General features: G+C 39.7%; 4 protein-coding genes, 1 long non-coding RNA gene and 1 other non-coding gene across 10 annotated transcripts; 4 read left to right on the top strand and 2 right to left on the bottom strand.

Moving 5' to 3' along the window:
- The first annotated feature begins 13,854 nt into the window (after positions 1-13,854).
- Positions 13,855-15,769, top strand: LOC144711848 (cytochrome P450 86A22-like). Its single transcript, XM_078585946.1, has one exon. It carries the CDS (start codon positions 13,946-13,948, stop codon positions 15,530-15,532), a length of 1,587 nt encoding a protein of 528 aa, XP_078442072.1. The 5' UTR covers positions 13,855-13,945; the 3' UTR covers positions 15,533-15,769.
- A 12,384-nt stretch (positions 15,770-28,153) lies between these two features.
- VPS24.1 (SNF7 family protein) lies at positions 28,154-31,772 on the bottom strand. The gene is made up of 6 exons (XM_078585801.1): positions 31,580-31,772; positions 31,428-31,504; positions 31,243-31,345; positions 29,218-29,339; positions 28,959-29,150; positions 28,154-28,301 (listed from the first exon to the last, which is right to left on the bottom strand). Exons 1-6 carry the CDS (start codon positions 31,689-31,691, stop codon positions 28,224-28,226), a joined length of 684 nt encoding a protein of 227 aa, XP_078441927.1. The 5' UTR covers positions 31,692-31,772; the 3' UTR covers positions 28,154-28,223.
- Positions 31,773-33,831: 2,059 nt separating this feature from the next.
- Positions 33,832-37,624, bottom strand: LOC144711770 (zinc finger protein). 3 transcript variants are annotated; one of them, XM_078585804.1, is made up of 6 exons: positions 37,469-37,624; positions 35,381-35,503; positions 34,940-35,133; positions 34,276-34,363; positions 34,119-34,185; positions 33,832-34,022 (listed from the first exon to the last, which is right to left on the bottom strand). In XM_078585804.1, exons 3-6 carry the CDS (start codon positions 35,091-35,093, stop codon positions 33,969-33,971), a joined length of 363 nt encoding a protein of 120 aa, XP_078441930.1. In that variant the 5' UTR covers positions 35,094-35,133; positions 35,381-35,503; positions 37,469-37,624; the 3' UTR covers positions 33,832-33,968. The 3 variants fall into 3 exon arrangements, with proteins under 3 accessions (XP_078441930.1, XP_078441929.1, XP_078441928.1); XM_078585803.1 differs by having other exon boundaries at positions 35,381-35,457; XM_078585802.1 differs by lacking the exon at positions 35,381-35,503.
- An 8,347-nt stretch (positions 37,625-45,971) lies between these two features.
- CDC25 (Rhodanese/Cell cycle control phosphatase superfamily protein) lies at positions 45,972-48,279 on the top strand. Of its 3 annotated transcripts, none has more exons than XM_078586560.1 (4): positions 45,972-46,134; positions 46,223-46,364; positions 47,506-47,718; positions 48,112-48,279. In XM_078586560.1, the coding sequence occupies exons 1-3, from the start codon at positions 46,043-46,045 to the stop codon at positions 47,674-47,676; spliced, it is 405 nt and encodes a 134-aa protein (XP_078442686.1). In that variant the 5' UTR covers positions 45,972-46,042; the 3' UTR covers positions 47,677-47,718; positions 48,112-48,279. The 3 variants fall into 3 exon arrangements, with proteins under 3 accessions (XP_078442686.1, XP_078442685.1, XP_078442684.1); XM_078586559.1 differs by having other exon boundaries at positions 48,045-48,279; XM_078586558.1 differs by lacking the exon at positions 48,112-48,279 and having other exon boundaries at positions 47,506-47,861.
- Positions 48,280-49,761: 1,482 nt separating this feature from the next.
- On the top strand, positions 49,762-49,859 carry LOC144712581 (small nucleolar RNA Z279/snoR105/snoR108). The gene has a single exon (XR_013583842.1). It is a non-coding gene; the product is annotated as a small nucleolar RNA Z279/snoR105/snoR108 (small nucleolar RNA).
- Positions 49,860-51,116: 1,257 nt separating this feature from the next.
- On the top strand, positions 51,117-52,119 carry LOC144711958 (uncharacterized). Its single transcript, XR_013583697.1, has 2 exons — positions 51,117-51,748; positions 51,818-52,119. It is a non-coding gene; the product is annotated as an uncharacterized LOC144711958 (long non-coding RNA).
- The last annotated feature ends 19,970 nt before the right edge of the window (positions 52,120-72,089 follow it).

Here is a 72,089-nt window from a genome sequence, read left to right as displayed (position 1 = left end):
CATATCCCTAGAAGAGGGATATGGAGGTCGTGAGCTCCTTGAATGGCCTTCAGCAAACTTGGGTCCATGTGACAAGTTTCAATTTGCCAAAAAGAGCAAACTGTGTGGATGTGGCATTTGAAACTCACATCGCCACATGGTGGATTAAATTCTTGAATAATGACTCATTATTTTAATTTCGGTTGCAAGGACACATGTCTGTGTGGGAAAATCAGATTGCTGAAACATGAAATTCTGTGGCCCAATCATGGGTCCAAATTTATGAGAAGCCAAGGATATGAGACCCTAAGTTTATTAAGTGGCATCATTGGGGAGAGAGGGAAAATATAGAAAATCAACCCAGATTCAACTGAAATTAAGTGATTCGGGATTGACAATGGAAGATCCAAAAGGCATATTGAGAGGAAATTTGGAGGGTAGCTTGACCATTATGTCCTCTATGCATCCATGACCTAATATGTATTAGGGGTAGCGCCAAAATCCTTCATTGGTAGGCCTAGTGAAAGAAATAAACTTTCCTAGATAAAGATAGAAAATAATTTCTTGGTGTAATACATTGACAGAAGCTTGACAACAACATATAGGCAAATGAGCTAAAATCCTGGGGAAGTAAAATGCTTTGATCTAAGGTGCATTTCATGCATCTGCATTCTCATCAAGTTCTCAACACTCATTAAGTGAGATCTATCCATTCTCATCAGAAAAGCCCCTTCCATCACATCATTGATATCATGAGATTCTCCATAAAAGTATCTCCATTAAATTTATCAAGCCAAAACCCATCAATTCATCCTATGTTTAGATATATGTACTTATACATCTATCTAACCATACCAACCTTATGATCCTTTAATAACTTCTACATTCCATTCTTCAGCTCTATTTCTCTCATAAACTATCTCTATCCTTGACCTTTTCCTCTTCTATAGTTCATTGAAGTATTCTTATTCTCTATATATTTTTAATTTTAATTGTAATTTCTTACCGTTTTACTTATCCTAAGCTTATTCTATTACATAGCCCTTCTCATACCCTACTTATCAGTTAATAAGCAAGAAATATGAATTTGTGTTCCCTATGAAGACAAACCTTACTCACCTAGATAAATAATTTTCTACATATTTAATATCATATATATATATTAGTGATTAACTCATTTATTAATGAATAATTAAATGCCCCAAAACATGACTTTATTAACAATATTGTCTTAAGAAGGGAGTCATTATTCAGTATTATGTTGGTCTCCTGGATAAAAATATTTTTATTTAATTGCACTTATGAACCTCGCTGCGTAGGGTTGGCCAAAGCCCGTGGGCAAATAGGCCGATGATGATTCACGGGTCCTACACAAATCGACACCACATCTAGCACTCCTCGAATGCCTCGATGTACTCCGTCACCGTGAGTTGACCTTGCCTAAGGTCAAGCCATGTGAGGAACTTCAACATTTGGTATTGTCATGGCACGTACTTCTCAACTTCAGTGCCATTTCCGCCCAGGCTGTGATAAGTCGTCCTCGTCGCTCAGCGGCGACATAATCGTTCTCCTACAAGATCTTGGCCTGTCCGCCAAGTCTCGTCTCTGCATATTCGACGAACAAATCATTGTCCATGCGGTACTACCGGAAGTAGGAGTTCATGCTCGACTTCCAGTCGATAAACTCCTTGGGTTTTCTCAACCCATCGAAGGCGGCGACGTTGGCACGCACACTTCTGGATCCGAGCGCGGTGCTCCTCTCGTCGGCATTCATCGTTGTCCAGGTGCCGTTCGGGTGCCGAGTGATCCTCGTGACATGGGTCGACACGTCGTCGAGGCGGGGTTGGGTCGGGGTTGTGGTCATCCTATTGTCGGGGATGACCGTCGCACGATGCGCAGATGTCGGACATCACGCATGGTGGGTATCGAGAACCTCGTCAGGTTCCTCGTACTGGCGGAGGTGGGGCTGGACATACTAGTCATGGCGAGTTGGTGGATCAGCGTCGTGTCTACGATCATGGGGCCAGACGTGGTCGTCACGGCGGGCCAGTAGGTTGGCGTCGTACTCACGATCATAGCACGGGACGTATTTGTCCCAGCGGGCCGGTCGGTCGGCCTCGTGTCCACGACTGTGGCGCCATACGTGTTCGTCTCGACGGGCCGGTGGGTCCACCGCATAACCACGGTCATCGTGACAGACATAGTTGTCTCAGTGGGCCGTATGTTGGCCTCGTTCCCTCGATCATGGTCGAGGATGTGTTCGCCTCAACGGGCCGGTAGGTCGCCTCGGGTCTTCGGACAAATGGTCGGACGTATTTGTCTTGACGCTCGGTAAGTCGGACTAGTACCTACGGTCTGATTCATCATGTAGGTATCGTCTATCTTGAGCACGGACGTCCAGTGAGTCACGTGTGGGGTGTCTGGCCAGGCATCGATCTCGAAGCTCCTGGTCGGGCGGTCGTGCTCCACGTACTGGTCATCATCGTAGGGGCTCCTCATACGATCTGGGTGTCGCGCGACCCGGGGCACGTTGTAGGCTTGCTCTCGAGCCACGGGTGTCGGTACGGCGTCGAGTACAAGAGGTAATGGACGTGCGAGCAACTGCTCGACGCATTCAGCGATGGCGGCCATGGTGCGGAGATACGCGCCTCGCTCCTCTGACAGGTCCTCTCGGGGTCGGTGTTGTCGGTGCATTCTTCGTCGAGTGCGTCCTGCTCCTCGGCCGCTTAAAGCGGCGGCCCGGGGTGAAGCCTCGTCGATGGGAGCTTTCCCGTGAGAACGACGACTCGTCTTCGCTCTATCCTCATTCTCACTAGGTGACGAGACACCTAGTGACCGTGGGGAGGTGCACTAGGACTATTGGTGTCCACGGAGTGCACGGGTGTGCTCGTGTGGACCAAACAGAGTCCATAGGTGGCTGTGATGGGCGGCTTACGGGCGTCGCGTGATAGTGTTCCGAGAGGGCTGTACGATGGCCTCTCTCACCAGGTGATGATTCGATGCATCGCAGGGAGGTTCAACCTCCGGGTTGCGCCCTCCTGCTCGATCACGTCTCGATGGCCATGTCCCTAGGGAACCTAGATGGGTTTTGAAAAGACAATGCGATGCAGCAATGACGACTATGTGGATTTGCAGACGTGCTGTGAGCGCTCACAGCCGGGCTCTGATACCAAGTTGATGTCAGGGACGTCGTCCGGTCAACACCGAGTATGATGGCTTGGTGTCGATAATGGAAGACGATATCAAACATCGACAGTGTCGTCGTCCGATGGGTAACCCTAACGGGTTGATGTAACTACAATGGGAAGATGAGTGCCCTACATGTCGTATGTGCAGGCTCCGACTTGAGGGGGGGCGCCAAGCTCCAAGCTTGGATGGGTCGCTGGGTGATGGCGACGGTGGCCCCTCAAACCTTGTTGGAGTGACGGAGGCATCTATGGCCAAATGGAGTCTATCCGTAGGGCTCGCACATAACAGACGTACTCGTTCGTACCCATAAGACACTCAATCATTCATAGTTTTCTCTCAATGCCTCTCTCACCTACCTACCCCGAGCGTGGTGGAGCTAAATCAAAATTATTCTGCAAGGAATAAATAAACGAGCGTCGAGAGAGGACGGCGTACCTCGTCACAGATTGTGATGCAGAATTCGATGGCAATTGGCGGCGATCAAAGCGGATGGGGCGGAGAATCGCCAGAGAGTGGGCGGCAGCTCGACGAGCGTCGACAGTGCTGGAGATATATGCAAAGGTTGAAGGAAGAGGGCGTGCGGGAGGGGCCGAGGTGAATCGGCTCAAGCATAATTTTGAACCCGGACCCACCCTGGTGGGTGGGCGGGCGTGAGCAGATTCAGGCTAGAGCCGTGAGAAACAATGTTCAGCACGTCAGCAATGCGCCGGGTGATTCACAGGCGGCCGTTGATAGTGGGCAGGGAACAATTCGAGACACAGAGGATCATACCCTTCTGATCTGCACTGCGGTGGTTCAGCTAGTCGATGTCAAGTGAGTCCCACGATATCCACGAACAGAATTGTCAACACGACGTCCCTTCCATGGGCAAGGGAGGTCTTCAAGCAGGTCTTGGTGGTTCGTCTGGATAGTGGGATCATCTATTCCCACAACCAAGCCGATCGAGGTCCTCGGAGCCCCGACATATTTAGAAGGGTCTGTCAGTACACAAGTTCAGGGGAGGTCCAGCGGGGGAGGTCCAGCGGGTGATTATCCCATCGGCCGGATCATTCGACGTCCCCTGACTTCTAATCGATCGATGGGTCTGTTGGATCTGACGAGGACCTGTCGAGAAAGCCCAACGTTCAAAAATGATGCCTAGACTTGCCACCGCGAGCTTGTACTTCGCCCACGTTGAGACATCGCCGGGTCTCATTTTCATGTGTCCGTCGGAGGACGGGCACTGCCGGATTGGTTTGTGCAAAGGAGATGGACCACCTTGACCATAGGTATCGTTGGGAGGGCCAAGTCGTCCCCTGGTAATTCATGCCGTTGATTGTTCTGAGCGGTGATGTAGATCGCAGCGGAATTTGCTTCCCTGTCATGGAGTGCTTGGGGCAAGAAAGGGGTTCTTCAATCATGAGAATCAGCCGCCCAGAGAAGCGGGACGGTAAATCTCACATACAGAGCGAGAATGCAGGGTATGGAAAAGTGATTCCAATTCCCCAATTCCCACCTTTCTTCCCTTCCATCCCTCTTCCTCCTTCCTCTATGTCCTTCTCTTGAGCGAGGAAGTGAGACCAGAAATTCAACACAACGATTTCCTTCATGTTTCTTCCTGGTCTAAGCATTTAGGGCGCCCCCCTTTTCTCTTATAAAGGGAAGAGATCAATGGGCCCCCAATTGGATCAACAAGGGTGAAGAAAGGGTCCATTAAGGGGGGCCCTTATAAATTGGGCCCCCCTCATTAAAAAATGAAAAGGGGTAAATTAAAAATAAAAGAAAGAAGATAGCAAGGAGGAAGGCCATAAGGGAAGAGATCCAAAAATGGTTAAGGATCCCTCCCTGAGATGACGACGAAGGAAGTACGGAACATGTTGCGAATGCGACCAAAACACAATGACGAGATGGGAAAACATAAAACACAAGAGAGAGCGATGAAAACGAAAGTGATAAGTGAGCAATTTCATCCAAGCTTCGACGACGGCGGCAAGCAGCGCGGACAACGTCGTCGACGATCTTCGATTGCGTACCATCATTCTTAGTGTGGTATACATAAAGAAAACTAGTGATTTTTATTTTCAAAAAGTAATGGATAGATCCTGGATACCAACTTCCCAGTGAATCACACCCGCTATAGAGCTGTTGATTGTGTTTTCTCCTTCAAGCACCAAATAATATGATATACAATTCAGATGCTTGACTCAATGATTCCAATGCACACAAAACCCATTTTGACTCAATGTATTTGTTTCACAAGGTCCAAAAGACTCAGTTTATATCATTGGTGATTAAAAAGGGGGAATGATTTTCTTAAATAGGTGAAAGAAGTTAGTCTCCTCATCATAATTATAGGGCCTAGATCGTGCAAGTTCTTGAGGTCATGGTTTGATGTGACTAAATTGATAGGGGCCATGGACCCATGATCTTACTTATAGGCTGAGCCTATACAACCTACTCAAGTGATTCATGTCATTATGCCAACCCAATTCCATGATTTACACTTCACAACGTGATCCTCAAGCATATTTGTGTTGGGATTTTCTAGGCTTGATTTATCATTGAAAATCAATATAGACATCATAGTCATCGTAACATGAATCAGATTGAACTATGAGATTAAAGATGTTCCCATCACCAGGTGTAGAACTGATTCCCCTCCCAATTTTCTCCTTGGAAAAGTCTATTCAAGTTATTCACATGCTCAGCCACTAGATGTTTCCACACGATTCAAGCGACATTGGATCCCCTTTGAAATTTCTTCAACCTCCTTGAATACTTATAATCATGTCACACTAGTGAGATGAGTGTTCTGACAAGAGGAGAAGATGGGGGAGGGGGCATCCAGATCTGTATGACATGGGCATCTAAAATGGGTGACCCCTTTTATTAATACTTGGTTAAGAGCTTCATATACAAGTCCTAATAAGTAATTATATCTACCAATATCCACAAAGCATATGCATGTGACCATTTGGGCCCCATTATTTGTCAATTTAATAATTTTCATGGCCTAACAAAATTATTGGTCAACCCTATTAATCAATTATATCAGCATATAAATTATCCAAAGGTCAATTTAACCCAATCTACTCGTTAAGTTTCCAGCCCATGGGGTGGCAAGATATACATATTATTTTTCGATTTTGAATGTTCATCTCAATTATCCATTCAATAAAAATATTTAGAATACATATTTATAGTTTAGTAAGCAATGAATTATAATTTCATCATAATTGACAATGAATGTGTTTTAGGAGTTCATTGAAAACATCACACGAGAACACTAATGAATAAAAAAATATTTCCATGAATTTAAACCTGACATAGATGTGTGATTGACTTCACAGCCACACAATATCCATCAATTTACCCCATTTCAACCCGTTTGATATAATCTCATTAGCCCATGAAGTCCCCCTGCCATTAACTGAAAGTTGTGATATTGTCCCACCTTGCAGGCCAATTTGCAGATGTATTAAGCTTCTAAATTTCAAGAATTATCTATTTAAGAAGAAATTTTTTTGGAAAAAATCCTTAAAATCTGGATCATCCAAACTACAACTTATCAAATTCACAATAAATTTTGGCTTTATTTGATGAAACATAGAATCTATTGAGTTTTTTATAACATAAACTAGATGCATGCATTAATGTGATTTCTTTGGTTTTCTATTTTATTCATGAAAAATATAACGAAAAAAAAACATCATGCAAAATTTATTCATAACATGTGAAATTGATTCAAATGACATTTAAGTTTTAATTAACATTAGTATATGTATTTATTAATGGTTTGAGACTAAGACAACTTGACTTCATTCAAGTCAAGTGATTATTTTTCATATTTTCTTAAGTTTATTTGAATGCAAGGACTTTGGCAAATTTAAATGAGGATTTATGGAGTCAAAATGGAAAAAAGGAGGAAGCCCATGCCACATCTTGGTCCAGAAAATGAGACCCAATATACAAAAAAGAGGAGCATAAAGCCCAAGTCAATAATGTGTAGAAACGAACACAAAGGGATGCAAAATTTGTGGATCTGAGCCTCTTTTGAATCTGGAAGTTATATCTGGATCTAGAACATCAAGGGACACGGATCTGGGACTACAAAAAATGTCATCCTGGACCTCCAAATTTAGTTGATCAAATCGAAAGGATAGGAGCATTGGATGACCTCTACTAAAACCCCTTTCACTCGTGTAATTATCATCCCTGGACTTTATTCCCTACAACACTCTTTCGGTCCAAGCTGAGGGATCTATATTTTCAGACAAGATTGAGAAGGAGAGCACTGACCTCCCACTAGGCAAGCTGGTCTAGATGCACATGTGGTCTTCCATCGTTTTCACTCAGATTTTTTCCCAATTTTCTCTAGTTTTTCGTTCCACTTGATACCATATACTTTAAGCTCTATAGAGCTACCAAACACATTGAACATTATCAGTTATGGTAAAAGATATGTCCAAAATACTCTGTCGCATGCTGCAATGATTCACTACCACTAGCAGCACGCCTCTGACCAATTTCTGCACATTGTTGTACTCCAAAATGTATGAAAAATGAATTCCCACCAGGCCAATCGGTTTGGCCAACAAGTCTTAGAATGTTTGTTCCATACTTGTGGACCAGTACTAGTCTATCAAATCCCACCACCTTGAACTGCTGCCAACTACATATGTGTAATAAATAATTTGAAAAGTTTATTCTAACTATTTTTCATTCCAAATTATTCTCAGGAAAATCCCCAATAAATTATATATTTACATATATTTTTGTGAAGAAATAAAGAAGAATATTTCTTCATTATTTGAAATCATTTTAGTATTTTGTATAGTTTCATTATTTGTATTACTAATTAATTCCTAGAAATAAAAATTCATACAGAAATTAATTAAATGAAATTAATTACTTAATTATTCCTAGAATTAATAATTAATTCTATACTACTATAATAGGAATACATGTGCGCTTCTGGCCTCTGATTGGCTGCCAAAATAGTGAGAGAGAAGAGAGAGAGTGAGAGAGGAGAGAGAGAGAGAGAGAAACAGTTGAAAACTGTTTTATCTTAGACAGTTTTTTTCGATCGAGAAGTCCTATTTCGTCGAGAGTTGCTTCGAGCAAAAGGTGAACTATCTCTGTCTCTGAAGTTTGGTATTATTCCCATTGTTGTGCCCATTGGCATTCGAAACTTCGATATTGATGGGGAATTGTGGGTCAAATGGTGTTGTATCTTGGGCTTTTGTGTCCCTTTCAAAAATCAAGTTCGAGTTGTCGCCATTTCGATTGTTCAATATGATGGGTGAGTTTGTGGTCGCCCCCATCAAACCCAAGTCTTAATTTTTACTAGAGAATATTTTTACTATCGGTTCTCCACTCTTTAGTAGTTTTTGAATAATCGTAATCGTTGTCATCATCGTCACCGTCATCATAGTCTGCAGCTTGAGGGGCTGTGAAGATTTCGGCATCATCCTGCCGTAGATGAATGGCGATGACTATTTAATCTTCTGTCATCTTCTGAACGATGTTAAGAAGGGGAAGATGATGAGGAGAGGCCATGATGAGACATCATCGTCTTGGCCATCCTCATCCTGAGAAGAATGATGATGAGACAATGCTGAAATTGCACCAAACTTCCAATCAAGTGTAAGGTGCTGCAATAGAAATAAACTTCAGAAATTTGGATCTCCTGCATATGAGGAGATTGACTCAAGGAAGATAATGGGATTTCATCCCCGGTTAGGGCAGTGGAATTATTGGAGAAGGTGTTATGATGGTTGTGTGTTGCTTGACGGGTAACCATACCATTAATCATTGGGGAATCTCACACAAATGAAGTATTATACCTGCATAATAACCAATGATGGTAATAATTCCACGAGAGAGTTCACATATCTTTTGTATCTTCTAGAAAATAATGTGTAGCTTGGGACCCCATGTTTTGTGAATTCAATAAATCGATTGTGTTACATTGATCTTTGAGGTACTATACATTGATGTACTTAATTACTAATGTTTGACAATATTGGTTATTGGGCTATTATAACTATTAATTAGACGATATGTGGGCCTAAAGAGTCATACAATATTCTTGAACGATGATTGAAGATTGCAGGCAAACATAAAGAGGCTGGACATCTGAACAGATTAAAGAGTCTCATTCAAGGAACTAAAAATCATTGATTCAAATTGTGAAAATGTGATGGTTTTAGTTTTATTGATGCTTAAATTTGTATGATATTATTTAATTTGGTAATCCATTGTTTACTCAATCTTGGATCACAGGCTCATAGTTCCAAACCAAAAGCATTGGATCTAAGATGTATTTTGTGTCTAACATCTATGGATCACCTGTAGAACTCCTGAAATAATATTACTGTTAGATTCATTCCTCTTTATATTCAACACAATATTTGATGATCTTCATGTTTCTTTTTTACTTCTTTTTATATTCTGACTATATTTGTAATTGTCTAATTCTTTTATCCTATAGGGGAAGAAAATAATAGAAAGCATACTTTTAATTTTATAATCAGCAATAAGAAAATAATTCCATAAATATAGTATCAATCTTGATGGTTAAAAGTTATATTTGTGATACATTGCTAATAATTAAATGTCAAAAGACTATTCAAATAATTAAATATAATTGTGTGCGTGTTAGTTGATGTTGAAATGAAATAATCGCTCATTAGATAGATAAGATCATAAATATTTGTGATACACTATTAAAATATTATTATTTTGACATATATCATTGGTCAAATAAATATCCAAGTTCTGCTTCATTTCTTTAAGTTCTAACTTTTTGCATGTTACTGTTAATGGTATAAATATATACCATTTTACACAAAATAAGTGAAGCACTTTTCATCAACTGAAGTGGGGTTTTGTCGTGATTATAGAATCATATACCTGGTAAAGTTAGTTATGTGCTATCACTTCCATCAGCTATTTCAAACATCCTTAGGAGTTAAAATTTTGATATTCTTTGAAACAAGAATAGTGTTTACACGTCATGAATTATTCATACCTTGAAATGTAATAAGTAAATGAATACTAATAGGTCTCTCTAATGGATTTCAAATTAAGATGGACCGCCTAAGGATAAGGTAAGGGGCACGTCAAAGGGAGGAGGAATGAGTACGGAGTTTTCGAGAGTGAAACAATAATGCAAAAATTTATGCCCCATCTCATAAATATAGACCAACCCATCATAAATACAACTGCTATAAAAATATTTATCAAGAAAGATGGAATGATGATTTTAATTACATATTTCCTAAATTCTATGGTTTCTCTTTTGTATTTGGATGTTTGTTAACCGATCTTAGTTAACTCAATGAAGCCACATCGATGTACTCCAATGTCTGCTGAAGTTTCATCGAAAATTCACCACTCTCATTAAAGCACTTTGCATGTGTGAAAATCATTTTAACATATGAATTCATTTTATTATTATTTTTTAATTATGAAATTTAAAATAAATATACGATTAGGAAAAAATCCTCCTGTAATTTGAAATAGAGAAAATGTAATGCTATTATTAAGTAAAAGATATTATCAAAGTAGGATTATTAAGTAATCCCTTCCACATGAAGTTTGAAAAAAAAAATTAAATCGTAGAGATCCCATATATGCTGCTTAATCAACGAATATGTTACCCCTTAGTGCAAGTATTTCCTAAATTCTCCAACATGGAAAGTGCACAAATTGTCAAATCTTAATACACAAAAGAGAAAGTACAATTACAGAAATTTGAATTGAACTCCACATAAGAATTAGCCATGCACATCAATGCATACATAACTCAAATGTTAACAGTACAATACCACGCAAAACGAATCTATGAAATGGAGATAACTGTAAAACGAGAAAATGCCTTGAAGTGGAATTTAAATTATATTCTTACAGAAAGAAAATTTACAAGGTCTTGTTGACGGAAGATAAATACAACAACATGCAATTACTTGTTTGGGGACATTTCATACCAATATACTAGTGAAATCTAAGGCATTTTGAATCGATATGTGAATAAAGGTGATTTTAAACTATCACGTTGATTGGACCAAGGAAAAAGACAAACTTTTCTTGAGCAATTAAGATTTACTTGCATTCAAGTTCTCAAACTCTACTTTTTTTCTTTCCCAAAAGAAGCGTAATCAAAATAGCTAAAACTTTGACTAATTACAATGAATAACACACTGTACTTAAGTGAAAGCAAATAATAGCGTACAGTGACACTCGCTTACAGAAACGTTTCAAGGTGCAAACAAGCTCGATTGGTTGTCACCGGTGTGAGAAGATGACAGTTGGACATACTGAACCCAAGAGAAGGCAACTTTTGACTGTATACTGACACTAGAATACAAAAAAATTTGAAGGGGCTAACTTATTGAAACAATTAACGTTGGGAGAGAAGGACAAGACGTCATACTGTAACCAACTGCACGCAGTTGATAGCTGTATATCGACAAAAGAATACAACACAGGTTAACGGACCTAACTTGCTCTTATGTTTGTCACTAGTGGAAACGATAGTAGCAACGGAAGCCAGTACTGTTCCCCTGAGATTTTCGCATCATGCAGTAGAGTTGATGTCTATTTGTTATACGCAACAAAGTAGGTTGTCATACTGTGGAGGATACAAATATCCAAGCGACGACTTACTCAACGTAGATGGAAAACATACATTTTCAGATGGTACTGTCTTATATTTTTAGTCACTGATGATCCAAGTTTGCCGTTTTGAATTTAGTTGATCAAAAGGAAAACAATCAAAAAGGTGTTGCCAGCCCAATGTAGTCATTACATTTTTTTTAATTGATTTTGATACATTCTCAGTATTATAAATATTTATTATCATTCCTAGTATTATTTTTCCAGTCACTGATGATCCCAGTTTGCCACTTTGCATTTAGTTGATCAGAAGGAAAACTAACAAAAAGGTGTTCCAAGCCCAATGTAATCCTCCCATCTCAGACCCAATATTATGTTTCTTCTTCTATTGATTTTGATACATTCTCAGTATTTTAAATATTTATTGTCATGGATGGTCCTAGTTTGCCACTTTGCATCTAGTTGATCAGAAGGAAAACAATCGAGAAGGTGTTGCTAGCCTAAGGTAGTACTCCCATATCAGACAGGCCAAATATTATGTTTATATTTGTATTGATTTTGATATATTCCAGTAGGCGAAAGCTTATATTTTCGTTTATGTATGTCATTGATGATCCTAGTTTGTCACTTTGCATTTAGTTATTCAAAAGGAAAACTATAAAAAAGGTGTTGCGAGCCTAATGTAGCACTCCCATATCAGACAGACCCTATATTATGTTTTTTTTATTGAGTTTGATATATTCCCGGAAGGCGACAGCTAATACTCGTATATTTATTGTCACGGATTATCCTAGTTTCTCACTTGGCATTTAGTTGATCAAAAAGGTGTTGCAAGCCTAATGTAGTCCTCACAACTCAGACAGACCCAACATTATGTCTCCTTTTTTATTGGTTTTGAAATTTATCCTTTTTCCAGTAATTCATCACAGAGGTTAATCACCTAAAAGCTCATTCCGTGATAAGGACACTTGAAATGGCGTCAAACAGTGTCCACTGAGCCTGGGTAACAAGGAAAAATAAAATATTGGCCAATGGTCAATCGTCAATAGTCAATCAATTAATCTGGTGTCTGGCAGTGACATGGACATATCTAGTTGAACTCTGGAGTGGTCATTTGGACGCTTCACGTGACCTAAATGACTAGATATGCGGCCATAAATAGCTTATTTTATGTAAAGTTGATCCAAAAAACTTATACTACATCTTTATCGTCTGATTCCTGCACCCCAGCGAAGACTCTCTGAAGACGAACGGAGACTCGACATGTCACAGTAATGACCAAGTTATGAGCCGAGCAGATCGGCATTGCCCACCGGAAAGTGAGGAAGGTTTTTAACGGCGAAAACAGGTGGCCGGACATCCCCTAGTTTTCCTCTGTTTCCACTTCCATGCTCGATATCTGTGGCTGCCTTTTTCTATCCTAACTCCCCGTCATTTACTTCACACCGGCATGCATTCAATGCCTCGCAAAATAAGCTCTTTTACACCTGCACTTGCTCATGTTTCGAACGAACTTTTTATTTTTCAGTATGAATGAAAGATGACCAGGGAAGGAAGCAAACCTGCATGGCTGCACCCCGTTATGCCGATAATCAAGAAGATAGATTAAACTAAAGACTTGGGCTCCATCCTATTCTCCCAACGACCTGCACTTGCTAATGTTTGCTAGTAATTTTTTATTTTTCGATACCAATGATAGCCGATAAAGGAGTAGATAGATTAGAGACTTAAGACATGGGTTCGATCCTACTCTCCCAACGACCTGTGCCGGCATTGAATGGCCGCTCTTTCTCTCCGCACGGGTTTTAATGTGGGAGAGATGAGAAAGATAAAGGGAGACAACCGTCCCTCAGATCTAATCGATGGAAGAAACCGCGTCCACTGTTAATACTCCCACTCAGTGGTGTGCTCGCCTTGAACAGTGAAGCGGAGGCGAGACTGTAAGATTATAGATGGTGGGTAGATGGTGAGTAGCAGGAAACAGTCTGGCGTTCTTAAATGCTTCTGAACACGCTCCACCAACACCTGCATCTCTCCTTCTCTCTCTCCCTATCCTCTCTTATAAATGCCTCAAAAAGAAACCCTTAGTGGTTATGCTCAGTCACCCCGCGCCATCCCTTAAGAGGAATGCCTCGGTGAAGACTCAATCCTAAATTATCTGTCTCTCGGAGCTTCAGCCATGGACGCCGCGGCGGCGCTTCTCGTGCTCTCCGCCGTCGTCTCCTACGTTGTCTGGTTCTCCTTTCTTAACAAGTCCTTGAAGGGGCCGAAGGTGTGGCCTTTGCTGGGCAGCCTTCCCGGGCTGGTCCAGAACTGCCACCGCATGCACGACTGGATAGCCGAGAACCTCCGCGCCAGCGGCGGAACTTACCAAACCTGCATCTTCGCCATCCCCGGGCTCGCTCGGCGCCAAGGCATGGTCACCGTTACCTGCGACCCGCGCAACCTCGAGCACATCCTCAAGCTGAGGTTCGAGAACTACCCAAAAGGCCCGACATGGCAGGCGGTCTTCCACGACCTCCTCGGCGACGGCATCTTCAACTCCGACGGCGATACATGGCGGTTCCAGCGGAAGACCGCGGCGCTGGAGTTCACGACGAGAACGCTCCGCCAGGCCATGGCGAGGTGGGTCTCGCGGGCTATCAAACTCCGCCTCATCCCCATCCTCGACTCCGCCATGGCCGCGGGGACGACCGTCGACTTGCAAGATCTCCTCCTCCGCCTAACTTTCGATAACATCTGCGGTCTCACCTTCGGCAAAGACCCCGAAACTCTCTCCCCGGGGCTCCCCGATAACGGGTTCGCCGTCGCCTTCGACCGCGCTACAGAAGCCACTCTCCACCGCTTCATCATCCCCGAGTTCTTATGGCGGCTCAAGCGGTGGCTTCGCCTGGGGATGGAGGTTACTCTCAGCAGCTCCGTTCTCCTCGTGGAAGACTATCTCAGCAAGATTATCGCCGCGAGGAAGCTCGAGCTTTCTCGCGCCGGCCCCGCCGCCCACGACGATCTCCTCTCTAGATTCATGCGCAAGGGCGACTACTCCGACTCTTTTCTCCAGCACGTCGCTCTAAACTTCATCCTCGCCGGCCGCGACACCTCGTCGGTGGCGCTCAGCTGGTTCTTCTTCCTCCTGGTGCAGAACCCGCGAGTAGAGGAGAAGGTTCTTACGGAAATCTGCTCCGTTTTGGCGGAAACTCGCGGGTCTGAGAACCCGGATAGCTGGCTCGAGGATCCGCTAGAGTTCGAGGAGGTGGACCGGCTCGTCTACCTGAAGGCCGCGCTCTCGGAGACGCTGAGGTTGTACCCGTCTGTTCCGGAAGACTCCAAGCACGTCGTCGCGGACGACGTTCTCCCCGACGGAACCGTCGTCCCGGCGGGCTCCTCCGTTACCTACTCGATATACTCGGCGGGGAGGATGAAGTTCATCTGGGGGGAGGATTGCATGGAGTTTAGGCCGGAGCGCTGGCTCACGTCCGACGGGAAGAGGTTCGATAATCAGGATTCGTTCAAGTTCGTGGCGTTCAACGCGGGGCCGAGGATCTGCCTCGGCAAGGACTTGGCTTATCTCCAGATGAAGTCTATCGCCGCCGCGGTTCTTCTCCGGCACCGCTTAACGTTAGCTCCTGGGCACAGGGTGGAACAGAAGATGTCGCTGACGTTGTTCATGAAGAACGGGCTGGCGGTGAATCTGCACCGGCGTGACTTGTCTAAGCTCGTTGAAACCCTAAGGGCCGGCGACGGAGCGGAAGCTGCTTCGACGCGATGAATTTCGCGCTGTTCTTATTGTTCTCAGTTGGGGTATTTGTGCATATGTTAAACTGTTATATGCAGGGCTTCCTCCGGCCAAAGCTGCGTGCGTGAACGAGGAGAGGTAAGTTCATTCGAGAGTTCATCTGCTTGCATAAACTTTGGTATTCTTCCCGGGAATAAGAGCAGCGACGTCCTCCCCCGCCCTCCTATTCCTGTAATTTCCCTGTTCATGAGAAAAACCATTTTAAATTCATACCATGTAATGGAATGCGACCTTAGCGGGCGCCGGAACGTGCTGATTGGTCAGCACCTCAGTCGGAGAAGGTGTTCCCAAATCTAAATCCTCTGTGAGTCAAGAAAACGACGTGGGCCTCCATTAATTGGCTTCAATTCAAAGTCAGGTTAGCGAAGATTCTGAAGAATACGACGTCTGTCATTATCGTGTTGATGATGTGGACGTAATAGGGTTCTTGTCCTCACACCATTTTGAGTACTCCTTTTTACCCTCCTTTGAATACAGCTAACCTAAGAAGGGACCATTTTAGCATTTACTTACAGGTCGCTTTCCCCCACGTCTCCCCTCAACTTCTACGAGAACAAGCGCAATCCCTAGATTTCAGACTCAAAAGTTATAACTTCTCGGTGAAATCCGGTTCGCAGTGCTGGCTCTTTCTTCCTTCTTAAAGTCCTGTGATAGTTCTCCATTAAGAAGTCTCCAGCATCCGCGCATAAACAGTAGAAACCTGCCAACTTGCATTCTGCTGATTTCGGAAGACTTAATTTCTCACTCCAGAAAATATTTTCTTGTTTGGAAAATATCAGGATTCCTGCTAATCTACTTTTTCATCTTCCAATTTTATTTCATGGAGGGAAGTAATATTCACTGTGCAGATTAGTTGACCCTTAAACATTAGACTTCAAAAGCTTACTATGTTTTGGGTCTCTCGCTTTCTAGGTCCTAAATACCGGTTGACTAAGCTTTGAATTTCATGCTTCATTTGTTGCTCAGCATCCAGAAAACTGAGTCATTCATGATGATCCTTCTTGTGAGAACTACGTCCTTTTTTATGATTCACCTGCCCTGCATTTACTGCCTACCTCTTGCCGGAGGGAATATGTTTACCGAGGTCGACATATGGCATGATATGTGTGAATAAATCTTGTTTTATATACCGAAAAAATTCTCAGACTTGACGAAAACAGTATGGTTATTCTAAATTTGCAAGGCGAGGTGTCGGTGAAATTCCGACAGTTCAATATATTCTGATCTAGGCAACAAATCAGAAGATGAAATAATGGATGACAATTGAGAAGGGAACGGATACTTTTTCATCTCTTGGACGAAGTCTTTTAGAACCGTTGAGAGGAATATGTCGAGTTGAGGATACTATCCCTTTTTTTCCATTAGATTCTTTGCTTCCTGATTTTTCATCCTGATTCTTTATTAAACCTTACCATGGGTGAGTAGCTATCTAGGTTAACCAAAGCTCCAACGTTTTCAGTTGGAGACTAAGGAATGGCAAAGCTTTCTGGATAAGTCTTGTGGAGAATCGTTCTTCCACATGCTCACCTTTCCCTGTGGAAGATACTTCTATCAAGTTCGAAGGTTCAAATTTTGGGACTGATATTGGCCAATCAACTAATCTCCATCAACCGGATCCCTTTAGATGAGCAGAAAGATGGGCAATATGTTTGATAGTCTTCTCTAGAATGAGCACCGATTTTCCATCTGTCTTGGGAATTAATGATACAGGATCTTGAGAAAATGAAGCCAATGAAGTGGGGATTATTTCTTGAACCTCTTCTCCAATTCCGCTCCCTTTTATGCAGTCACATCAATTGCTTCGCTACTGCTTCGTCTTCAGTTCGTTTCAAAGTTTAGTGGACGGTATCTAGTGTTTCTTAGTATAACTTGTCTCCCTTAATATAGGAGCTATCTGCTATTGAGTTATAATATAAGTCGTGTCCTCTTTTTTCTACTGCTAACCGCGTGACCAAATTATCAGTTAACTGTTTCTAGTAAATTATCATGTTCCTGGAACTTCTGTTGCATATCTAATTCTCTATCTCTTGACTATCTTCCATGTAGACATGGGTGTTCTGTTCTGTTCTCTTTATTCGCACAAAAAATGAACCGCACACGGGACTGGGGAGTGGGGAGTGGGGAGCGAGGACTGAAGAGTGAGGATTGACCGACTGAGGAGGGACTCCCTCGCCCTTGAAATTGTTTTTAATATTTTTAACAAAAATGAACCGCACAATTCGCACAAATGAACCACACGGGGGTTTGTGCGAAGTGCGGTTTGTTTCATCATGCGTTCTGTTCGGAAAATCCGAACAGAACGCACATTTCGCTCACATTCGCTCAAAAAGAACCGCACGACCATGTCTACTTCCATGTCATCTTAGAAATTCTTTCTCCTTTCCAACCACGGCTCATACATACATGCAGCAATAAATATGACAAAGAAAAAATTACGGTAGTTTCATAATTTGAAGATAGATGCTTCGGACTTATTTCCAAGAGTTGAATTAGTGGGGATGCAAGTTGTTGTTTACAATACAAGTACATTTTTGAATGGGGTTCATGTTTACATAAAATCACATCTGGTTGTAAAGGGGTGCAATCAAACCTAAAGCATTTGTTAGTTTAATAACTTGATATTTACGTTTGAGTCAAATTTTGATTGAATCAAACCATCATATGTGATCAAACTGTTGGTAAAACATATTTCTTTTTTATTCAAAAATAAAAATTCCTATGATGATCGCGTTATCACGTTTACATAGAGAAACCTGCAAGATTTTTCTCCCTTAAGAGAAGGTTTTTTACATCCAAAAACTTTAATAAGCTTTTTATAATACAAGAAAATCAGTTATGTAGAAAATAGTTCCATTTTACATACCCTACACCTCTTGACAAGTATATCCTGTTGGGTTCTAGGGTCGTGATTGACATGAAACATTTGTGATTAGCACACCAGAATAAGTAAAATGGAGTTGTAACAAACCTTAAAATCTGATGATCAGATCACCTTGGCATAAGTCAGATCTGTAATTTATTGGTCCCTCAAGCAAGAAGTGTTGAGCTGCTTAAGTTTTCAGCCTCAAGACATATCCATCAGATCTTTGGTACATTCTCCTTCATCTCGATGATCCATGTTATTGATCCACCATCGCTGTGATGCCATTCCGATTGCATGAGAATAGGGGAGCCAAGAAGAGAATAGAGATTAAGGATGGGCAGTGAAAAACTTCATTCAGGGCCGTCTCCTATTTATACTTAATGAGCTTATTTCATACAACCATTAAATTTTAGGTATGACTTCTAACATTTGAATGCAACCCTCTAGGCCCATGTATCTAGTTAGCAAGTGTAATGGCCTAATAATATTCATTAACCTAACTAATTAATTATATATATCGGCATATATGTAATACATTAAGGACCAACTTGACCCAAATAATACTTTAAGTTTCTACCCCATGGAGTGCGAAGCTACACCTCTTACTCTAAAAGAGAAAAAACCATATATCGACTCTCTTATGGATATTCCAACGCTTTGGCCAAGGACTTCATTACATCATATTACTTGAGTTGTCTTACACTGAGGGTGAACAATCTCATCTTAAACACTCAATCATCTTCATAAACTTTTTACTTCACCCAAACTAAGATGGTTTAGAATTCCATGAATAGGAACTCGTATGTTATAATCAAAGTACAATAATTCATCCACAAGACATTTTTCGTGTCTCAGATCTAAGAACTACTTGCAAAACCATGATGTGAAGAAACCAGATTAACAGTTTGGTATAATTCCATTCACGGATTCATATGGATCATTTCAGTAAAATGTTGTCCTTTACCAAGTACACATTGTTTACGCTTAGTGTCTCCATGCGATGACCATGGGATTGACCATAATCATCATAGAATTTTCTTCTCAATTATCCTTTAAATAATAATATTTATAGTTAATCTCTAAAGACAAGTAATATGACCATTTAAATCTCATCATAATTCACTTATTCATCACATGAATTCATGAACTTCATTGTAAGAATCACATTGTATTATTGTGAATATGTATTTTAATAATGAACATTGAAAAATAAATGGATTATTTTATTAACTTGAGGGCCACGTATATTTTCATCTTATCTGTACCCTAAATTCTACACCACATGATCTTGTCATGATTTTCCATGTTAAAATTGCACCAAAAGAACTCCTACCTCTTATCATGTAATAAAAGTTCCTTGATTTTGTGACTTTCATGTTGTTTAAGTAAATCATGTTGAGAATGGTTATATTCATTCTCAACACAGAATGTGACTTATCATCATTCTGAACTTGGCATCTTCATACAAAACCAACTTGTACCCCCTTCACTATTAATTGTCTCAAGAGAAGATTCATTTTAATTAATTATCATCATATTACAGGGAAATATTTTTTTCTTAAATATTAATTTTTTATAAATCCAAATAATTGTTTCTCTCTTAAATAAAAGTACTTGATATTACTGTGAAATTCATTGATGATTTTTGTGTGTGTTCACAATAGCTTTGAAATGTAAGAATCATAAAAGGTATAGTTACTCAAATGAATATTAATATTGCTGTCATGAATAGTTTTGGATATGTCTCCCTTTGAGTCATGAAGGCAAGTGTATTAGAGATGAAAATATGTGATTTAATGATATATTTTGTCATGAAGTCTAAATCATGCTCCTAAAAGGACATGTTTTATGCTGCAAGTACATGTGAACACTTGCAATTTCTCAATTATTTGAGCTAGAAAAATAAACTAATAAAACTAAATTCATAGTCACAAAACTAAATAAAATAAATTTTCATAATAAGGTTGGGTTTCCTCCCACCAACAACTGACTTCAAAGTCTTCAGCCTGATTATTCAAAGGAAATAAAAAAAGTTCAAAGTGCCAAAAAGTATATACTATTATTTTAAGATTTGACTTATAGATGCCGTGAGAAAATAGGCATTAAAATTTATTATCATAGATATTGATGCCAGATGAGATGTCTAAAAAAATTAAATAATATTAAAAATCCAAACCTTAGAAACCTGTTTTATGCATATCCTGAATTTTCACATGTGTGTTGAAAATGTGAATGCTTTATCAATTAATATATTTATGACTTATTCCTAATAACCGTGATTAGTTTATTTTAATTACTGAAGAACTTTGAGTTTTCAAGTGTTCAGGATATCGGTGATTCATATGAAGGGATATGTGTTGGAATATTGGGCCTTGATGAGCCAACAAACAAAGTTTCATGAGGTGCCTTATTTTCCAGAACCATGTCAAGGATTTAATGAACATATCTCTAAATAAATATGATTTTGATAAATAAATTGATGAGGAAAAAAATTTTAAAAGCATTTCCATTAAGTCTACCAGTAAAGGGCTGGGTTTGGGGGCCACCAAGGGCAAGATTTGGAACAAAAATCAAGAGTTCCATCCAGTTCTCCGTAGATGATTCCAAAAGGGTTATTAAACCTTGAAACAATATTGAATATCAAGTAAAAATACCGGTTACTTACGAATAGTATTTTAGAGTCAATTACATACATATGAATTTTTATTTAAGCTCTCACTGTCATCTTTGGAGATACCATCAATTGAGTTCCTTCTGAAACATCTCTCATGAGCACTATCTTATTATCTGGAATATTGAATTAATTTTATTTATAAATATTTTATTATAGTCAATTGATAGATTTTGTGGCTACATCAAGAGTATCATAGCTTGACAGAGGGTGATGCTCCTTCCAATTCTTCAATTCATTTCAGTATTTGCTTTGATTTAGTTAAAAAACATAGATTAGATCGTACATATATATTTAGAATTTTATTTATATTAAACATTATCTTCAAACACTTCTCTTTAATAGTTAAGTTTTTTGAAGATTTAAGGTCAGAGCATTGATTCAGACATTCGAAGTTGATGAATATTCAAGCTATTTATAAATAATTTTTTAATATATTATTAAACCATTTTAATCTGTGGATAATACAAAACTTAATCAAATAAGTAGTCATTGAACACACTGATTTGGTACCTTTAATATTTCAAATAATGAAAATTTCTAACATTTGGAAATTATGATTGACATGTCAAATATATGATTTTGGGACCCAAAAATTCATATACTCATATTTCGGTGTGATAATATGTAACCTGAATTGAGGTCATGGAATGATATATAAATTATCTGTGTGATTATATCCTTATGTTTTGTCAAAATAAATAAATTTCAGGTAATAGATGATATGAGTGAGAAATACTCTAAAATATAAGATTTTTGACAAAGGAGATTCAGAAGATTGACTTAAGATATGATAATAATATTTAATATTTTTAAGGTTTTAAAGATATATGTAACATTTCTCTTGCCCAGCTGAAACTAACCACCGCCTATATATTTTACCCATCACCAAACATGTTGAAATCAAAAGTTGAAGAATAAACCTCAATAGAAAATATCTCTACCACCTTCTGGGAGAGTGTTCCAAAAGAGATGGATGTTTCAAATTTGTATATCTAGGCACTATGAGAACAAGAGGGAGGATAATAAGAAGGAGAAGAGTAACAAGGAGGAGGGGAAAAATAATAATAAGAGGATAGATGATAAGAAGGACAAGCAGGGAAAGGAGAAGAATAATAAGAACATGAAGGAGAATAATAATAAGATGATGAAGAAAGAAAACGAAGAGGAGGAAGAAGAAGAGAAGGAGGAGGAGGAAGAGGAGGAGGAAGAAGAAGACGAATAATAATAATAATAATAATAATAATAATAATAATAATAATAATAATAATAAGAAGAAGAAGAAGAAGAAAAATGAGAAAAAGAAGAAAAATGATAAGCAATAAAAATAGGGGTAAATTATAAAATTTTGTAATCCCTTTTGGTTGTTAATTTTAGGTTATACAATAAAATTTATAGAACCGTAACTTAAGATGTATAATAATAAGTAGAGGTATCGTCCAAGGGAAGCTAGTAAGGTAATTCAATTGTGATATGTGTGAATAATTTGACCCTAATTAGAGTTAATTTGATCTTTCATGAAGATCAAATCACCCTAATTATATGAAGAGTTTAGAAAGGGGGTAGAAGAAATGGGAAGAATAGAAGAAGTGAGAAGCTCTAGATTGACTTCTTTGATCCTATAAAAAGGATCAAAGGGGTCAATTGGAGGGATAAGAATTAGATTTGGTTTTAATTTGTTTTGGGGAAGATTTGGAAACCAAATTCATTAACTAATATTTCATAAGCACATCTAAATCTTCCTAGAATTCAAACTTGTTTATAAATTTTTAGTCTTAATTTGAAATTGGAATAGTTAGATTAATTTCATGATCTCTCCTCTATTTTTTCCCAAAAAAACTATTAAAAATCCTGATTAATTGCAATACAACCCTGAAACTATTTTAATATCTTTATGCCTGTGCACACGACCGAGAGCTGTTTTTAGGGCATAATTGCAACAAAAATTTAACAAAAACCTCTCCAACTTTATAAGTTGCTTTAAAACTCATATTTTCCTTTAAAATATATCCTTTTCTACTTAAAAATTCATTTCTTCCTCAAATAAATTCCTAAAAAGCCAACTTGTAAGATGAAATGACTAATGCCTCCTTAATTAAATTAAAAGCCAACTTGTATTCATCATTATAAATTTCTTTGTCTTTAGAAAGAGGTAAATTTAGGAGTTTAGCCACTTTGGCAAAATCTTTGATGAAGTGACGAAAAACCCAGCATGGCCCAAGAAGCCTCTAAGCTGCTTTAGGGTAGTGGGCAGTGGGAGTTCCTTGATGATCTCGATCTTTTCCTTGTCCACTGTCAGTCCCTCCTTGCTGATATGTTGGCCTAGAACGATCCCCTTGTCCACCATAAAATGGGATTTCTCCCAACTGAGCACTAACTTGTTTTCCTCACACTATCCTTCTCCAAGTTAGATAAGCAACATTCAAATGATTCTCCAAACACAAAAAAGTCATCCATGAAAACCTCTAAGCATGTACCAATAAGATCAAAAAAATATAGCATTCATGCACCTTTGAAAAGTTGCAGGTGCATTACATAGTCCAAATGGCATTTTTTAAAATGCAAAGTTCCTAGTGAAGATGTGAATGTAGTCTTATACTGATTATTTTCATAGATTCCGATTTGGTTCTAACCTGAGAAACCATCCAAAAAACAATAAAAACTCTGTCCCGCTAACTTTTCAAGGATTTGATCAATAAAAGGCAAAGGGTAGTGATCTTTTTTTGTTGCTAAATTTAAATTTCTATAGTCAATGCACACCCTCCAACTAGAAGCTACCCTAGTTTGAACTTCTTCCCCATCTTGGTTTTTCTTGGACAGTGATTCCTGTCTTTTTTAGCACTATATGAATTGTACTAACCCACTTACAATCTGAAATAGGGTAAAAGAAGCCAGCTTTGAGCCACTTGGTGGTCTCTTTAGAAACAACATCATGCAAATAGGGATTTAGGCGTCGCTGATGTTGTACCGATGGCTTTGAACCCTCTTCAATAAAAATTCTATGTTGGAAAATATCAGGACTAATTACGTTTATATCTTCAATGGCCCCATCCAATGGAACTTTTATTTTTCAATAACACATCTAAAAGATTAGTCTCTTTCTCTATTGTAAGTGTAGATGAGATGATAACTGGGTACGTTTTCCCTGGACCTAAAAAGGCGTATTTCAGATTGGAAGGAAGGGGTTTCAGCTATAATTCTTCTGTAGGCATAGATATGTGATCATGCATGCTAGCACGCTCTTTTTCGTTTCCTCCATCATCTTCCTCTTCAAAAATACTATCCTCTACGACCAAGACATCATAAATTGTATTATCCATGGGTTTGCCATCATCTACTTCATCATCTAAAGAACATGTATAAACATCCTCTTGGCTACTATCAAGACATTTCATCAATTGGGAAATCAGTAATTCAATCTCTTCTTTTCCCATTCTCAATTTATTTTATCCTTCATTCCAATCGGTGTTCACTACTACAGGGGCGATGGCAGAAGAATTTCACCGGAATGTTAGAAGGAACGCTTTTCATTTATTTATTTATTGCTTTGTAATAATTCAACCTGATTGAATTTAGAGGTATATCATTCAAGGATTCATACAGACAAATTCAATGAACTCTTTTCTGAAAGAGCACCCACCATCTGTCCTTAGTGTCTTTGAACTAGTGGTAATGAGATCTGTCATATACTCAACATTTGAGTGGGACTTGAAAATGTGATTCTTTTTTCAGATTTTTTTTCCTTATTGATTATCCCTCAATTAGGAATATAGAGAACACTTGTTAAAAGAGTATTGATCATTGTATTATGATCTCAAAATAATTCACTTAGTCATTGAATGTATTCATGGACTTGATCAATACATTTGATGTTTATATTTATGAATATAAGCATCACATGTGTATCTTAAATGATATTTGGAGTGTGCAATAGGCTCTCATACCACATATTTTTTTTAACATATACTTCAATCTATCAATATTGAATATAGTGAGATAAATATAAAGGTGATTTTTCAGTAAAGATGGGATCTTTTGACATTGGTACGAAGAGAAGATAGACTATAGTAAATGTGTAGCCAAAGTCCTTCTCCAAGAAAAATAAAATATCAAAAAAATAACCATTCAATGATTTCCTATCACCCCAGCATTGAGTAAGATGTTTGATCAGGATCAGACAGTTGGATATGCATTATATAAACACATGCCATTCAGATGAGAGATTATAATTACACATGATTTGTAACATGTGGTGTAGTTTGGTGCCTCGAATATTTGTGGATAAGTTACTCAGGAAAATTTTGAGCTTTTTGGACTTATTGATTAATGAATCATCCCAATTCGGAATGAATATAAGGTTTTCATTTTCTTGTCTCGGCAAGCCAATAAAAAGAAAAGTAATAGTTAATTTTTTCATTAAAAAATTAAAATTAAAAAATACTCTTTTATTTGTGAAGATAAAATTATAGTGGTTATGTAAAGATATGGAGATGTGTGTTGCCTAAGTGACCCCCCAAAATTGCACAAAGCCCTGGAAAAATCTTTTATTAGATCTTTACGGAAAGAGATCTATGGTAGCTCCATACAGGTGTGTTCGTATGTGGAGTTATTTTGTTACTCTTGATCAAATTAAATACAAAACTGGAAAGGAATGAGTGGAAGATATCCCCTTTGACAATGGGATTATAGATTATGTTTTCATTTGAATCCCTTCACTTTTTTGGGATCTGTGGAGAAAAGATTAGAAAAGGAAATATAGTTTTACCCTAAGAATGTGAAATTCTGGTTCTGAAAAGGGAATATAATTTTCCAGTTCTGAATTGGAGTTACCTTTATTAAAGTAATTTCATTCATTTTACCAACTTTTTGGAATTCGTGATTCTCTTATTTCATTTGATTCCCCAAACCCCAGCTTTTACTCTAAAAGGGACCTCAAGATGAGCTCCTTTCCCCTTTTAGGCTAATGCTGTATGCAATGTAAAAAATATGCATGTATGAAAAAGAATGATAAAAAGAGACCAAGTAAAAATAGAATTTATCCAATACAGATCAAATCACTGAATTATCCATCTACCATCCTTCCTTTTGTACAAGTAGAAAATACTATGATAGTCTTGTTGCATTATATGTTTCTTATTTATCTTATCTTTTATTGAGAAATATCAGAGAGGTTAAATACAAAAATATGAGAAATATATCAGAGAGGCTAAGATGGCTCATCTGCCAAACGGAGTCAGATCCAAGAGGGTTTTATTACAAATATAGAATTTTATTCCAAAATCATTACCGAGTCTTATCTAGGTAGACCAGACAGAGAAATATTTAATCACCACAACTCCGTTTTTGGACTAGAGTTTGTCTTTATATCAAGTGTGTTAGTCCAATGGAGGACTGCCATAACTCCTAAAATCATGACACACAATGCTGAACTGTAGTAGCCTAACAGGCTACTACTAAATTGGTAAAGCATGTTTGATCTGTGAGCCACTCAAAGTATTAGGGAAAAATCACTTTTGCAAATCATGACCTATACTTGTCATCCTTTTCACGTTTCCTGCCTCTCGGGGGTTTCATTGTTGACTCAAAAAAGTGAGAACAAGTTTAGGTGTAGTGGAACTGCTTCAAATTCCAGTAAAGAGCTAGGTAGGGGGCTCCTTGTCAGTTATTATTATGTCTCTCCCCTCTCTTGTCAAGGATATCCCCACAATCCATTGCCTTCAAAATGGAGGCTAAGATCCCACTCCTCTATCGTCTAAAGTTTCTCTCTAGTCCAAAATCATCTCTCTTCACTACTGTCTCTAAAGGTAGTTTCTTTCTTCAAGGATACTTCACGTTTCATCGCAGGAAGATTTCTCCAGCCCATATTCTACTACCTTAAGAAAGTGAAAATTACTGGAAAATATTAGAGGCATCATCTTATGTAGTTAATTGCTCAGTTCTTAAGAGGTCATGGGCTCTAACAATAGTCCACTATTTCACGACCCTGTTCTATTAGTGTTGGCTCAAACCCAATTTTTCACTCTTTTGGATGTCTTTCATTCATCAATATTTTATACCACATATTTCTTCATTTCCCTTCTTTCACAAGATCTTTGTAGATGAATCTTTGATCAATTTTCATGTGGATTCCAATATGAATTTTAAAATATAAGAGAAACTTAGTATCCTTGTGGGTAGACCTAGATAATTTTTAAACTAAAAGATTTAGCTTTTAATAGCAGAAACTGACCCAAAATTTCTAACATATGTTCTTAAGCGGTTTTTCAAAATGACGAGACCCACAAAATATATCAGAATGTTATCTTGGACCAATTTTTTGTAGGTGGCATGTAGAGTCTTGTATTAACTTTCAACACCCGAGCAATGATACCTGATTTTGTCAGGAGTTGGGTTGCAGGATGCAGAGCCAGGATTTATTGATCAAAGACTAGGCCCTGCCATGTAGAGTCTTTTGTTAACCTCATAAAATATATTTTTCATGTCCTTCTCTGGTACATTATTATGTATCAACAGACTGAAACTATTATGCATCTTGACATGGGTTTTCTATATAGTTCTATGAACACATACAACCATTAACTTGACATATATAATAATCATTCTACTAGTTCCCCCATTGCAACTTTTTGATATGTTGTGTTTATTTATCCAAATATTTAGATGCATACTATGATTACTCAGTATGATACTTCTAGTTCCCCCTTTTTATTTTTATATCTTTGAATTGTTTATAAACATATTAAGATAGCTCACCCATTAAAAAGTATCATTTGAATACATCCGCATGGGATTCGTTTACTTGACCATGTTTTACAATTTATAACTATTACTAATTAAATGCTTTTAATTTACTTAGTTTACATTTTAAAAGTGATGAATCATTTTTCGCATAAACCAAAATCATTCTGCTGAGTGTCCATTTCTCCGTTTTAATCTTTTAAAATTGAAAACTAATAAATAGGCAGTATTCATGAACACACATCATGATATCACTTTCTTTGCTTTTCCCCGTTGGTTTTAACACTCTGGAATTATTGATCAGCAAATTATAACCTATATGGACAGATAAAGCAATATCATTATAACAAAGATAGTGATAACGAAGGCAGCTCCGGGAGGAAAAATAAGATCTATGATCTTACTCTTGCCAACCGCTCTCTTATGGCATCCATCTCATCATCATCCACGCCTTCCGCAATCGCCGCCGGCTAGAAAAACCCCAAAAATCATAAATTTGAGTCAGAGACAGAGGAAAGATAGAGAGATAAAAAATAATGTGATGAGCAAAAGGCAGAGAAAGAGAGATGGAAATGGAGAAGACATAGAGAAATTTAAAGAAAAATAAATTTGATTTTGATGTTAGAGAGAGATGCTGAAAAGATAGAACTAAATAGATGAGAAAATAGAGATGAAGTAGAGAAGAGAAATTGAGTCAGAGACAGAGGAAAGATAGAGAGAGATTAAAAATAATGTGAGTCTGCCGTTAAAGGGGAAGATGAGCAAAAGACATAGAAAGAGAGATGAAAAATGGAGAAAAAATAGAGAAATAGATAAATTAAATTTGATTTTGATGTTAGAGAGAGACGTTCAAAAGATAGAACTAAAGAGAAGAGAAAATAGAGAAGAAAGAGAGGGAGAGAAGAAAAAGAGAAAAATAAACAGAATTAACTTGATTTCAACGTTATGGAGAGAGAGATGAGGAAAAGACAGAAGAAAGGGAGAGAACAGAGAAATTCAAAGGAAATTAGTTTTATTTTGATGTTAGAAAAGACGCGCAAAAGACAGAATTAAAGTGAGAGAGAGGGAAAAAAAGAAAAAAAATTAGGAAAAAAGGCAAGAGGGAGAGAGAGAAGGAGATTGACAACCTCTGCAGCTTTGGCCCGCTGAGTGGGCTGCTTAAGCTTCTCTTTCCTCACTGCATCTGGCAGCTGAGCAGCAGTCTCACTGGCAATCTCGTTGAGAACTTTGTCAACTTCTTCCTCGATCTCCTCTTCCAAATCCTCAGAGTCGAGGGCCGAGTCGACGGCCTCGCTAACCATTTCCTCTATTACCCCAGCCTGGAAAATTACAGAAAATCCTTGGAACAAAGAACAAAACCCTAATCCATTCCTTAAAATTAAAGACCTTGGTCATCTCCTTGCTGAGCTCCTGCATCGTGACCGCCATTTCGGGGGCCTTCATCAGGTTATTAACGAGTTTCATGACCTCAGCGCTCTTGGATAGATGGCCCACCGTCCGGGCCATGGCTGGGAAAAACGGATGAAATTTTTCGGCATAAAACTTAACCCAATTCGTCAAGAAGAAAATCTTATGAGCAAAACTGAAAAAGATTTGCGGGTATTGAATGGTGAATGGGGTTCGCAGACAATGATAAACTATTGTCCACTCATCATTGTCATCCTGCATGCTAAAATTCATGGCGAACTACCATACACGATTACTCGCTCTATCCAAAAAATTTCACTTATAAAGTAAGAGTGAAATAAGGGAAAACCAACAAAAGCATTCTTAATCAGGAACCGAAGAAATTTAAGAGGCAGTTGGGTAAATCAAATGTGTTTCAAAACATAGTAGACACTGAAGCCATATTTTTTAATCCTTTTTTTCTTCCCCTGACATGACTGATACTTTTCCCATTTTCAAACCTCGAAAATTTATTCTTTCTAAGGGAAACTGCGATTACAGAAATTGTTCGCGATTAAAAGAGATCCAAGGAATTCATCGACTTGGGGCAGGAGATGTCTACTGAAATAAGAATCCTAAAGATGAAAAGGATGAATAATAGTGCATGCATCAGAGACGTAGTGTTTTTAAGCAAACATAGAATTTTGATGACAACCACCTTGGCTGTATCTGGATCTTTGTATGAAACAATAAATACACCATTTGCCTGCTTCTGATTGTTCCAAAAAAGAATTCTGCTTCTGATTTTTCTATTCTCAAAAAAGAATAGAAAAAGAGAGAGAGAGGGAGGGAGGAGAGGGGATGACTGATTGGGCATCAGCGAGAGCAATATAATGGCAAGATGGGCTTCGCCAAGTGAGGAGAACGATAGCAGAGTGGACTTTGGCTAGACAAGTCCGAAAGAGGTTCCACATGGCTTCTCTTAGGGAGAGCCATAAGTTTTTAACGAAACCAAAAGGACATAATTATCAAAATACCCCTGAAAGGGTTGGAGTTTGTATCTACTTCTACTTCGCCATGTTCCCTTAAAAAAGATGCCATGTTTCCCACACTTAATTAGCAATATGTAAAAACATATTTTCAGATGTATTATGGTCCAATTGGGGCCAGAAGTTCCGGAACAGATGGCCAGTATACCACCATGATGAATCTGCCTTATATTTTTGGTGCTTGGATGGGATTTCTATTGGATTCTTCTGAGGGCGATTGCATGGAGTGTCTGGAGAACCAAGAAAGAAGGATAAAGGTTCGACTAAATATGAAGTACAAAGAGCAGATTAACTCCAAAATTGAATCATGTAGATTAGAGTAGAGCAGTAGAAGTGTGGTGGGCACCTAACTCACATGTCCCAGGATTGAAACTGTGCTCTGATACCATGTTGGATTTAAGCGCTTACCAAATGAAATAAAAGCTATAGCTTATAGCAAGGGAATATACATTTTACCAAATGTAATAAAATTGATTGTTTAAAATTTAAGGGAATAACGCATAGGTAACTCAGAATATCGGAGAGTACTGTAGCCCATGATATCGAAAGAATTCAACTTTTCTCTTTAATTGGATAAACCAAATAAGAGCTATGAGATGATCACTCGCTTGTTCATTGAACCCCATCCGATATGCGAAATGGATTTCTGAATCGATTGGCCGTAGCAAAGGTTTAAAGATTATCATCAGTCCGTTGATAATTCAGCGTGATATGATTTCTTTATTTGTCAACTTAAGAAGAGGGGCCCAGAAAAAATATTAAAATCATTACGACAATATCAAACCCGAAAATCAGTCTGGCAGAACTAACCGTCTGATCTTCACTATTGGGGCCGATGATGTCGGCCTATAATTCCTAATTCAAAAATGGAAACATGTATTTATCTAGATAGGTTTGAAAGCCCAGGTAACATTCACCTGAATCCAAGAAAGTGATTACTAATTTGAACAGAAATATCAGGATCGAATTACCGTACCAACTCCCTCGCCTAGATGCATCGAAATCGAATTGAGATGAGCCCTGTTTTCGTAGAGACGATTCACAGTCCGCCTAGATCTCACGATTTCTTTTGCAAGAGACTGTCGAAAGGCGCAAAAATCGGGGGAAATCACAAAAGTCGAAGCTGCAAAACGTGCCAACGAGAAAGAACAAAGACGAGACCTTGGCGGACATCATGTCGTTTCTTTTCGCCGCCTCCTTGATCGCCTTATGCACATTCTTCTCTTCTCTCTGCACATCTGTACGATAATCCGCAAACTTAGCATGATCAAAAAGGCGAGATTAAAGCGAAAAAAGGGAATTGGGATCAGAACCTCGAATTTGGCGCTCGATATTGCGGCATTCTTGGCGCAGCCGCCGCTGCCACTCCCTCAACTGCTCTTGCGGAGTCGATTTAGGCTTCAGAAGCTTCTTCATCGTCTCCATCTCCAAATCTCCTCTAGATCAGGATCAATTCGCCTCTAGATCGGCCGATGACCTCCAGCGTCAGAACAAGAACAAATTCTCTTGCCAGTTAAATATGTATATGTATATATATATTCTGCTTAGAAATATTGCGGAAAAATGCAGACCGGCTCGACCGGGCCGAACCGGTCCGGTTCACTACTCCTGCTCTCCAACCGCTACTGTGCGGGGACGCGGACGGGACTGTAATCTCGTCCGTTGACGAAAAAAACGTCCCGTCGAGGACTTATGACGATTGATGGGAGAAGAATCGTCCGCTCGTCCCCAGACGGGACGACTGCTTCGTCTATGGACGAAATAACCGTCCCGTCTGGGGCCTTGGACGGGGGACGGGACAGTTATTTCGTCTTATGGAAGTATAGTTTGCGCCTGACAGGTCCAACTGGCCAATGGAAGTAATGTGCCACATGTCAATTTCTGAGTGGTCTAATGCTGACTCACGCCCTGTTTTGTCCTGGGTTGTTGGGCGAGACAAGAAATTCTTGGACGGGACGGGACAATTTACGATATTCTTGGGTTTGTGAACGGATGACTGACCCGTTATCCCTTTGTTACCCAAGGAAATTGATGATGATATTATCATGGCTAATGTTCCCCTGTCCCAAGCCTGATGTTGTGATTACGATATCAGGACAGATACTGAAACAGATATCAGAAATGTGCTATCAGATATCTGGATATCTGATGATGGTGATTGGATATCGGTTGCTACAGAACCGATATCTGGATACTGTTGTCTGTCCTGATATCAGCATCCATCTTCGTGTTGGATATCATTTTTTATATATATAGTATATGAATAGATTTATCTTATAAATGATTTATCGTTTTAACGGGAAACATATAAGTTTAGGAGTAATATATAATCTGTATGAGCATTAATGATATGAATTAATGTGCTTCAATATTCAATCAATTCTTACAGGTTATTAGTCTGGCTCGGCCAAAAATGAGACCAGCATGGCAATGCACAATGTGTCTATGATATACATTTAAGACTAGGGTGATCATGTGTTTTTTAAAATTGTTCTCCAAAATGATGTATACTTTCATAACTTGTTTTTTTCCCAAGTGGGACAAGTGGTGCTTATTTTTTAAACTGATATCCGAATATTCTGATGTCGATATCCAGAGATTGATTTTTGGTACTTATTTTGATTTCTGGATATCATATTTTGATATTGGATATCAGATCCGATATCCAGTACCAGCATCCGCCACATCTAGAACCCTAGAATATCCATCCCAATATCCATTATTGGATAGATATTCGATATCTGGTATCTGAAACTGCCCAATTTTGTCCGGGTATTAGATACGGATTGTCTGATATCAGATATTGGGCAGTTGAACACTAATCATGACTCCCACTCCCAAATCACCTTGATGATTGACCTAGGAGATATTATTGAATTATAAATATCAAACCATAAAGTGGAATGCACCAAGGAAATTGATCATGATGTGGATCCAAACAGGTAAATAATCAGGGAATGGATCATTGATCATATTGAATATTTTCAAACAATTCGATTAAAAAAGTCAGCCTTGATTAATGGCTGATCCGGTGGGCTTATTGAGAGGAATACACCTATAAATCAAGATCGTCTGGGACGTGGACAATGGACAGGACGAGACAAAGATCGTCCCGTCCGACGTCCAGAATCAGTGTAGGGACGCGATCGGGGCGGTTTTTTCGTCCAAGACCTCCGGACAGGATGGTTTTTTCGTCCAAGTGAACGACAACCGTCACGTCCATTCGTCTCAGGACGAATTTCCGTCCCAATATATTTATCCCGATTTTCGTCCAACCACGCCGGCGGGACAACTTTTTCATCCTGGGACAAAAGAACCGTCCCGTCCACGTCCCTACGCTATATATACACCACTCGATCTGATCTACCCATTTTTCAATGATTTAATTTTCCAGATCCTTAATATCTTACGAAAAAAAGAGTATTTTTAATTATAAGAGGTCACTTATGGATAATCTATCTTCTTCTAAATAGTAGGAAATTTCCAAGAAAATCTTTCTGTTCTGCCAAACTGATTTTGGGGTTTGATCTTGTAATGGTTTTTTTATATCTTCTGAATCTCATCGGATGTAAGTTTTTTTTATTTCAAAGAATACTAGTTCCTTGTTCTATGGAAATGTAATTTTCCAGAGAAAATGATCAGATGGACTCCAGACCTGAGTCTTCAATGATCATTCTTGCCAAGGAAAGAGTCTCCCCATCATCAATCATATAGCCCATGCTCATGCCATACATCAACCAAAAAATCCACCATCTCCTGAAAATAAAATCACAGAAAATATGAGATGGGTCATGAAAAAAAAACCTTTTTTCAGAATTATAAAACATTTAAAAAAAAATAAAGAAAACTTACAGCTAAAGGGATCCGGCGATGAAAATGTTGGTTCGTTAAGAGCAGATCCTCGTAAGTCATCGACCAACTAGATAATGAGATAATGAGATAATTATACACAAGTTAAACAACATTCCCCATGATATATCATGATATATAATGGGAAATAATTACTTACCTTATAACGGGTTCTTTATTCACCTTATTCTGTCTCTTCGTCCGATCTCCAATCCATTGTTTTCTTCCCTCATGCCAAGCAATTTCAGCTACATGTATAGACAGAATAAAAATGGTAATTTTACAAATTCATTTTTAAATATAAATTTATAAGATATTGTAATTTCAAGCTCGAGAGAAAAGAAATCTCCGGAGGAAAAATGACAACCTATGAAAATCAAATCATGAGACACGTCATAAGGTAAGGTCCCTATTTCTCATCATAAATCATGATGAATGTTGTTGAACTTACGTATAATGATCCAAAGAACATTCGATGTCAGATCTATCTCGTAAAGCCATAACGCATTTAACGGTATACAAATCCAAGTAACAATTAAAAGTAGCATAATTCGACATGATATCTGTCTTCTCGCTAAGGAAAAGAAATATTGCAGAAATGTATTCTTATGTCGCATTATTTCACTCTAAAATAAGAAATTAAACAACATTATCTGAATCGCTATTAGATTGTGCATTGAATAATATCGCATTAATAAATGTTCACATTAATTTACGAGGGAAAAAGTACCACATTTATTCTATGGAACGGAAAGGAAAGTAGAAATAATTCATTATGGTAACAGAAGAAATGACAGAAAGGCTGAAAGTTTTGAAGAACTAACCGTGGTTAATAAAATGATTACAAGATTCAGTGTCATCGCCTTGCTTTTCCTGTTCGTCGCCATTGTTGCATCCCGATGAGGATTGTTTCAAGGTTGAGGCTAAGTTTCTTTCGTTACTCTCCATTTCTTGGAGACTCATCATCAACTCCTTCATGGGAATATGAATGGTTTATCTCAGCAGGGCAATCTCCAAGCTGCAACAGAAAGTAATTAATTCAGATCACAACTAAACATCATAAAATAATTAACAAAAAACTCCTCAATTTGATCCAACACACAACCCTTGAAAATTTCAATCAACAAAATGCGAATAATTATTTCTCCAACCACTAAATCAGAACGTAATGTGTAGCAAATTCATGACCGGATAGCAAACTGATCGTCCAGAATAAACAATTGTTTCACTCATATATATATACACACACACCACAACATTTGTACCTCAAAGTTTGAACAGATCGCAATGCGGAGAAGCGCTTTTAGTTCCTAGCGCCATCGGACCCGACTGGTTCATCATTCTTTATTCCGAAGGCCAAAATCAGAGCGCAATTATCGACGAACGAGCTAAAATTCATCAATTAAAGAAGGATGACAGCCGGCTGATACGACGCAATGAGTTGGTAAAGAAACATCGAGACATGAAAAGAAACGGTGAAGGCTTTGTGAAGAAAACATCACGGCATGAAAAGAAAAGTTGAATAGAATTTTTTAAAAATTCCTGGAGAAAGAACAAAAATCACGGGAAACAAGTCCCATCTTCCTTTGAAATGTCTCCTCGGATCAAACCCATCCAAATAAACAATAATAAAGGCCGAAAAAAAGTAAAACAGACAAGACGTTCATATAAACTTTCAAATCATTGTTACACAGATTGACAAGACAGAAGTTCACAATCTCTCAGATCAACAGCATCCTGGAGATGAATACGACAAGAACATCACTTCTGATCGAAGAGCTAGTAAAACAGACAAGCCATTCAAACAAATTTTATAATCGTTGTGTTTTTTACAAAGATTGACAAGAGAGAAGTTCACAATCCCTCGGATCAACGGATCCAGGGGATGAACACGACAAGATCATCACTAGTGATCTGAAAGATAGTAAAATACACAAGCCAATCAAATGAACTTTATAATCATTGATACTTCGGTTAACAATAGATCATCACTTGTGATCCGTGATATACTAAAACAGGCAAGCCATTCAAATAAACTTTAACATCAATGGTAAACCGATGTTCAAGAGAGAAGTTCACAATCTCTCGGATCAACGGCACCCTGGCGATGAACACGACAAGATCTAACAGATTGTTAAACAGACAAGCCATTCAAATAAACCTCAAAATCATAGTTACATTGATTAACAAGAGAGAAGTTCACAATTTCTCCGATCAACGGCACCCTGCCGATGAACACGAAAAGTTCAGAGAGATGGCAAAACAGACAAGCAGTTCAAACAAACTTTAAAATCATTATTACAACGACTAACAAGAGAGAAGTTCGAAATCGCTTGGATCAACGGCATCCTGGCGATGAACACGACTATATCCGACAGATAGTAGAACAGACAAGTCATTCAAATAAAATTTAAAATCATTGCTACACCGATTTGCAAGATTGAAGTTCATAATCTCTCACATCAACGGCATCCTGGCGATAAACACGAAAAGATTGGAGAGATTGTGAATCATTATTACACCGATTAACAACAGATAAGTTCGCTACCTCTCGGATCAACGGCGTCCAGGAGAGGAACACAACAAGATCAAAGAGATTGTAAAACAGACATACCGTTCAAATAAACTTTTAAAATCATTATTACACCGATTAACAAAGAGAAGTTCACAATCTCTCGGATCAACGGCATCCAGGCGATGAACACGACAAGTTCCGAGAGATTGTAAAACAGACAAGATATTTTACAAATAAACTTTTAAAATCATAATTACACCGATTAACAAGAGAGAAGTTCACAATCGCTCGGGTCAACGGCATCCAGGCGATGAACACGACAAGTTCCGAGAGATTGTAAAACAGATAAGATGTTTTACAAATAAACTTTTAAAATCATAATTACACCGATTAACAAGAGAGAAGTTCACAATCTCTCGGGTCAACGGCATCCAGGCGATGAACACGACAAGTTACGAGAGATTGTAAAACAGATAAGATGTTTTACAAATAAACTTTTACAATCATTATTACACCGATTAACACGAGAGAAGTTAACAATCTCTCGGATCAACGGCATCCAAGCGATGAACACGACAAGATCCAAGGGATTGTAAAACAGACAAGCCGTTCAAATAAACTTTTCCAATCATTATTACACCGATTAGCAAGAGAGAAGTTCACAATCTCTCGGATCAACGGCATCCAGGCGATGAACACGACAAGTTCCGAGAGATTGTAAAACAGACAAGCCGTGCAAATAGCATTTTAAAATAATTTTTACACCGATTAACAGGAGAGAAGTTCACAATCTCTCGGATCAACAGGATCCTGGCGATGAACACGGCAAGATCATCACCTGTGTTCTTTAGATTAACGAAGCCCAACGATTGTCGACCACGATGTGACGGCGCGGCGATGGATTTAGGTTTTGGTTCTTCCTGCCGGACGGAGGACTTAATTTCCTCCGCCGCCGCCCACAGAAAGGAGAAACAGTCGCCGCCGGAATTTTCGAAATCCGAATATCCGGTATAACTTTCATCAAACCCGGTTCATCAAGCCCGGTTCATCGAACCCGGTTCATCTCGCCCGGTCCGTTCTTCGGCCGGCCGGTTTGGTTCACAAAACCGTTATCTGGGTCAATGACTGAGGAATGAGGACAAATAATTCATCCATGAAAGAAGAAAAGTCAGCCCAAGAAATGGCATAATTTAAATTTTAGTTTAATTTGGATGTATGCTAGTTTATTTAGCTTCACATTGGTGGACTTTAGTATTTCTTATGGGCGGATAAACTCGCACATGAAGTTGCTTCTGCGCTATGCAAGCGCCTGTTAAAAAAGAAAAGTAGGTGTGAGTTGACGTGTGGGAGCGAGACTACAGATGTTTTCTTTGAAAGATCACTTGAAATTGCTAGGTAGTATGGTAGTCAATAAATGATGAAAAACTGGCCCCAGCAATGGCCGGGTGAGCTTGATTTTATGACTAGTTAAATTTTGATGGGTGGTAATTTATTCGCCTTTATTTTGGTAGATTTAATGTGTATGGATAAAATGTATAAACCTGCTATTGGAGTCAATGATTCAAGGGAATGTTTAGTCATTAAATGAAGAGATATTGGTGCACACAATCATTGGATGAGCTTAATGTTTAAAATAGTTCACTTTCCCTTAATGATAATTTGTTCGCCTTTCTTTGGTGGACTCGGTTTGTGTGCTGAGCATATGACTATTGTTTGGCACCTTCTAGTATGTTTGCTGGACAAAAGACAGATGATGTTTCCCAGACGGATGGAATGGGACCGGAGGATCATCTGTTCCATCATTTGTCCATGACAATTCCTCTCATTTGAATTGTCATCCATCCAGGTTTCATCATTGTCACAACTCTGTCATCAGTACCCTTTCATCGTTAGTTTGTGATTGAAATGGAGACGGATAACACAGATGAGTGAGGAAAAATATAGAATAATGCAGGATTTCCTGGCCAAAAAGCTGTCCTCAATGGCAAGCATCCTATACAAAGCCTCCGCCATGCTGCAACCGGCCAGCCGCCGCCTTCAATGTGACCATTACTATCCCCAACACTCACCATCCGTCAGACACTGTCTTAGGTTGTTTGCCACTATAGTGTCCCTCGCCGCTTCATTGTTTGTTGTGCACACCACGGTTGTCGTCGTGCCTTTCATCATCCTTGTCCCTCGTCACCGGCCTCTACTGATGTCCCAACGAGGTAATCATCCCTTCTTGAAAATTCAGTTATTGAAATTCAATTTGTGGGGTTGATGGATGCACAAATATGAGGAAGAAGATCAAACAAATGATTTAACAGTTTAGTTGTAGTGAGAGGGATAGAGGGAATGAGAGATATATGGAGATTTTTTTCTGTCCAAGTTATGCTAGTTGTTGTTAACATTGAAAATGCATCAGGCTCTTGAGGCCATTTTGGTGAAATTTGGTGTTAGAAGTCGGCGTAATCAGGGAACTTTATATGACTTTCCAAAATTTATTATGGGTTTGTGTATTTAATTTGACCATCACTTCTTTTTACTTGTTCAATGTTATTTTCACCATTTTATGTTCAACATCATTGCCATTCATTTTTACTTCTTCAATATCATTTCCATTCATTTTTACTTCTTTGACACCATTTACTCCCATTGGTTTTCTTACACTAGTTTCCTTTCCTCTACTTCACCTTGATAGCCATTGAACTTCTATTTTTGGGTTTTGTTCTAATTATGTTTATGTTAGTTGGGAATCATTCTGTTACAATCTTCTTCTTATATAATTTGTGCATATTAATGTATTTATTAAAACAGATAAGTAGTCATTTGTTTGATTTTTTTACCCTTCATTTCAAGTTGTTTCATTTTTGTTTAAACTCGTTTGTGTAGAATTCACTTATTAAAATGGATTCTTTTTCAAATAATGTGGTGGCCCATCGAGACGACTCAGAGCAATGACATCAGCTAGTGGAGGTAGTAAATGATGGTATGACTTATCGTGAAGGGCAAAGTCAAATTACATGGAGGTTTTCTAGAGAAAAATATATTACAGTAGTTCATGTTAGTGGGCAACTCAAAGTAAGTATGTGAAGTGTGTCATGGCATTAATCCTACGAACACAGTGTACTTCCAAAGAATTAAAGATGGGAGAACAAATATTTTTTGGCGACATCTACACGATGAACTCAAATGCATAGTGACTCCATGACGATCAGTGGCACACCTATTTTCCAACATGTCATCAATGAGACAATACTATACTGGCATCACCTCAAAGGAGAAGCATGATATTCTACAGCTTATCGTTTGTAATTTACTAGCATGGTCATTTGTCGACTAAGAGCGGTTTAGATGGGCATGGAAATTCAGAGCACAAGCTGACATAAAGATGCATGCACGTTTGGCGGTTAAATAGACTGTTGAGAGAGTGTACTCTTAACTAAAAGCGGGGCTCGATAATAAGTTCACTGATTTACATCATGTATCCCTCATAGTGGATGCTTGGACAACACAGAAAGGTTATGCCCTTTTAGGTGTAATTGCATTTTAATTAATGAAACAGCTCATTGCTATGGTCGTAGAAGATTTTAACATTCGGTTGAAGGTGTGATCTCAATATTCACTAACATGCAGGTCTCTAGATGCTTCCAATGAATGGACAGTTCATCTACTTCACACATCGCAAGATGCTTGGGCCCGTTTCGCTCTTTATACGCTTATTCTAGGAACCCTATTGGACAAGGCACAAGCTGGCATGCACTATCCAGAGATAGTTTTTAAGAGGTCACCCAATCTGGGACTGTTTCCACCACATCATGTTGAACTTTGAAGTTCCATGTACCATATATCCACTACGGCAAGCCAAGCAGATGCATCTATCTAATCTATAAATGAATCTAACTCTCTATCATAAACTATACATGAAGCCATCCATCTTTCCAATAATTAATACAGAAAACAACACATCTATCTTTGAATCGATCAAATAATTTGTGAATCACTCATTTTATCTAATTCATATTTATCCATGTAGGAAACTATCTAGCTGTTTATTATTCTATCCATAAATGAGTTAATATTTATAAATGAATGAAATAATCATTCTTTTTACCTGTTCAGATATAAATAAAAGCAAATATCTCTATGTGAGTCACTCTACATATCTACAAATCATTTGAATAAATGTCCTGTCTACATTTCTATCCATCCATCCATCCATTCATCCATCTATCTATCCATCCATCCATTCATCCATCCATCCATCCATCCATCCATCCATCCATCCATCCATCCATCCATCTATCTATCTATCCATCCATCCATCCATCCATCTGTATATCTATCTATCCATATCTATATATCTATCGATCTATCAATCTATCGATCTATTTGTCTATCTGTCTATCTACCCGTCTATGTATCCATCTATCTATCTGTCTATCTGCCCATCTATCTATCAGTCTGTCTATCTGTTTATCTATACGTTTATCTATCTGTCTATCTATTTGTCTATCTATCTCTCTATATTTGAATCCATCCATCCATATATCAATCCATCTATGAATTCATCCATCCATATATCTATCCATATATGAATCCATCCATATATCTATCCATCTGTACATCCATCCATCCATCCATATATCTATCCATCTATGAATCCATCCATCCATATATCTATCCATATATGAATCCATCCATATATCTATATATCCATCCATCCATCTATCTATCTATCTATGATTCCATCCACCCATCTATCTATGAATCCATCCATTCATCCATCCATACGTCTATCTATCCATCTATCTATCTATCTATCAATCAATTTTTTTTTTTTAATTATAAATTCTTCATTGATATGAACGTGATTATACATTGTTCAAGATGCCCTACGATCATACATGATTGATAGAATATTGCTGTGACCGGTAGATTTTGAAAATTGAACCATATGCATGCTTGGTCATTCTCGTTGAGTGGAATTTCCATTGGCTTCGTCCATGCTTTTTTTTTTCTTCTTCAATGTCTCCTTGTACGAACTTGTTTTGGGGATTTTATCTTTTGCTTGTAGCTTTCTTCGCTTGCTGATATCTTCCTTATCATGAAGTGTATTAAAGGTGGTTGAGTGTTTGATACATTGACCCTGATGCCCAGAGTGTGGTACTTCTTCTCGTTGTCCCCTTTGCTATTTTTGGTATCTTGTTGCCTTTGCGCTTGCAGCTCTGTTGGGATCCACGTTCCCGCTGTAGCTTAATCTTGTGAATCTGTCATTTACACCAAAAAGATGATTATGTAATTGTAAAGATGTATATGTTGATCTTGCAATAGAGAATTTGGAAGCTAGTCTATATGGGAAAAAAAAATTTCATGAAAATTTCCTTAGCTCTTTATTGATTCCTTGTGATTTTCATATTCCATGTTATTTTCGGGAGATAGCTGGAGACAATCATAATCACAGTGGTCATGACTGAAACCTATGCTTCCAGTGACACAACAGATACGATACCAATTAGTTGCACATAGCATACTCCTGTTTCCCCAAAGCCAGTTCCAAATACAACTGAATTGGATGAGAGTTAGCATCAATGGCCTGGGGAGGGAAATGGATATATGATGATAGCAGATCTGTATTGCTTAACTCTTGTGCGGCTTTGATATGCTGCCCTCGGAATTGATCAATAGTATCTTGTGTCTCAGCTTCTTGTTTGCCGTAAATTTTTTGTTTTTTGCTGTTTTGGGCGTTTCATGCATTTCTTTTGATGCTATGGCTTCTGGATTTTTGGTGTTTTGGGCTTTTCCTGCATTTCTTTTGATGTCATCGCTTCTGGATTTTTGGGGTTTTGCGCTTTTCATGCATTTCTTTTGATGCCATTGCTTCTAGAGTATTGAACTCTGTTTCTATCACATGAATTCTTCGTTTCTCCCCATTTGATGTATTGGTTTCCTCGGTCGCCTTCAGGTGCATTGATCAAAGACTCAACGGATACAAGCTTACACTATATGTAATTGACGATACAGGACCTGGTGTATCACGTTGAAAGTTAGGGCAGTTATTTCCATAATGGTCATGAAAGAGTCCAATGTTCTTGATGCAGGACGGACGCGGTCGACGTCCTGCGCCGGGAGCGTGGGTCCGCCTGTCCCTCTCGGGGACGTTCATCTTGGACTGCACGTCCCGCTTGTCGGTGGGTGTCCCGGAAAGGTCCTACGCGGGGCCTCAATTCGTAGAAGCGAGGGTGACCATTCTCCACGTGGTCTGTGCTCCACGGATAGTCTTCGGGGCGTTGGTGGGGCCGACTATCGGTGGAAGGGGGCTGTTCAGCCGGCCGGATGGCGAGGACGGTGGCGAACTAGCAGCTGCTTAAGACGGCCATGGGCGACGTTGTGCTGTAAGCCGCGGTGGTCAGCAACAGTGTGGCGGCGGTCGGAGATGGCAGCGGTGGCGGCCAGAGATGACGGTGACTGGAGGTGGCGGCGGCCAAGGATGGCGACGGCGGCGGCAGCCGGAGATAGCGGCGGCGGCGGCCGGAGATAGCCGGGCGAGTGGCCGCGGTAATGGACCTCCTTCGGGGTAACAGGCCTCGGGCTTGGGCCAGAACGGGCCACCGAGATTGACGGCGGCCCATGGAATTAGGCCCATAACGGGCATAGGGCTGTCGTGGCATCCTCGAGATGCGTGCATGGCAATGGGGCTCTCGAGAGGGCGGTCCAGTGCGGGGCGCGACCCGGGGCGCGGGGACCGTGACGCGGGGTAGAGGGCGGTCGTGCATGGGCGCCGCGCGACCCCGGGGGGCAGGCGACGTGCGCGGTTCTGACGGCTGCGGATGGCTGCTGCCGCTACGCTGATGGCTGCTGCGGCTGCTGCGTTGGCTGCGGTCTCGCGGGCGCGTGCGCCGCCGCGGTGGCTGCGGCTGCTCTGTGTGACGGCGGCCGCTGCGGGCGGCGGCGGCCGCTGTTCGCGGCGGTGGTCACTGCGGGCGGCTGTGGCCGCTGCGAGCGGCGGCCGCGGGTTGGGCGGCTGCGGCCCCTACTCGGGCAGCGACCCCGCGATTCGAGCGGCGGTCCTCTGACCTGGGACCCTAGCGGCGGGGGCCGCCTAGGGTTCCGTCGACCCGTTCTGACGGAACGGGTGGGGGTGGGCGGAACGGGACGACGGCCAAAGTCGGCCCCGTCCCGTCCGCCCTTTCACTCTCCTACTCTCAAAACGGAACGGGTTTCTTTCCAAAGATTCAAGAAGACTTTTTTTTTCCGTCGGGCGCCCTCTCCTTCCGTTATGTAGGGAGGATAATGGGCCCTAAGGAGGGATCCAAGAGGGGGGAACCCATTAGGAAAGGGTCCCCCTCTTAAGACCACTAGTACATAGTTTATTTAAACATGAACTTTAACTAAACCTAGGAAAAAAAATGCGGATACGTTGAGGGCTTCGCCATCAGTTCTCCCTTATCTTCTATTGAATATTAGCTCATTAAGGTTAGTAAGGGTACTTTCTCGTTTATGTATGCATAGTTTAAATTCAGAATTATGATCATAGATGCATTAGGATGTCATGATGCATATGCAATATATCTGGAATGCGTGTGTTTTCATATGATGATGCAATACTAGATATTAGGAATTAACATCGTGCAGATATTGTATGTAAGGTGATTCGATTAAGGAAAGTGTGCACCTGGTTTGCTTGATTCCAGACTCACCTTATCTCAACATGGTGCTTAGGAATGATCTTGTTGACCTGTACTTCAAATTTGCAGTGTTCAACGATTGCACTTTCCATCTTCATGTCTTCCCTTGCGCCCGATGTATGTGCTTCCAAATTTTAAGATAGGGCAACCCTAGATGATCTGTCCTTAATTTCCCGCGAACCATTGTGGGCAAATCTGCTTCCCTGCAAAAAACTTGTTGTTCTTTCTGAACTAAAGCATGGTTAGCAAGAGCATCAGCAACAGAATTACCCTCGCGGAAAATATGTGAGATATGTTTAATTCGATGCATATGTGTCAGGATATTATTCCACCAATTTTTCAATTTCCATATATTGCATTTCTGTGAATTAATCATATCACACATTACTTTTGAATCTGATTCCACCCAAATGTCATGAAAGCCAAATTGTTCACATAAATCAAGTCCATCCAATAGTGCTCTACATTACGCTACCATGTTGGTTCCTGGATCATATATGCAAAAATGAAATTTCCCCTTTGATCTCTAAGTATGCCCCCTCCTTATGATAATCCTGGATTACCTTTAGAAGTACCATCTATATTCAATTTGAATTTTGAAGATGGGGGTAATACCCAACGAATAGTTTGAGTGACGTAAATGTATAATTTATGCCCGAATATAAAATGCCAATTACAGAGTCCTCTCCATTCACTGCGAGATGTTATTTTGGTAGGGATGATATTATGTTCAGTCAATCTCATCGTATTGGTTACATCATGAATAATAGATTTGTCATTGACAGTCATACCTTCCCACTTTCTTTTATTTCGACATTTCCATGTTTCCCATAGCATGAATACAAATGAAATTTTTTTAAAACAGTATGCTTTGCTTTCCTTGGACTTTGTCTTCAGGAATAATTCTAACCATTGAGTAAACGATAAATTGTACCTGCGAGGTATATCCCATTTCTCTAGGAACCACTTCTATACTGCTATCGCACATTCGCCACGAAAGAATAAGTGTTCCATGTCTTCAATCTGTGGACTTTTAAGACAGCATATATATTTTTAAGCAATTTGTATTCCAATAGCTTTTACATTCCTATCCAGTGGTAAAATATTTTTCAGCAAATGCAACATGAAAAATTGTATTTTAGTGGGAATTCTCATCGCCCAAACAGCAGCAAAAATGTGAATTTTTTTGGTTGTTTGGCCCTAAAATATTCCCATGCAGATTTAGTTGTGAAATTTCCATGGTTAGTCAATGTCCAAATGGGCTGGTCAGGATGATTGGAAAGATGTATATTTTCCTTCCTAATTTGTGATATTGTGGTGTCATCAACTCCATTTTGCCGAAGGTATTGATCCCATTGATGCTTTAACTATCTATCTATCTATCTATCTATCCATCTATCTATCCATCTATCTATCCATCTATCTATCCATCTATCTATCCATCTATCTATCCATCTATCTATCCATCTATCTATCCATCTATCTATCCATCTATCTATCCATCTATCTATCTATCTATCTATCTATCTATCTATCTATCTATCTATCTATCTATCTATCTATCTATCTATCTATCTATCTATCTATCTATCTATCTATCTATCTATCTATCTATCTATCTATCCATCCATCCATCTACCTATCTATCATTACTTAACTGGAAGTTTCCTGTTAAAACGAGATCCGGCAAGAATTTTCGAGAGTTGGCGCGAAGAAGATCGCATCGGCGACCTCGGTTGGGAATGGCGATGGTGCCGCCGAGGATCTCCTATGTATCCTCTTCCCAGCTCTGGACCTTACTGCCCCGCCACCGAGTTGCCGTGATCGATGTCAGGTATCTAAATCCTCTCTCGATTTTCCACTGATTTTTGCTCTTGATTGTCTTTTCTGAATGAGTTTTTACCTTTGATTCTGCTGGGAAGGGACGAAGAGCGGATCTACGATGCGCACATAGCGGGATCGTATCATTTCCCGAGCGATAGTTTTGCCCAGCGGATGCCGAACCTTCTGCAGACCGTCCGCGGGAAGAAGGACATCGTCGTCTTCCACTGTGCCCTGAGTCAGGTCTGATTTCCTTTGCTTTTCGCTATTTTTTGGTCTTTGGATCTTGCTTTCCCGTGGATGTGAACACGCCCAAAATCTGATTTTAAAACTGCTCTCTTTCTACCTGATCGTTGTGGATTTTGTAATCAATTTGCTCTATTTTGCTTAAAATATGGGGAATTGAAGAATCTAGGTCGTCTTGAACAAGAAGAATTAATACGAAAGGAAGCTTTTTTGAATGCGCCGAAAAGACTAACCTAACTAGAGAATATGGTGGCTAAAAATGGCTAGATTTAAATGCAATGTATGGATTAGTTGGTTGATATTTTGATATTATAACTGATGGAGGCTAGCTTAGTATGCCAGTATTTGACTAATGTCTTGTATTGATTGAATAGAATACATTGTACTTCCTCTTCGATCATCCAATTTTTTTGTTAGGGGTTGGCCTTATGTACTGGAGCTAACCTCGATCGAATCTTACTGGGCAGTTGGGTGCACAAATCTTAGATATATTGGAGAGGATAAAAAAAAAAATGTTACAACTAGATGAATTCGCTAGCGTTTTGAGATAAATAGGTTTGTTCAAAATAAAAAAGTTTATTTACAGATTGGGATCATCCTTGACATGAATTATCCCTATCCGATCTTTTTAATCTTACCGATTCACTGCATTTAGGTACTTTCTGTCGTTTTGAAGAACATTTATCCCTGCAAGAACTCTGATCCCTTTAAATTTTACTCTATTTAAGTGGTGTTTCAGGAAACTTTTGTCAAGAGCACGAAAGCTTTTCGTTCATTTCTTGATTTTTTGTTTAGCTTGTGTACCAACGGAACAAAGCCGCACATCTCTAAAAATCGGACTAAAACATGAGATTTATGCCTTTTGTCCTAATGTTGATCTTTTGTTTAGCTTGTGTACTAAAGAAACGAACCGACGAGTTTCTAAAAAGCGACTAAAACATGATGTTTGTATCTTTCGTCCGTATGATTTTTTTCTAGCTGGTGTACCAAAGAAGCAAACCCATACCTTTCTAATAATCGGATTTAAACTTGACATTTTATAATTTTACTTTTGTTGATCATTAAGAGCCTCAGACTTTTATCTTTCAAAAAAAAAAGAAGCCTTACATTTTGAATCCCATGATTCCTGAAACATCAGGTACGTGGTCCATCGTGTGCACGTATGTTCGTGGATTATCTTTCCCAGACAAAAGAAGCTGAAGGTATCAAGAACGTTATGATCTTGGAGCGTGGATTCAATGAATGGGAGTCTTCAGGCAAACCGACATGCCGTTGCACGGACATTCCGTGCAAGCACAACCATTCCTAGTCAAACGAATTATCTTGATTATCCAGTCTGATATAAGAGAGAGTATGTTTCTCTTCCTTGCAAATCATTCGATTATCCTTGGGTTTAAATTTAGATATCATCATTACTTAAGATTGACCATTTCCTGATAATCAGTTTTATCAGGGGAGGAACCTGAGTATAATATAGATTGATTGTTTAAACCATGGAGTTCTTTATCAATTGATGAATGATTCTTTTAGTCAGTATTCATTTTCATGATTCTTTCCCTGGAAAGCATATTTTTAGTTTTTTCTTGATCAACATCATGTTCATGATGGCATCTAGAGAAATTTCAATTATCAGCGTGTTCTTACGTCCCATCTGCTTGACTTGCTCTATTTGCGCAGTGTGTAACGGGGATCACTGGGGAATGATTGAATCACATGTTGATAGAAATAACTTTTTTCTGTCCAGGACATTTGCATTTGTCCAATTTTTGACTTGGGTGAAGTAAAGAAAGAACAAAATATATGCATCCCTGTTGCCCAGAGATTCCTCAGCTTATCCACACGGCAACCATTCGATTGAATGTTCATTTTTTCTTCCCTGGTGAGATAATTAATCTTCTTGCTTTAAATATCATCTGTTTGTGCTTGATAAGAATTTCTTATTGGTCTGCAAAAGAAATCAACCCTTTAGAAAGAGCCTGAGTGCGCTAGAACCTCTGGGAAGAGAGAGAGTCATCTCTCTCTCTCTCTCTCTCTGTCTTTCCCTCTATGCCTATGTCTCTCAGCATGTGTCTCTGCCTCTCTGTCCCTTTATGATGCTCTCTCTGTTTCTGTCTCTCTCTCTAGATAGATTTATAGAGAAAAGAGAGATGGGAGGACAAATATTGCTAGAGAGAGAAAGAGATTATATAAAAGTAAACCAACCAAAAACACCCCTATTTGAACCCAACTTTATTGATATTTAAAGAACAGTTGTAAGAGAAAGAAGGGCTTAAATGCACACACAAACACACACACCCTCTCTCTCTCCATATATATATATATATATATAACTAAATATTTGCCTTCCAGTCCATCTATTTGTCTATCTCTATGCATATATGTATCCCTCTGAGCATATCTATTTATTTGTTTACATATCTATCCATCCATCTGTCTCTATGTATGTGTATCTAAATCTCTTCAAGCATCGCTATACATCGATATGCATGTCAATTTGCCATCTCAATGTGTACCTCTGATTGTCTGTCTATTTTTGTGTCTCATTGTTTTTCTGGTTATTTATATATCTATCTATTGACAACTGATGCCTCATTGAAACAATCATTGAATATAAAACTAATTAGAGGCAATTCAAAGTCAAACATAATGATCAGAAATTGAGGACACATTCCCATTAAAAGAGAGCTTCTGATTTTGGATTATGGATAAATTCATCAAAGTGTTCATCCAACAAGGCATTATATGGATTACCATGTTATCTAGGTTTCTCAAATACTTATAATAATTATATTTGTTGGTCTAGTATATCTATCTATCTATCCATCTATCCATCTATCAACATTTACCTACCTAGCTGGCTCTGTATCCATCTCATCTGTCAATCAAGCAATCTATATATCACTCTCTCCCCATCAGACAATCTTCTAAAAGCCAATCAATCTGACACGATTTATCTATCTTTGTGTATCTATCAGATTATCAATACACAAATTTATCACAATATCTACGCATTTATACATCTGCCCTATCGATATATAGATATATAGATCGACATTTATAAATGTATATCATCCTCTATCCATGAATCCAGCCAGCTCTCTATCGCTCTATCAGACATCAATCTATTGTTTTACCCTATCCAGATATCAATTTATCCATCTATCAGTTTCTTTAATTATATCAATCGAAATATCTTTCTTGCTGATTAAATTTACCCATCGAGCCATCCTATTTTCCATCTGCGACTCTCTTTGTTCTTCTGTCCACGAAAAACATTAAATATTTTCGAAACAGTTTTGTCCCACATCGAAGAATTCAGGAAGCCAGCTGCGCAACAACTATAAATAATTTTCTGCAGCTTCATTAGAATTTATGATCCTTCAGGCAGCTCAGTGGGATATGATGAGTGGTAAAATCTCGCACGTGCGAGATGGGTGGCCGCCCACGCCTGTTACGACAATTGGGCCACTCCCCCTCTACCAATCTGATCCCCAAATCTAAACCGAATTTAAAATTTTAAGTCCAATATCGGCCCAATAACATAATTATCCTCAACGTTTGCTGAGAACCGTCCGTACATTGATTATCCTATGCGAGACGATCAATAACAGCCTTACGATCACTACCTGCTTTCCATGTCTGGGACGTGACGGATGACGAAACATGTGAATAAAACCCTACTTGAACTGAGGGGTATATCTCCAAATATTTATAGGTGGCGTCGGTTTGTGGGTGGATTAGGGACTTCTGTGCAAAATGCTAGGAAATCAAAAAAATTAAAAATAATGATTTTTATATGTATTTCTGTCCGTTTTAACTTTTTAAAAATTCTGTCATGGCCGTCCTGGACACCCCGTCACCGTCACGACCACTTCGTCATCCCCCATCGTCACCCTCACGGACCCCTAAAACCATGACATCATCTGTCACATTTCCGTCACGATGAGGAGTGATGTGACGGATGACGTGTACCGATCCCTGTCACAGGAAGAGATATCCAATGTAAGATAATCAGTATCAACCGTCCGATTACTACACATGTTCCGTATCCTTCATCTTGATCCTTCGAGAGGGAGTGAGAGAGGGAATGAGATAGATAGTTAGCGAGAGAGAGGCAGAGAGGGAGAGAGAGGGAGGGAGAGAGGAAGAGAGAGGGAGAGAAAGACAGAAAGAGAGAGGGAGAGGGAGAGAGAGGGAGAGAGAGATAGGGAGAGGGAGAGAGAGGAAGAGAGAGATAGGGAGAGGGAGAGGGCGAGAGAGAGAGGGAGAGGGAGAGAGAGGGAGAGAGAGAGGGGGAGGGAGAGAGAGAGAGGGAGAGGGAGAGAGAGGGAGAGAGAGAGGGGGAGGGCGAGAGAGGGAGAGGGAGAGGAAGAGAGAGGGAGAGAGAGAGGGAAAGAGAGAGGGAAAGAGAGGGATAGAGAGAGGGAAAGAGAGAGAGAGAGAGGGAGAGAGGGAGAGAGAGGGAGAGGGAGAGGGAGAGGGAGAGAGAGGGAGAGGGAGAGGAAGAGAGAGGGAGAGAGAGAGAGGGAGAGAGGGAAAGAGTGGGAGAGGGAGAGAGAGGGAGAAAGAGAGCGAGAGAGAGAGAGAGTAAGAGAGAGAGGGAGAGGGAGAGGGAGAGGACTAACGTCTAAATATGGAGAGAGAGGGAGAGAGAGAAAGAGAGAGTGGACTGACGTCTATATATGGAGAGAGAGATTCTTACAGGAAGGGATATACTATTCACGATCATCAATATCAGCCATCCGATCACTGCCCACGTTCTGTATTCTTCATCTCGATCTTTCAAGACAGAGAGAGAGAGAGAGAGAGAAAGACACACAAAGAGAGAAAGAGAGAGAGAGAAAGAGAAAGAGAGAGAAAGAGAGAGAGAGAGAGAAAGAGAGAGAGAGAGAAAGAGAAAGAGAGAGAAAGAGAGAGAAGAAGAGAGAGAAAGAGAAAGAGAGAGAGGAAGAGAGAGAAAGAGAGAGAAAGAGAGAGAAAGAGAGAGAAAGAGAGAGAGAAAGAGAGAGAGAGAAAGAGAGAGAGAGAAAGAGAGAGAAGGAGAGAGAGAAGTTAGAGAGAAAGAGAGAGAAAGAGAGAGAGAGGACTGACGTCTATAAATGGAGAGAGGAGATCCTCCCAGGAAGAGATTCACATGACGTGGGTAGTGATCGGACGGATGACATTGACGATCTTGCGTAGGATATCCCTTCCGGCGATTATCTCTCTTCCTATCCATATATAGACGCCAGTCCTCTCTCTCTCTTCCTCTCTCTTTCTCTTTCTCTCTCTCTTTTGAACTATGGAGACGGAGGAAGGATACAGAACGCCGGCGACGAAAGAAAGCGCGATTCCAGCAGTGGAAACTTGCCCGCCGGCGCCGAAGAAGGAGAGGAGAGCTGGTGGGTCGTCTTGCAAACGCCGCCTGATTGATCTTGATCTTGATCTTGGGGTTTTCTGCGTTGGTCCAGAGCTGATGGGTTTGCTCTTCCGCCCTCTCGATCCTCCCAAGAAGCGCAGAGTCCGCCGCTGTAGCCCGCCGAGCTTCCTCCTCCCCAAACCGTAGCTCTGATGCACAGTTTTTTAATCTGTGCACTTGTTCTATAGAAAGTGTTCTTCATCCCGCGATGAACGGCCATGTCTGTACAGTTTTTAATCTTGATATGATTTTTCAGAGCCTGTTCTACTGCGGTGTTCTTTCTCCCATAGCGCCGAATCTACTGTAAAGTTCTTAATTTTAATATGATCGATCACCATCTGTTCTTCCTCCTAATATCTTAGCTCAGCTGTGGGGTTTTAAATCTGTGCGCTTGTTCTATAGAAAGTGTTCTTCATCCCGCGATCAACGGCCTCGTCTGTACAGTTCTTAATCTTGATATGATTTATCAGAGCCTGTTCTACTGCGATGTTCTTTCTCCCACAGCGCTGACTCTACTGTAAAGTTCTTAATCTTAATATGATCTATCAACATCTGCTCTTCCTCCCTAAATCTTAGCTCAGCTGTGGGATTTTTCATCTGTGCACTTGTTCTATCGAAAGTGTTCTTCATCTCGCGATCAACGGCCTCGTCTGTGCAGTTCTTAATCTTGATATGATTTATCGGAGACAGTTCTATTGCGGTGTTCTTTCTCCCACAGCGCTGACTCTACTGTAAAGTTCTTAATCTTAATATGATCTATCAACATCTGCTCTTCCTCCCTAAATCTTAGCTCAGCTGTGGGATTTTTCATCTGGGCACTTGTTCTATAGAAAGTGTTCTTCATCTCGCGTTGAACGGCCTCGTTTGCGCAGTTCTTAATCTTGATATGATTTATCAGAGCCTGTTCTACTGCGGCCTTCTCTCCCGCAGCGCTGACTCCACTGTAAATTTCTTAATCTTAATATGATCTATCGCATCTGTTCTTCCTCCCTAAATCTTAGATCAACTGTGGAGTTTTTAATCTGGGCACTGGTTATGTTGCGGCGTTCTTCCTTCCACAGCGGTGACAAAAGAGTAAAGTTCTAATTCTTAATATAATTTATCGCATCTGTTCTATCCGGGTGTTCTTTCTACCTAAATCTTAGCTCTACTGTGCAGGCTTTAATCTGTGGACATATTCTATCCCACAACGCTGCCTCACTTTTAATCTGAATATTTTTATTTGTTTAATAAGTTGTATCTGAGTTTTCTTCCCCTCAAGACTCTCCCAAAACCTTTGCTGTTCTGTACAGTTCTTAATCTCCGTCTGTACAGTTCCTTCCAAAACCATACCATATACTGATTTCCTTAATGGGTATTAATCTATACTTTTGAAGATTACAAGCTATGAAAATTTTCCCAATGGAGATATTAAATTCTCTTAACTTGGGGTTTAATTAATCCGTAGAGGCTAAGCATAACCAAATTAACTTTCTGGGATAGCGTAGCATAGAGTAAACAGGACTAGGTTTCTCCTATTGCCTGCAAAATGGGTCAAATATCAAATATCAAATTAAACTTCTTTGAGATTAAGCAAACTCCAACAAGTTGACTCAAAAGGTTATTTATGATCATCCTTCTCCGTCCTCAGAAACTTAATTCTTTCACCCTTAAAAGTGCGACTCTAGAAGATTATTAAGTTTACTCAGTGTTCTTACTCAGTGTTAACCTCTTAATCTTTTTCTATCCCAGCGTCCTTCCTCCTTAAACCCTAGCTACAGATGAACAGTATTTGAATCTGCGTTCTTCCTACCGTAGCCTTCTTCCTCGTAAAATCCCAGCAGCAGACGGACAGCTTTTAAAATTCCATGCGTTCAATCGCCGACCTTTTTCCTGCGAGATTTGACCCAAAACGGGAATCCCATGCAAGCGATGAGGCCGCGTCCCGAGCATTAAAAAGTGTGCCGAGTTCTTGGAATTATTGGCTTTAGTTTATGATATCGTTCTTGAACTGAGAGGGCAAGTCACGCTAGGATCATCGTGGCCGTTTATTCCGTTTTTTCTGACGCAGAATAGGGGATCCGACGTTTATCGTTTCGTGGGGGTGTTGCCTCGGATACCCTGAACTTGTATCATAAATATACGAAAATACTGTTGCTTCACGTGTAGAATAGGGATCGCTTTTACGTTGACCGAAATAGAACGTTCGCAGGGAGCTTTTATGTGTGAGAGAGACCGATACAAATGATGGATAGGGAGAGAGGACGAGAGAGAGTATGAGAGAAAGAGAGATTGAGAAGACGAGAGTGTGTGTGAAAAAGAGAGAGAGTACGAGAGAGAGAAACGATAAGATATGGTATGAAATGAAGAGAGAGAGAGAGAGAGAGAGAGAGAGAGAGAGAGAGAGAGAGAGAGAGAGACCATGAGAGATGGTATGAAATTAAGAGAGAGAGAGGACGAGAGATGGTATGAAACAGAGAGAGAGAGAGTGAAAAAGAGAGAGGACTAGAGATGGTATGAAATAGAGAGAGAGAGAGGACGAGAGAGAGTAAGAAAGAGAGAAAGGATGAGAGATGGTATGGAATAGAGAGAGTAAGAAAGAGAGAGGACGAGAGAGAAAGAAAGAGAGAGAGGACGAGAGATGGTATGAAATAAAGAGAAAAAAAGAGAGAGAGGACGAGAGATGGTATGAAATAAAGAGAAAAAAAGAGAGAGAGGACGAGAGATGGTATGGAATAGAGAGAGTAAGAAAGAGAGAGAGGACGAGAGATGGTATGAAATAGAGAGAGAGTAAGAAAGAGAGAGAGAATGAGTGAGATAGACATTATGAGCCAGAAAGGACGAGAGAATATGTATGTATGTAATTGCATATTATTAAGCTGTCAACTACAAATCCTTAATAATGTGATTCACTTAATTGTAATAGGAGATTGAGTCCATAAGCATGAACACCGCAGGCATCACGTGTGGCGACACCCGACCTTGATCTTTAAAGCCAATGCTTGTTAGGTGTTCGTACTTGTCAGCACATAAGAATGGCAGATCAGGGCAGCCTGCGCACAAGCTGCCGAGGCGCGGGCACTGCACGCAGAAACTGCGCGGGTGCGTGGGCGCGAGTTATGTGTTGCGCTGACTGCTCGCGCAGGCCGCAGGGGGACATTCTGCAAGGCGACTAAGGCAGTGGCATAGAGATTGCCGAGATGACTGCGGGGCGCTTGGCGCCCTAGCGGGTAGTGCGGAGCCAAGGCTTGGGCCCCGAATACGATGATGCCAATGTGCACCGAGAGTGGAGGGGTCAGTGCAGGTGACCATGATGCAAGGAGCATCAAGGTTGGGATGGTATGGCGAGTGCGCTAGGAACCCTGACCTAGGGGCACATGGTGTCTGGCCCGGACAAACACTTGAAGCAGTGTTACTGGCAGGCGCGCGGGGGGCTGTGGGCCTCAAGTTATAGGAGCGCCACTACCCAGGCGCGCGTTGCGCCTTGTCTCGTTACTTCAATATCATCCCTAGTCTTTACCAATGTAATGTCTACGACCTACAATGTAATATTGTTCAATATAATATAATGGCCCAGTGCATATATGGGGCCTACCCCAACCTTCTCTCCTTAACCTCTAAGCAATTTATAACTGTCCAAAGAGACTTCCGCTGCACAAGCAAAGGCTGTTTAGTTTTTCTGCCCAAGCGTTGACGCCGGCATCGTTCAATTCGGGTGTTGTTCCTAGCTTCAGATTTAACCGCGTGACATTGGGTCAAAATGCAATTGACTTTTCTCTTGAGCATCCCGTTACTCAGAGAGACTCCCCCTACTGATCCAAGAGGCCTCCCCTCAAGCATAGTTAATACAACTAAGAAAAGATACGATGGATCAAGGTATGTTCTACATTCATTTTCATTCATTTGGGATCTTCATCATCCTTAAGAATGCGCGAAAGCCTCCTACAAGAGAGAGAGAGAGAGAGAGAGAGAGAGAGAGAGAGAGAGAGAGAGAGAGAGAGAGAGAGAGAGAGAGAGAGAGAGAGGAAAGAGATAAAGAGAGAGGATGAAAGATGACAGAGAGTAAGAGAGAAAATATGAGAGAGAGATGACGAGAGAGAGGATGTAATAGAGAGTATGAGAGAGAGGGGATGAAAGAACAAGAGAACGAGAAAGAGAATGAGGGAGAGTATGAAAGAGAGAGAGGATGTAAGAGAGAGAGAAAGAGATAGAGAGAGAGGATGAGGGAGAGTATGAAAGAGAGAGAGGATGTAAGAGAGAGAGAGAAAGAGATAGAGAGAGAGAGGATGAGGGAGAGTATGAAAGAGAGAGAGGATGTAAGAGAGAGAGAAAGAGATAGAGAGAGAGGATGAGGGAGAGTATGAAAGAGAGAGAGGATGTTAGAGTGAGAAGAGAGAAAAGATAGAATATAGAGAAAGAGAAGAGAAAGAGAGAGGGAGAGAGATGGATGGAGGGAAACTAAAAGAACAGAAGAGAGACATGAGTGATGGAAGCCAAGGACTTAAATAAAGGAAGTGAGAAACATAAGATAAGAGGGAGAAGGAGAGGGAGTGAAGGAGAGAAGTAGTGTTGCTTCCCTTTGGTGATTGTTGAGAATAAACACTCGCGGAAGCGTATGTGGACGCGAATGACTTTAGAAGATAGTGAGGATGATAAAAAAACTGGTACGAGGAGAACACCTAAGAAATCCATCAGCCTCTTGATGTCTCTAGGTAGTCACTATAAAGAGTATACCCTTAGCACCAATTGAGAAAGAAAAGAATGATCTAGGACGACGGCCTACATCCTACCTCTGTTGTGTGCCGTACTGGTAGGTAAGGCATGTATTATCTAGATATAATGTTTCGTGGTCTTTTCTTTTGTATAATAGGTTAAATGTAGAAGGGATGAAGAAGAATGGAGGATGATTTTGTTTTAAGAACTTGTTTTTTTCTCTTTTTCCCTTGGCTGTTCTAGCACCACCCTCTCCCAGCTGGATCGCAATCAGCACTTCCTCACGATGACTATCCATCATGTATCATTGGTGGTGCACACGATCACGCACCATCACCGGACATTACACCACTACCACAAGAGACATCCGGTGTCATGACACATCGCCAACGCCAACTTCAGACCCGGGATCCGAGCATCATTTACAATTAGATGTGAATTTCACTATTATTTAAAGTTTTATCTTCCCTCCAAGGCCTGTAAATAGGCCAATGCAGTACTGAACTTCTTAGTGATTTTTTCTTTGTAATTGAAAATTTTTCTTCTAAAAGAAATTGCCCTAGTCTCATCTCTGCCGCCGCCGCTTACCGCCACTGCCGCCATTGAGAGGAGGCCTCCCTACCCGCAGCCTTTGTCAGTGCGACTCCCGCACGTAGCAGCCGTCCACGCAACCCTGCTTGCCGCCCCCACCCAAGTGGCTTTACGCGCCGTCGCCGCCCATGCAGCCCACATGCGACCACCGCTTGTGCAGCCTCACGCGACCCCACATGCGTGGCCACCACACACAATCGTGGCCTGCGCGGCCACCACATGGAGCCACTGCTCGCGCCGCCACTACATGCAGCCGTCGCTCGCACGGTCACTACACGGAGCCGTCACCTGCACCATATTCTACACCGGTGTGCCTCAGACCCCCTCACCTGCATCTGTGCGCCTCAACTACCATTTAGGTTCTGCGCCTCGTCTACCAATTGGATCTGCGTTCGTCCTGTCGAAGCGCATGTCATCTGATCTCACCACCGAACGCCTCCACAACTTCCTGCATCACCCTACCACACTATGCCAACGCTAAAGGTCCACCCTTCCCTCGTTGGTGATCCGATATATTTAATCCATTATTTACTCGAGTGTTTTTCCACCGCCATCGGACTTAGTAGAATAGGTTAGTTGAATAGGTTTGAATCTTCTATGACCGTTTGAGATATTGGTTTTGAAGCTTTGTTTTCACCACGGTGGTTGCAAGACAGTCCTCCCACCCTCGACCGAGGAAAGGGGCAGCACCATCAACATTTTCTCTGACTTTAAATGTTCAAAGTCAATCGTGTTGATTTGTGGTCTGTTTATCCATCCTTAGTTGAGTTAGCCTATCCTACCCGCGTCAGTCCTAGTTATCTTGCATCAATCATCTTCCTCTTGGTCCACGCCTACCCCTTTCACTTGGCTTTCTACACTCATCTTCCCAACTCTTCCTGTTCTTCATCTGATTTCCGCATCTCCCCCAAACCTTTCCCTCCTCTGTTGCTCCCTTCTTCTTCTTGTAGTGAACACTCCGTTCCTTATGTGTTCCTTATGTTTTCTTGTGCTTTCCTATGCTTTCCATTCTTCTCCTTTCCCGTAGGCTCACTCGTAGACCAGTATATTTTTAATTTCCACATACTGTGAGGCATATGAATTTACATCTGTCCTCTGTTACTTGGTGGAACAATTATTGCCTAGTTTGAAGCTGCTCCTTTTTCTATCCTATTTTAGTCATTAGGACCCCTATAGGGTTGAGAAGTCTCATAGTTAGTACATCTGCCTCGCCAAGGGAACTTATCTATGTCAAAAACATTTCTTATTTAAATGAAGTTCCAAAGAAGAAGTCTAACCAATGGGATTCAAATGAATACAAAGGAGATGAAAAAGCAAGAGGGATATGGGCCTTTAAATAAGAACAAATCATGGCCTAAGCAGCCCCCAAAAATAGCCATGATCCTAGAAAGTAGACACAATCTAATTTATTGGAATGCGCATGGTACACATAATTCTTCTCTAATCATATGTCACTTTGATTGTCACATAATAAAGGGACCTCCCCTGTAAGGATCCGTAGCTCCTTCATTAATGCCTTCAACGACAAGGCCTCCTTTGCCACTTCACTAGCTTCCATGTACCCTCCCTCAATTGTCGAGAGAGCAACGTCAGATTGCAAAGTCGACTTCCAGCTCATTGGTCCACCAGCCATCGTAAACACACATCCCATTGTAGATATCTAATAACGGGCTTTGCTTCTCAAGAATCTTCCTTGTAGCTCCAAGATCATTGATGAAAAAAAAAGGGTTAATCACATCATTTAAGGCTTCTAGTTTATGCATAATTAAATATAATTTTACTTATGAGCAACAAGCAAGTAAAGGGTTAGTGAATTTATTTTAATTTCTATTTCTTTGACTTTGATATTTATTTTGGGAATTGAATCTGTTTTAATGGAAGCAAGCTAGTGAAAATTTATTCAAAAAAAAATGGTAGAAAATAATATTCATAATTAATCTAAGTTATTTAAAATTTTAAAATAATTTTGTGAATTTTAACAGAATTTTATAGTACAAAGTACTAATTAATTCTTAATAAATAGCTTTGTCTGAGCTTCGTGAACAAAGGCCGATGGTCGATGGCAGTGGGAGTGAGTGGATGATTTTAGCATTTGAAAACTATTGTGGATATGACTGCAGATACATCTCGATAAGCACTATCAGGGGGTGAGTGATGTCGATTCTAATGTCGTTGGTAGTGGCGGAGATAGAGGCAGTTATCCAATAATGAGTGGAGGAGTTTGAGGTGGTGTAAGTGATCATGAAAATCTAAGCTATAGCTGGTGATAACCTAACATAAAGGACAAAGGTGCCAAATAAAGATGAATATCACACTAGCCTCGTCTTCATGTTCCACAAAGTTAAAGTGGTTCTTTCTCTTCACAAGTCTTACCTTGAATGTCCCTCCTTTAGTCCTTACCTCTTGTAATGCAAGAACATACCCAAATAAGATTTTGAATGAGTAAATGATTCTGCTAAGCATAATTAGGAACAAATTTAAGGTTGCCTTTTTTTTTATAAGGGTGTTTATTTTAAGATCTGACATGGTGGATGGATAAAGGAAGTAAAGGAGGAACTACCCTCAAAGTTTCAGTTTGAAACTTGTTTTGTAATGTTAGATACCATTGTATGAAGTTGAGTAACCTAAGCCATCCAATTTTCTCACTCCTCTAATTTTCTCTCTCCTACGACCCTTATGGAGGTTGGCTAGTGTGGCACAAAATTTTTGGAAGATCTAAAAAAGTAAAAAAATTAAATAAAAAAATTTAAAAAATTCAATAAATATATTTTTACTTAAAAAACTAGAGCAAATGGGTATCTTGATTTGTTAGAACTTGGACAGGTAAGGAAATTTATGTTTTAGTTGTGTACCTACACAAAAAAATAAAAATTAGTTCCAAAAATTATTTCTTCCCCCAAGACCTTCACTATGAAGCAGAGGCCCTTTCGAAAGAGGCTGTTTAGGAAGATTTAACTCGAGGCAACATTATTGACTACATTCATGCTGATGAGTATGGATGTTCTATCAAGACTAGATCAAAGTATCCGGATGGAATATCACTATCTAGCCTCACTCATATGATGAGTATGGCTGTTTCCATAGTCAGTGTGGAGACACAAAGGATAGATAGCGGGTGTTGTATAGTGGAAAGAGTTTGCTAAATTGATCTGTACAAATCTCTGAGTGGTATTATATCAAACTGTCAATCATTTTGATTCACGTCACAATTGTATAAGTGGTCCATAAACATGAGACACAAAGACATCTTATGGACGGACAGTGGTACTTTGACTATGACCTACGTGTCCCTAATCATGGATTGTAAATAATACTAGTTCGGGTGCATCAAGAAGTTCACGAAGATGATTGAGTGTTCAAGATGGGATCATCCACCCTCGGTATAAGAGGTGACAACTCAAGGAAGACGATGTGATGAAGTCCTTGGCCAATGCAATGAAATATCGAAGAAGAGTTCTCTTGTGATTTCCAAACGCATTAGTACTAACTCGGATGACCGATTAATGCTTGATAGTTGACCATACCCTAATTCATCCTAGGAGAGTCAAGTAGATGAGGGACTATACATACACAGTAACCAATGATGAACAAGCTCCATAAGTGAGTTGATACACACTCCTTTGTATCTTCTAGGAGCATGAGGTGTAGCTTGGCAACCCACGTTTTGGAGACTCAACCTATCGATTGGGTTAAATTGATCAGACGTTAATTAATTTAGATAATACTATAATTAATTAATTTGGAAAGCCAATAAAGGTTATTGGGCTAGTTCAGTAGTTAACTAGACTGATATATGGGCCTAGAGAGTTACACCCAAATGGTCTTTTGGACATCGGAAGATATACTTAAGTTTTGGGAGTTTTTACGAATAATACCCAATTAGTATAAATAGGGGAAGGCCCTAAAAGAAACTCACCTAGGCCAGAATTTTTTGGGGGCCTTCCCCTTCTTATCCCTTCTCCCCACACCTCGTCTCCACTCCCAATGCGATAGAGATCGCGTAACGATCGATAGGGACGGGGTAACGATGGACAAAAAAGATTGAACGGGGCTTGTTGATGAGAAGGAGGAGATCTGAGGTGCCGAGGACCACATGGATACTTTTAGAAGTTGCACACATGAGCTACTCCACACAACTCATTCGAGGATAGAAGGAATCATGGATGCGATCCGTATCAATGTACTTCATTTCAATAGTTTTATCGATGCCGTTATTGATTCCGTTATGTGTCTTCCGCTGCGTAGAACCATCGTGTTCATCCAGATCTAGGAATCTATAGACCAACGGAAACTTGATATTAGAGTGAGAAAAATTTTGATTCTAGAGAGAGGAAATGGTAGAAAGTGGGTGGATAGAGAGAGAAAATGATGTAAAATGAAGGAAAAGTAGGGAAGATGAATGTGTATGATGTTGAAGCTTCTAAAGTGTTGGTACTAATGTATTGCACCTAAAATGCCTCATTCTATACTTGGATCCATATATTTCAGCCAAATCAGATGTTTTTTGATGAAAGAAAAGGATATGCAGATGAATAACTCTTTCAAACACTTTACTCAACCAGATTGAACAACTAGGATCCTAGAGAGCCTTATCCTGTTGGCTGGCCACTTTTAGAGCATGCCCAAAATGAGGTAGGGAGAGAGAGGAATAAAATATTTATAAATATGACATGATCTAAAACCCTTCTCCTTTTTCCTATTTTCTCTTCTTGCCATTCCTTCTTATTTTCCCAATAACTTTGAATTTTTGGAATGCCTTCAATAAAATTTCATGTTCCTCATTTAAAGGGAGGTTAGAGGAAATTATGGAGGGATCCAAGACGTGACCCATACCTCTCTAACTGATAATGAAGCCAAAAACCAAAATTGTTCTAGTTTGGCCTAATAACCCAAATAAATAGCTCTAAAAATTGCATGGGCTGCTTTGGCTCATTGATCATCATCCAATTTGATTCTTATAAAATTTTACACACATGGAACTTAGAAGTATTTACCAGTCAACAAGGGTTAGTTCAAAATGCCCAAAATCTGCATAAAGTGTTGTTTGTGTGAAATTTAGAATTATTGAAACAATCTAGTTAATAACATGACAAAATTAATAAGAAAAATGCAAAGAATTATAGGCACATTTATCACATTATCACACACCGAGGAAAATCAATTTTTGATGCAAAGCTGGTACATGTTGTACATATCTGAATACTTTCCCCATATGATGAAATATCCAAATCTTCACATTCCCAACCCAACAACCTCGTGAGTAGCATTTGTTTCCCATAGAAACTACCCCAAGTGAACTGTTATGAGAGTCATATCAGTTCGTGTGTGGGCACATAGGATTCATATGTTTGCCAACTCTGCAGACACAACAATGACATATTTACAACCAAGGGAAACTCCACCGTCATCACTGTCCTCCATCTTAACAACCTTAGATGAGCTCAACTCTCGTCCTATTGCCTTACCCCCATTGAGCTTCAAACAATCTTGGGTCCTGGTTTTTCCTGGCAGTTTGAGCCCCTTTGCATGACACTTATGACATTCCTGGTTTTTCAACCAGTTGGCTCTAGACTTGGACTGACCTTTATTTTCTCTAGACTTCATCCTCTTCTTCATCTGTTCTCTTTCTTGCTCACTTGCTCACCTTGCACAAACAAACCTTGACTTTGACCACCATCATATGCCTATCATCTATAGTCAAAATCCGTCAAACTATATATACACTCATCAAGACATGGCATGCTCATCCCATCAGGCATAGGCATCACAATATGTTCTTACCCATTGGGCAAAGAAATCAGCAAGATGATCATCTTGCTCTTTTAGGATAAGTCATCCTCAAACTTTTATAATTCAACACAAAGACTTTGAAAGGGATCAACATGAGCATCTAAATTCTGTACCTTCACCCATCCAAATAGCTTCGCCTTCAACAAAGCCTCTTTCACAAACATATCAATGACATATCTTCTAGCCAAAGTTTTCTGCATCTGGGCATGATCTTAAATATTCAAAATATGGTATCTTGCACCATTCGAAAAACATTGACAAATAGTAATAACAGCCTTAATTTGCATCCATATCTAATTGACATCCTTGATACCTTCAGGTTTCAAATCATCCAGTGCCTCAATAGCATCCTTTAAAATCAAAATGTCCTTACCCTTTCATTTCTACAAACTAAAGTTATCCAAACTGTGAAATTTCTCAACATCGTATCAAGAAATAAGGAAAGCTGAGAGTTTATAAGGCTTTCCACTTTCAAACAAACATGTAGCTCTGATACTAATTGTGGGGAATACAAAATATCAGAATCACAGTTGGAGTTAAATGCATAAAAAAGATAGTGAGGATGATCAACTAACCAATATGAGGAGAACACCTGAGATATCGTCATCAGCCATGTCATATCTCCACATCATCATAGTACACCCTTAGTGCCATTGAAGAGACATAAAGAGAGAGAAATATTTATTTTTCAAAGGAAGTTTTTAAAAAGAACTCTAATAAATTGGATTCAAAGGAATACAAAGGGAATACAAAATACAAGAGGGATAAATGATAAGGGGATTAAAAATACAAAGCCAAACTACTAACGATATCCTAACAGGTAGTATCAAGACGTTTTTCACTAGAGAAAGATGGTGAACAAAGGATAATGATTTATAAACACTTACATGAACCAGTTTGAGAAACCTATATCATAGCTAATGCCTTGTCATGGCGACCAGCCTCTATTACATCACATTTATAAGGAGGGAAAGAGAATGAGAAAATATTAACACATGCACTTCTCTATTTTGTATAATATCCTCCCTTGCTTTTTCTTTCACTTTTCTCATTGGTTGAGAGCTTCATGGTTTGAATTCCATCCTCCCCCTTAAGGTAAGGTGAGTGAATCATGGCTAATCAATACAAGTGACTTGGCCTTAACATCAGATGAGCCAATGAATGACATCCCGATCGAACTAGCATCTCGGTCTAGGTTGATCAGATCGGTCGCATCCTGGTTGATCTTGGCTAGATCACAATCGTTCAGCTCAATCTGTTCAAGATCAAGCACTTCAGTCTAGTCAGAGTCATTTGGATTGGCCTGATCGACCCAAGACAAATCCTTATGGTCAGGCCTCTGAATCTGATTGGATTCTTTCTAATATACATCATTAGGGTTCCAAATGAGCCAGTCTGGCTAATTTCAATCAACCTGGTAAGGGATGGCCCAATCAGTTTGGTAACGACTGTTCCATTTAGGGTTATTTCAATCAATCCGATCAGGGTTGTCCTAATCCACTTGATCAAGGTCAATTGGTTTAACCTGATTGAGTTGTTTCAACGATTCAGTCGACATCATATTTATTGGCTCTATCTGGGTCGATTGGATCAATTTGTTCGATTGATTTGATCTGAGTATCGATCAGATTAGATTACCTGGACATGAGCGACTAACATGGCTTGTGACCAATTGGCTTGGTTTGTGTAGATGTTATAATATGTATTGTGGAGGCAATTCTTGTAATGCCATGTGGATTTTCTGCTTGTGCACCATATTTTTGAACATATGCTTCACGATTGGCGGCAATGTGCCAGAAAAATCAATATTTGCGGGTGACGTGTAGTGGAAAGAGCGGGGCACTAGCGTTAGATGTGTCAATAGCCTCATTTGACCAATCTGGTGAGGCAGTACAAGGTACAACTGAGATTATATCTTCATTATCAGACCATTTCATAATGACGATTCGATACAAAAAGATATAGTGAATGCACCGTCCTCCTAATGAAGCATCAATACTATATGATTGAAGCTGTTAGATTCTTCTGATGTGGAGGTTTTGATGGCCAAGATTGATGCCATGTTAACCTCCCTGACAAGATTCATTGTTTTTGTAATGGCTAGACTATAGGCCATCAAGTGACCCAATTCACATAAATCTTGGTTGTCTGTAGGATTCCACGTGGATCTTTGGATGACAATTATATTTTCCAAACTCAATGGTGTGCCAAAAACATTCAATGCTTTCAGCTAGTCTTCATTTGTCTTTTATTTTTATGTTTTTTTTAATAATAAATGTGTAGCCGTCACATGCATCTGACATTTCATATCCGACGATCAGATTGCATCTAGACTCTAGCATGGATGCTGCCTGATCAGATGAAACATCATACTCATTAAGTTTACTAGAATTTCCAAAGGACCCATTGTTAGCCAATCAACATGGCAAACACGTTAGGTGAGTGCCCATGGGGTCTTTCCAGCTTGGTGGCCTACAATCCAAGGGGGGTCGCATGAGGGGATTTTATAGATTAAATCATGAAATAAAATTTATAGATTTTTTCTGCCCATAGAGATAAAGAAATCATCCCAGCTTCAAGCACTAAACATTGCCAAAATAAGTAGGGATCTCAATAATAAAAAATGTGAGAAAAAAAACTTGAAATACACTCCAAGAAAATGAGAGAGATTTAACACAACTTCTACAAAGTCAAGTGGTTTTTTTCCAAGAGAACAAAAGCAAGAAATCATGGACAACAGGACTTAGGTGATAATGTTATATTAAAAAATGCAAAATTGTGATGGAAATTGTGTATTCATTAATAAAATTTCATGAATAGATAAGAAAAACATAAAAAATTAATTCATATATTAATTTGTGATGACCTGTGCACAAACATTGCCACACCCCCCTTGAAGAACTTCCAATGAACTATTTAAAGCCACAAGGCACCAGTATATGTCTAAAACTAATGAAAATTAGGCAAACTAATTGTCGCTATTGTTTTATATTTCATCATGAATGTAACGGGAATGAAGTAGGTAAAAACATACATAAAAAATACTTATAATAATTAAATATAGTTACAGTGGAATCACATAACGATGATGCTGGAGTAATAACATGGATCCTTAAGATGGAAGAGGAGATTCTACATGCTGGGGATCATGTGGGTATGTCAGGAGGCTAGACTCGTGAACAACTCAACACATCTATCTTGAGGAATCAATAAAAATACAGTTAAAGGAAAATTTTGAGGGTTCTGAATTATGCAAAAAAAAAATTAAAATATTTTTTTTACTAAGCACATCTTTAAGGGTCGACTCCACAAAGAACATATAGTGAAATAACAAGTTTTCAATTAATATATATAGAAATATATTTTATTTTTTGTAGTATTTATATTTTTATATTTTTAGAAGTGTTTTCAAAACAAAAGTAAACAGTTAGAAAATAATTTTAGAAAATAAGTAAATGCCTATTTTCTTTTTAATAAACTCTACTAGATTTATCAGATTATGAGATTTTTTGTGAATGCATTGTAGGTGGCAGTTTTTGGTGCTCGCGCACGTAGCGTGCAATTCGTTGAGGGTGGCAATGCATAAAAACCATGGTTTGACATGTTAGAAAGGTCTGGTTTGATGCATTAGGAAGTTCTGAAAAGAAATATGAGGGAAACAGGTGAATAATAAAGAAATAATACACAAACTGTTTTATCGAACTGGCTTGAGCCTACCATGGTATTCTTTCTTATTCTCTCGATCAAAAAAGTGTGGATCACTGCTAGCTGAATCTGATACCTTTAAGTAAGATTGGAACCAAGAAACTGACACACTAAGGCCATCAACAGAGTCTTGGGACAAAAAGGATGGGATAAAAAGAGTGGAAAACAAAAGTAAAAATAGAGGAGGCCAAATGTTCTCAGCCCTTGTATCTGATTCCATGGATTTAGGAGATCGCTATTGTTTTAAATCAAGCATTCATACACACTCTTTCTATCCCCCAATAGGTAAGCAACTTCCAAAGCCAAATTTATGGAGTTAGTTCCACCCACTATGCCTCCTTTTGACATGGCATGTAAATAGTCTTAAGGTGAAAATTTTCTCCCTCTTGAATATCAAGCTTCTTATTCTAATCCACTTCATGGCTTAGGCTTCTCCTAATCTCACATTTGCAACCATAAGTAAAATTTCATAAATCCTATATTTAAATAAAACTATGAGAAAATGGTAAGAATAATCCACTTGACTCAGTTCATGAAGTGGGGTAAGTCTCAAAAGCAATAAATTCAATAACACAATACTCAATAGTAATTTATTTTTTTCCAATTCTAATCATAAATGATGTACGATATGTATGTAGAACTAAGAATAAAAATTTAAATAATCCATAATCATACATAATTATCACTATCTATTTTGATGTTATCACCAACCTATGTGAAGGTGATTTGATTACGTTTTTCATATGCCAGTAAAACTGAAATCTCTGTGAAGGTACACAGTACCAACAGCTGCAATATAAGATCCCGTGCATCTTGACTATAACTTCACAGTGACAACCTTGATCAAATGTGTAGGATAGGTGGAAGGTTATTTGATTTCTGATGATCATTCCTGAAAGACCACTCTTTCCATTCTCAGTCCTTTGCTGTGAGATTTAGACCATGTATCACTACTGCCGTGTCATGAATACATGCACAAGTAGACACCTACCCTGAGTGCCTCACCTAAAGTTCCAGGGGATTCTGACCAGCATATTTACACAAAATTTATTCTCAACTTTCCACTTGCCTGCACACTCTTGCTTGGATCACACCATCATACCTATCATTTATGCTTTTACTTCAATGATGGCCTAAGAACCCAACAGATCGCGATCGCTCTCTTTTAAAAATTCAAGAAAAAAATAGTTTTGGGAAGAAATATCTCCATAGAAGTGAAGAGAGGGGACTTTTGTTGGTCAAGAGATATGGATTTCACTATCGACCAATGTGTGATGATTCTCGGAGCTTTCTGCCACTGTGGTCCACTTCTTATTCCTCTTGTTTTTCACTATTGGAATCCAGCGTCTGCCATAAGAGGCAAATAGCTAGGGAGGATCTAGAGAAACTTTCCCTAGTCATTCAATCACCATTTAAGAAGGGTTCAACGGTTGTGACTAAATCACAACACTGGACCCATCTTAAGATACAATGGTCCTTGATCCCTGTACACCTTTCCCCATCAGCCCTGCAGCAAGATGTTTCTTTCTGATAAGTCCATATCACGATCTTTGATCATTGATTTGCTTCCTGGAAACTAAGAAATATGATATCAGAGAAAGGCGTGAATCTTGCCTGTTGATTTTTTTTAGAGTATTGGATAGGCAGGATTGTAATGAAGACTTTTAAATGGCCTGCTACGGGGTAGGTTTCATGCCATGTTGGCTTTGAGCCCGACATCTCCTTGCTTCTTATTTTCTAAAAGATATGGCATTTGTGTAGTGATTAGTTTCTCTTCCATTGGCTCTTGGTGCAGTGAGTGATTCAACTGAAAGACCTAAAGTAGTTAATCCCATATCAAAAAATTTAGAAATGGGAAAGCCTCTATAAACATACATTTGGACTCAATTTGAAATGATGATCAACCCATGTCTCCCATGCAGACTCAAAGTTAAAGATTCAAGACTCCCTTTTTCAGCACTTTGTAGCCAAGTGTTAGTCATGTATGCCTAGGGCTCAGGGTGAAGCACCTACGGCTTGCCCTTGGCTCCTTGATAAGAGGGCTTTACTTGAAAGGGGATAAATGGTCAATCATTACAAGGACTGAAATCTAAAAAAGAACTGTGGTTTAAAAAGAATGAGGAACTTATTTCATGAAATTATAAATTAAGGCATTTATGTATAGTTCGTGCACAGCTTTTTAATTATGGAACATTCAGGAAAATATGACTTTGGGGTAATCATAACAAGGGTATAAAATGAGTCCAAATACATGCATCAAATTTTATTCATCACTTACGAGAACCATTTTTAATCCTAAAATTGAGTTCATTAGCATGCCATGATTAAATTATATAAAATCATTAATAAATCATAAAACCCTATTAAAAATCCTTTTGACATTAGATAAGTATATTTTGGCTCTACTAATTTGTGAGAATTCCAGAAATCTGCAAATAATAATAATTTAGAATGAATTAGGGACTCATCTTATAAATGATTGTTTCTTAATACTATTGTAAAATGATATGATTGGAGCCCCCCTGTCTGAGTTCTGTCATCTTTTCACATGGATGTGTAATGCATGTGAATATTTTGGCGCATTTCAATGCAATCCATGCCAAGCCAACAACTTCATGCACCATTTTTAAAAAAATTAAGTAACGTTAACTATATGATTGACAATCAGGGATGATAACTACCATGCTCCATTGATAAAAATAGATAATGTATTTATAGCTGAAACATAATTATAAATAATATAAAAATTATAATAATGTATCTCTCTCACTCTCCATGTGAAGAACCCTTTTGTCACTTTTGTGGGCCTCCAAGGGGAATATTAAGAGGTGTGATTCAAATCTTTTACATGTTGAGTTTGACCATGATAGGCGGACCAAAGGCAATACACATGAACTGAACCGAACCTCCAAAACATAATATGTAGATGGTTGAATCATCTTGCATGGTGATGAACCTGATACCATTTGGTTCCTAGAATGAGTCATCTCAAGTGGCACAAGTGTCCGGCCTCTAGACCTATCAGTTCAGTCATCTACGAGTCAAATCTCCCTTTCTTCTTGACTCACCCTGCCAAATATTGGATAATATATTCTAACCATTCCATTTGCACTAGGAGGGAGGGAGAGAGAGAGGGTGGAGATAGAGGGAGATGAAGAAAAATAGAGGTCAGAGATAGATAGGTAGATAGATGCAAAAAGAAAAAAAAGAGGGTGGAGATTGATTGATAGACATAGAGGAAGAAAAATAGAAGGTGGGGATAGAAAGATACGTATAGAAAGAAAGAGAGGGTGGAGATAGAGAAGATAGATGAAGAGGGAGGAAGAAAAAGCGAGTGTGGAGATTGATAGATAAAGAAAGAAAAAGAGCGGGTGGACATAGATAAATATCTTCTAGAGAGAAAGATTAAGAAAAAGAGCGGGTGGAGATAGATAGATAGAGAGAAAAAAAGGAGAGGGCGGAGATAGGATAGATAGAGAGAGAGAGAGAGGAAGAAAATGAGAGGGTGGAGAAAGGATATATAGAGAAAGAGAGGGAGAGGAAGAGAGAGAGAGAGAGAGAGAGAGAGAGAGAGAGAGAGAGAGAGAGAGAGTGAGAGAGAAAGAGAGACAAAGAGAGACAAAGAGAGAGTGAGAGAGAAAGAGAGAGACAGAGAGATAGTAAGAGAGAAAGAGAGAGACAGAGAGAGAGTGAGAGAGAAAGAGAGAGAGTGAGAGAGAAAGAGAGAGACAGAGAGAGGGACAGAGAAAGAGAGAGAGAGAAAGAGAGAGACAGGGAGAGAATAAGAGAGGAAGAGAGATAGAGTGAGAGAGAAAGAGAGAGACATAGAGAGAGTGAGAGAAAGAGAGACACAGAGAGAGAGTGAGAGAGACATAGAGAGAGTGAGAGAGAAAGAGAGAGAGAGAGAGAGAAAGAGAGAGACAGAGAGAGGGACAGAGAAAGAGAGAGAGAGAAAGAGAGAGACAGGGAGAGAATAAGAGAGGAAGAGAGATAGAGTGAGAGAGAAAGAGAGAGACATAGAGAGAGTGAGAGAAAGAGAGACACAGAGAGAGAGTGAGAGAGACATAGAGAGAGTGAGAGAGAAAGAAAGAGACAGAGAGAGAGAGTGAGAGAGAAAGAAAGAGACAGAGAGAGAGAGAAAGAGAGATACAGTGAGAGAGAAAGAGAGAAAGAGAGAGACACAGAGAGACAGGGACACAGAGAATGAGAGAGACAAACATAGAGAGATATATATAGGCATCTGGGATCGGATCGGATCGGATCGGATCGTTCAAATCTTGATCAACAGATTCAAACGAACAAAAGCCGATTCGAACGATTTGTTCGAATATTTCGATCGAACAGACCCTTTGTTCGTATTCGATCGAAAGTTTCGAACAAACAATTTAGTTCGTTCGTGTTCGATTGCCATTTGTTCAACCTTGTTGGAACAAGTTCGAACAATTTCGAACAATTTCGAACAAATGGCCAGCGGCGCCAGCGACTGCCAGCGACTCTCACTCTCGGCCGCTGGCACCGCTGGCGGTTGCTGGCGGCCGCTTGCCAGGGCTGGCGGCCGCTTGTCGGCGCTGGCAGCCGCTGGCCGGCCCTAGCGGCCGCTAGTGGCGGTTGGATGGTCGCTGGCTGGTGCTGGCGGCCGATAGCAGGTGCTGGCGGCCGCTGGCTGGTGCTGGGCGGCACTGGGTGCCGCTGCCGGCCGCTGGCGCCGCCGGATTCAAACATTCGATTCGATCCGATTGGAACAACGTGTTCGAATCAGATCTTATTCAAACATTCGATCCGATTAGCCACCTTGTTCGAACAATCTGATCCGAACAGATGCTCAGATCGGGTTCGGATTAGATTTGAACGGGGCAGATCGGTGTTCGGATTCGATCTTTCGAATGCCCGATCCGATCGAACATTCAAACGATCTGTCCGAATCCCCGAAGCCTAGATATATACATATACATAGAGAGAGATAGGCTGAAAGATATGTGTAGAGAGAGAGACAAAGAGAGAGAGACAGAGAGAAAGAGAGGGAGAGAGACACACACACAGAGAGAGACAGAGAAAGAGAGGGAGAGAGAGACACAGAGAGAGAGAGACAGAGAGAAAGAAAGGGAAAGAGAGGGAGAGAGAGAGAGAGAGACAGAGAGAAAGAGAGGGAGAGAGAGAGAGAGAGAGAGAGAGAGAGAGAGAGAGAGAGAGAGAGAGAGAGAGAGAGAGAGAGAGAGAGAGAGAGAGAGAGAGAGAGAGAGAGAGAGAGAGAGAGAGAGAGAGAGAGAGAGAGAGAGAGAGAGAGAGAGAGAAAGAAAGGGAAAGAGAGGGAGAGAGAGAGAGAGAGACAGAGAGAAAGAGAGGGAGAGAGACAGAGAGAGAGAGAGAGAGAGAGAAAGAAAGGGAAAGAGAGGGAGAGAGAGAGAGAGAGACAGAGAGAGAGAGAGAGAGAGAGAGAGAGAGAGAGAGAGAGAGAGAGAGAGAGAGAGAGAGAGAGAGAGAGAGAGAGAGAGAGAGAGAGAGACAGAGAGAGAGAGAGACAGACAGACAGACACACAGAGATAGAG

The sequence above is a fragment of the Wolffia australiana genome, chromosome 14, assembly GCF_029677425.1.
Source record: "Wolffia australiana isolate 7733 chromosome 14, ASM2967742v1".
NCBI lineage: Eukaryota > Viridiplantae > Streptophyta > Magnoliopsida > Alismatales > Araceae > Wolffia > Wolffia australiana.
Note: the sequence above shows the minus strand (reverse complement) of the source record. Positions and strands in the feature narration are given on the sequence as shown.

Bases quoted from the DNA above. Each gene is read 5' to 3' on its own strand.
- LOC144711848 (XM_078585946.1), top strand. From the start codon at position 13,946: ATGGACGCCGCGGCGGCGCTTCTCGTGCTCTCCGCCGTCGTCTCCTAC.
- LOC144711770 (XM_078585804.1), bottom strand. From the start codon at position 35,093: ATGAAGGAGTTGATGATGAGTCTCCAAGAAATGGAGAGTAACGAAAGA. The intron at 34,364-34,939 runs GTTAGTTCTTCA...CTATACATGTAG, and splicing joins TAATCATTTTATTAACCACG to CTGAAATTGCTTGGCATGAG. The intron at 34,186-34,275 runs GTAAGTAATTAT...CTCATTATCTAG, and splicing joins AATAAAGAACCCGTTATAAG to TTGGTCGATGACTTACGAGG.
- VPS24.1 (XM_078585801.1), bottom strand. From the start codon at position 31,691: ATGGAGACGATGAAGAAGCTTCTGAAGCCTAAATCGACTCCGCAAGAG. The intron at 31,346-31,427 runs GTCTCGTCTTTG...GCCTTTCGACAG, and splicing joins ACGACATGATGTCCGCCAAG to TCTCTTGCAAAAGAAATCGT. The intron at 29,151-29,217 runs GTCTTTAATTTT...GTAATTTTCCAG, and splicing joins TCAGCAAGGAGATGACCAAG to GCTGGGGTAATAGAGGAAAT.
- CDC25 (XM_078586560.1), top strand. From the start codon at position 46,043: ATGGCGATGGTGCCGCCGAGGATCTCCTATGTATCCTCTTCCCAGCTC. The intron at 46,135-46,222 runs GTATCTAAATCC...TCTGCTGGGAAG, and splicing joins GTTGCCGTGATCGATGTCAG to GGACGAAGAGCGGATCTACG. The intron at 46,365-47,505 runs GTCTGATTTCCT...CTGAAACATCAG, and splicing joins TCCACTGTGCCCTGAGTCAG to GTACGTGGTCCATCGTGTGC.